The sequence below is a fragment of the Stegodyphus dumicola genome, chromosome 3 (genome assembly GCF_044657685.1).
Source record: "Stegodyphus dumicola isolate Sdum_Otavi_A_Nest chromosome 3, ASM4465768v1".
NCBI lineage: Eukaryota > Metazoa > Arthropoda > Arachnida > Araneae > Eresidae > Stegodyphus > Stegodyphus dumicola.
The window spans coordinates 116,853,502-116,925,590 of record NC_140770.1 but is presented as its reverse complement, the minus strand read 5'-3'; the positions used below and the strand labels follow the sequence as shown (position 1 = coordinate 116,925,590).

Here is a 72,089-nt window from a genome sequence, read left to right as displayed (position 1 = left end):
CGATAATTTCTATAAAGCGTTATAAATTTCCCTGGTGTCACATTTAAGCGATAGTATTCTTTCGATTCGCTGTGTTCATATAAGTGTAGAACGGGAACTCCCAACCCTTTTCTTCTATCGACCCTTTTCAAAAGAATAGTTTTCTTCATTGAGCCCCTTACATTTTTGCTCTAGAATATGCAGCATACAATCATCATACAATACAATCATAATTCAAATAATTTCCGATTAATAATTTAAAGATAACAATAGCGATAACTTAAAGTAAACAAAAAGAGAGAAAGTAAATAATGTTGATTCGGTAACAACTTTTATTTTGGGATATTTCTCTTGAATGGTTTTAAATTTCAGAATTTAAAGTACACATATGTTCTGAATAAAGTTTGTGTTTGAACATCCTATTTCAGGAAAACAATTCAGGAAAACTATTCTTCTTGCATCATAATTTTAAAATCAGATACATCGCATTTCAGCTTTTCTACGAACCATACTGTCACATTCAAATATTCAGTGTTATGGAAGCAAATATTAAAATTTTCTAAATTCTGTAAGTGGCTTGTATATAACAATGTATCATCTGAGGAAATTACTGTACATGTATGTAGTATACGTATTCCGTTTTTCTGCCCCGGAAATCATTATGTAGCCTTATTTCCTACTTCTAACACAATATTACGGTATCGCGGCGTTGGATGACCAGTAGGCGACTCTACAGCGCTAGGCGTGATGAGGCAGCGTATAAGCCGCTTATATGCAATTAATATTATATTACAAGTCATCCCTTAAATGTCTTCATTCTATAGTAAGGTGATGTCATGTCTGTTCTTTCTCTACGCTACGAATCCTTATTTTATGATACGCAGTGTAAATGCAGCCACTTATTTTTGGGTACTTGTTTATAAGTCTGTATCCGTCAGTATAGCATCCAAAATACTATTCCTGATTCTAACTCCTGCGAGCGAAATTCTTTTGGAGGGAGAGGGTTATTTTTATATTTCAATGTCAATGAGAAAAATTACAGTGACCAGCGTTGTGCGCTTTTGGGGAAGGTGAGGTAATATTTGAAAGTCCTCGGGACAATGTTTGTTCATTATATAAAAGTACACCAAATTATACGCTCACTTAAAAAGTTAGCAAATAAAGTGCCGAAATTGTATGCATTCAATGCCCACTTAAAAATTCTAAAATAAATAAAAATAAGTAAATACCCACTGTAAAAATTCTACAGTAAGTGCCGTTATGTTGTGAAGATGACTATACATCCGTCATATACATCCGCCAATCATTTAAAATAAAAATTTAAAAATAAGTTTAATTTTATAAATTAAAATAAATCACAATTCTTAAAGTGAAAATTCTGAAGTAACTAGACATCCTAACCATCATCCTTCCAATCTTGGTCTCAGTTAGGCCCAATTTCACGAACTGATCACGTTCACCAATTCTAAAAGCGTTTCTCTGAGATTTGCAAATCAAACATGAAAAAACTGGTATGGATTACTAAATCAATGATAGAGTTACAGCAGATGATATCATTGCTATTCAATCAGATATCTTCCGAACAACAGCAACAAAACAGAAGGTGCTGAGTTTCGAACTTTAAACATTGGAGCAAAGGGTTTTTAAATTCATATCAGATCTCGAAAGAGATCTTGAAACAACAAATGGTTTACGAAACGAAATATGTGTACACGACAGTAAACAATACATCGAACGTAAAATGGAATAAAAATAATAATGCACATAAATAATCGCTGTCAAGCAGAGCATATGAACAAAGCTTTCTCATATCTGTGTACAGTTTGCTACCCAATAGCTAACTTTTTTTTAATCTTTCCCCTCGTATCTCTTTTTTAGAATTAGCACATTTCGATAACAGGGCGAATGAAATAATACAGATTATTACCACGCTCCCGGTTAAGTTCGATTAACCGGGAGCGGATGAACCGGATTCTGTCTAATAGAAAAATTAAGTTTGTTTATAAGGTATTTCTCCCACTTTCTCCCACTTTCCTAGCGTGCCTAGGTGTAACGGTAGCACGCTGGGCCGGTATTCCAGAAGTCCGTGTTCGATTCCCGGCGAAGGAGGTTGCATATTTTTCATCTTTTCTAATTCCAATTAACCTAATGACTCTACATGTTTATCGCAGAATGACTGTCACAAACCATCAGAGGAGGAAAAAACTGTAAAAATAGTAAAAAAAAAAAAAAAAAATTGTTTGGTATACCAGTGATAGCATATGATTTTATAATATTTGGGGGCTGTTTTTATCCACAAGAATAAATAATTTAAATTATATTTAATCCGAAATATATAAATTCTTTAAAAAACTGCCAAAAAAAGAAAAATCTAATCGACTTTTTTGTACGAGTTTGAACTAAATGGCATTATTCAAGTTCTCGTTTTTATAACTTAGTTCCTCCATTCCTAATTATGTTCATTTTTACGTCTTCTTTTTGCTCAGAATACTAATTTAAATTACATAAATTATCCAGATTAATGCAAATATATCGTTAATTGCCTTATTAAAACATAGGTTATTTATCTTTCCTGTGTTTTTTAACTGCCCTCCGATTAACAGTAATTGTGAGTTATCCAGATTTTATCCAATTATGATTGTCCGATTGTGAACATAATTATCCAATTGTAACTGCGAATTACTCATTTTTAAATCACTCAGTTCCCTACAGTGGTGTAACTCCGAAAGTAAAATTGATATCTTAAGCCTTATGAAACATTTACATCTTCCAAAGATTAACAACTCGACATGTTTCGTAGATAATTATTGCAGTAAGACAAAAACATCGGAAGACAAACTGATAACGTCACGTGATGAACGCAAATCATCGAGGTTATTCAAAGGTTTCTAAGTATCAAATGAGAAACTTTTTTCCATCGAATATTCATTCCACAAAACGTTTCACGCAGTAGTTTTAGCAAATGCTAGTTTTCCTGAATAACTCACTTTTGTATTTGAATGGTTATATTTTTATTGCCCTAAACCATAAATAAATTGCTTTTTAGCCTTTCCTTATCGTATAACAGTTTAATGAGCAAAATGCTTATGATTCTGTCTCAATATTTTCTGGTATTTGCTCATGTACTATTACGCGTTATTTTTATGTGTTGCTAACATGTTTGACCGTTTCGTTTTTACTTCAGTCTGTTTTCGAAGAATCCACAACGTTGCATTTTAAAAGAAAACACGCAGTTCTAAAGCCATTATTTATTTATGTAGCAAAATATGCAAAACTTTTAGTTTTATATATTGATTTATCATTTTTATTCTCTTTAACGAAACTTAATTAATTGTTTGCTCCATTTAACGCAACTTCTAAATTAAGTAAATTCACACTTATTGTGACTTTGCTTAGTTTCTACACGTCAATTGCATTCATCGCTTAACTTATTATATTCGAGATAGTGGAGTTTTCCGATTTACTTTCAGTAGCAATTATCAGTGAGCTGTATAACTTTGACAACACTTAATTAAAATCGCTATTAACTTTACCTTCTTTAATTTCTTCATATGTGCTATGCAGCGATCCAACTATTTCTAATACTACTATGATAAGATGTTTCATTTTTAAGCTTTCATTATATCCAATAGAGTATAATTTCTATAGAAGAATAGCGTTGCGTGCGTGCGAGTTCGTAATAGATTGAATGCACGAGTCCGATAAAAGGTTAATAAAATGCATTCTTATCACAAGAAATATAACAAAGCGCTGGAATTTTCCTCAGATATTCGTACAGCTGTTCACAATATCAAGCAGTAATAATCAGTAGAACATAAATACGTTAAATAGAACGCAATACAACCAGTGTCTATACTTTAAACTACTAAAAACGTTAAAATACAACGCAGTTCAAAGAGAAAACTTATCCAAATATTTCAATTCGCACGGATCTAAACAAATCGCATTATCAGTAACTAAGAAATGTCTTGACTTTTTAAGGCTTTCAATCGGTCGCGAGAGAATTTCAGTTATTTCTTTGCTTCTAGAGCAAATGTAGCAATCTTGCTTTTAAGCAAGAAGAAAGGAGATGAGGACTTTGAAGATGAGAAAAAAGGAGATAAGGAAACCAAGTAGAGTATGGAATTACGGTTGCAGCTAACACAGTAGTCAATTATATTTATTTAATTTCAATACAAATAAAAGAGATATTTATTTATTCCATGTTAAATGCACGTGCTTTTACATTTTACTTTTTTGGTGTAGCTGTCTCTTAAAATATGTGTCTCGCGCTGTGCTGCACAAGGAAATAATACAAATTGAATTATATAATTCTACTAATATTAACTATCTAAATACAAAATTCGTAACAATAGTTTATTTGTTAACTTTAGAAGCTCAGTATTTGACTTTAATTCTTGGTAAATTTCTTTGACTATTTAGAATTCAAAGTATGTAGTGTAAAGTTAATTCTGCAGTGCAGAATATGCATAATCTGAGAATCTGAAATATTTGGCTTTCTGTTATTTATTTAAATACATCATTACATGTTATTTTATATCAGTTATCGATACACGGACATATTTTTCTGCAATAAATTTTAAACAATTTTTATTTCTTTGATTTTCATTTATTCATTTTATTTTGTTGTTTCATATAAATACTTGAACAGTTCAAAAAGAAAGAAGATATACACTGCCTTCTTCAATTCCAATTTTGACAGAAAAATGAAACGGTGGTGTCAGCTCGCTTGATATCGTATAATAATAAGTGTTACCAGTTGTTCAGTTTCAGAGGCGAAATTATATGAATACATATCAGGATAAATACTGAAACAGTACATTTTGGTAAATGGCAGATATTAATCTAAAAACACATGAATTTTGAATACTTCTGTTTAATCTGTTAATGCCTTTCCAGTACACATTTATGTGTTAAATCTATTGAAATGCTGAGTTGAACAAGCTCAATTGATGATAGTGTTTGGAAAGGGTTTAAGACCAATGACAAAAATTAGGCAATTTTGATCTTTAACTCGCTTGCCTAAAATAGAAACTGCAATGAAGACATGTACTTAAATTCAAGAGAACAAAAGCCAAGAATCATTCAAGTAGATAGTAGAGTTTTTGCTGGATAAGATCCATCTATGAGTTTAACAATTTTAAATGTGAATAAACCTCAGTATGTTAATTCCGACAATAATGTTTCTTACTATTATAAAACTACTATACTTTCAAAATAAAGTATATTATGCTTGAGAATAAATTTATGTCATTTATTCGGCAGTTCTTAATTAAGCTAGATTGTTTATAACAAAAAAAAAGTACTCTTAATGATGTGCTTGAAATTTATGTTTGCTTGTTTAATAAGTTTACAGTATAGTACATGAGGTCTACTCTCCTAAAAAATGCCTTGTTGGAGGACTTTCTAAGGAAAATTATCTCATATTCACTTGTCACAGCTATCCACAGATGGCGAAAGTAACGAAAAGGCCCCACAGCCAACCCGTTTATTAGGATTTGAGTGATGGTGTAACTGCCAGCGTATAGCAGTCTTAATTACTCAACTATTAATTGAACTTAACGGAAGCTAAGTAATATGAGTTAAAAAAAACTTGATTGCGTTGCTATAAAATATATATAAGGAAAGGGAATAATGAGATATTCATACTTTAAAATTTTATTGTTTTTTATGTTAACATGAGTTTTTGAGTCAAACATAAACTGCAAAACATAAACATATATTGTTGGGAAAGATAATTAATGGATTAAATTATGTTACATGAATATGACATAGCACAGGAGGGCTATTTCCTAAGGGAAATAATACCTTCGGGGAGGGCTTTCTAAGAGGAAATGGTTCATATTCACTTTACGCATAAAGAAAACCATGCAGCCATTCGTTTGCCTGGGCTCGAACCCGGATCAAACTACTTGTAATCAGCTGTCTTAACCACTCGGTCACTGATGAAGCCTATAATAAATGGAAAACAGGCAGATTAAAAATGAAACATAATGACAGCAATGCAATGCCCTTAAAATTTGTTTCACGCCGATATTTTAGAGCTGTGTTTCTTAACGTAACTCAGAATTTAAAATTAGAAAGCTTTCTTATTCCTTTAACTGGATTTCTAAATTTTCGTAGCTAATTTGGCGAATTTACTAACCTTTCAATTGAGGCGGGTGCCTCGCTTGCCTCATCTTTGTAACAACTCAAAATATATTTGCAGATGTCCCCTCTTGGACGTACAAGAATTCCCTACTTGGGCTTTAACTCAAAGTAGACAATATAAAACTAAACTAATGCTATATAAATTTAATCAACCGAAGTTGCACAGATTCAAACACGCAGAGTTGGCCCCTATTTAAGGATAATGGCGTATACAATATTAAGTATATTAAGTACAGCCGTAGAATAGCAAGCTTTAACTAATAGCAACTCCGTAATCGAAAAGCATATCACGTTCTCCTGCTGAAGTAACTCAGACCTCAGCTTAGATACTCGTTTCTACCTTATTCGCATAACTCGAAATACTGAAAACTCATTCTAATAAGGAAACTTACGTGGAAAATTAGAAGGTAAAGGAAAGGCTTGTTCCAAAATAAAAATAACTATTAGTCAAATAAAGTAAAATCCTTCAACCTATTTTATTTATAAATCTCGTGGCATAAAGTAACAGCTGTTGCAAAATATTGCGAAAATTCCAAGTAAAATGAAGTTTTATGATTATTTTTTTTGTGCACTAGACAACATACTTTAATTGAAAGTGAAAGAAAGATCTTATGGATCATCCGCTGGCAACCGTCCTTTTCATCGTGTACAGGATTGTATCGAAACTGAAAACAATAAACATCTTGAGTAGGATTCAAAAAGTGTTAAAATCTTGTCTTCACTATTGATTTTTCTGTATTATACTCCGTTAAATTCAGCTGTTGTAATTTAATAAAAATCTAAAATATTTCGTGATTTTTTGGATCGCTTGTACGTAAAAACTTCTAACTAAATTAATTAGTTTTACTGAATAGATGATAGGTTAATTAATTGAGACGAAACATTGCAGCGCTATTTACCTGATAGGGAGAGATTCCTGGATGCATGATTTTCAAAGGAAGAGGGTTTCGAATTTATACTACCATAGAGGAAATCAAGAAAACATCTTCGAAACTTCCTCTGATGGGGTGAATATAGTTCGCGAACTGAAGTGACAAGTCCATAATACTCTATCATAGTAATGTAGAGCACTAAATTTTAAAGTTGCCAGACTGAGGCTTAAGCCATCACATCAAAAGTGCTCTCGTGGTCATGACTGAGGATTTATATTCTACTTCAGTACGCCGATACAATCTTTTTATTTAGTGCAACAGCATTGAGTTGTAGCATCTGTATGCCCTGCTGCATTCAGGGACAATTTGAATCTCGTTGTATCAATGTAGGTATGTACGAATTCGCGGTCTTTGGAGATATTTGGCTGTTTCTTGCTAACATTCCACGAAACCCTGTGCTTTAGAATCGTGTTAAATACGTTTCCAAAAGCGGATGTGTGACCGACCAGAGATATTAGAATGAGGTCTTATAGCATTTTGCGGAGATGCATATGGATCTGACATGAAAACAGGTTGTGGTATATATGAGATCGCATTCAGTATTAATTTCGTAAGCCTTAATTTTTTTCTTCGTTATTCCTTTTTTTCTGAACTCTACTTATGACATATTATTACCATTTTTATTGTTTCATGCTACAGTTTTACATCATTCGCAACGCTTTTGATTTCTTTCCTTTGTGTTAATGTGTTATGGTGTTATGTATCATTCCACACAAATTCATAAAATTATAATTCAGAGTTTCTGAGAAATGCATTATTTAACGCATGTAAATATAATTTTGGCCAAAAGCGTAATTTTAATTTTTAAAATTTATCATTATTTACTTATTAGTTTTATATATTTTTATTTATTTTTTCCTGACAACAGGCTTTATCGAAGTATGGAATATAGGCAATTGTCTTATATGTCTGTCTATTGATTCGGCACTAATATGAGTGAGCCTTGCTGCATTGATGAGTAAAGGATTAATTCATATCACGTCAGGATTAATTCATATCACGTCCGTTGCCATCAATCTGTGCAGACGATAAATCCATGGCTGATATGAGTATGATGTTGCGCCATCTTGACTTGACTTGTGTCGAATGGAAATAGAGTGATGACAGCGCGCGACAGAGCGATTTTACTCTGCATCAGATAAAAGAATGTCTGGAACAACAAAAGGAAAATATGAAGAATCAAGATGGTAGAATGGGATATTTCACTTAGCCGCCATCAGTCGGCGAAGAAAGATGAAATGAATGAAAATAGACCAGCAATGTGAAAAAAAGTTGGATCAGTAAGGTAGTAGGTACTTCAAATAATTAACAAAATGTTAGGTTAAAATATCCGAAGGATATTTGTGTTTTGCTCTAGGAAAAAGAGAGCATTGCAAAGAGCTGATACAGCTGTTTGGATGTAATAGTACAGAAAGGAAAAAATTTTTTGCAAGTTTTTTTATATAATTTTGTATAGTATCAATTTGAAGATCTCTGTGAATATATGAATTTGGGATGAATCAGGGTGCATTAATAATTTCACGAAGGGTTTCATTTTGACTAACTTGGATCTTTTTTATGTGGGTTTTAGCGGCGTGTTCCCGTACCGGACTGGCGTAAAGTAAAGTAGGTCTAAGGATGGACTTGTATAAAATAAGATTATTGTTGATAGTCAGATTGCTATGTCTGCCGAGGAGAGGACGCATAGCAGATATTGAGATATTGAATTTCCTAACAGTTTCGTGTAAATGTTGCCGAAAAGGGAGTTTTTTGTCAAGTGTGACTCCGAGATACTTCACTTGATCCGTCCATTGAATTTCGTCATCAAAAAAGAAGGGATTAGGCGGAAGGAAGTTTGTTTGTCTTTTTCTGAAAATAATGGCTTTGGTTTTGTCAGTGTTAACGGCAGTTCTCCAAAGCGTCATCCAGTTTTCAAGAAGCTCCAAATAGTTTTGTAGAAAAATTTGTATAGTATTGATGGTTTAAGCTTGAGATAGGATAGCGGTATCGTCGACAAATAAGGCAATAGTAATATGAGATTCTTTTGGAATGTCTTGAGTATAAATATTGTAAAGAAAAGGAGAGAGACTGGGGCCTTGAGGTACACCTACAATAACATTTCTAGTAGTTGAGAGGGTGTTTCCAGTGAATATTTACCATTCGAAATGCAAAGTATGGACTAAAAATGAGTCCTAGAACTTTTATTTACTAACTCATGCGAAAATATACTCCTAGTTCGATGGCAAATTGGAGATCTGTTTTTTCATTTTTAACTAGTTGCTAAAATATTCTATAATTTTGTACCTGTGGCTGAGTTAAGGTTCATATTTGTTTAAATCAAAGAGGTTCATGAGGCCGTTGAAAGGGTATCTAGAAGAGGCTTCAAAGTAATCAGATCCTGTATCAAAAATAATGACTCTGAAATATGAGTTGCCAACAGGATGCAGGATAAATTTCTCCTATCTTCTTGTCATGCGCAGCATTTGCAAGAATTTTGTATTTTGTCACTTATTCAAACAATTTATCAGAAATAAATAATAATTAACACATACTGTAGCAATGACAATGTTCCTATTTTTCCCGAACCACAGCATATCTCCTATTCTAGAATCTTTCTGGTTCTGAATCCAGCAATGTTTAAATCGTTCTAATAATTCAACTAAATACGAGATGCGGATAAAAAAGCTTCTGACGGTTCTTGGAGATATTTGGCGGTTTCTTGCTAACTTGGCAACTTTTTGGAAGTTTGGGGAAAATGCCTTTTTGAACCTGTCTAGAGGATGGACTGTTCTGGATTTCTTCCGCTAGTTGGGTAATTAAGTTGTTTGTTTACTTAGTTGACATAAAAGCTGCTGCTTCTGTAGTCTGTCACTTTGAAATAAGAGTTTCAAGGCTGGTGCCAGTCTTCCCTCATTTCACTCTATTGCCATCACCGCGCCGCATTTATTTTCTCCTTGTCATTTGAGACTGTAGTTCAAGTCAGCCTTCATTCGCGCCCTTCTCATGAATTAAATCATATTAAATGGAAATGAAGTCAGGAAAACATTTAAGTGACTTGACGTTTTTTGCTGTTGTCTCCATGCCTAATCTAGGGTCTAACTTTTAATTCACTGTACTAATTACTTTTCTAGCATAACTTTGTGGACCTAATGTTTCAGTATGTACATGTCTTGTGTATCTAATGATAATGCTTCAAAGGAGCATAGTATAACCAATATATAAGTACACACGTTAAGTATATATGCTACCGTATGCATGCTTTTGCATACACCTTGTAACATGGCAATGTATTATCTAGTGTCTAACATTAATTAGCTTTAACACTGTATTAAGTACCAAATTTGTATGTATGTTTATGTCTTAGTGTATTAGCATAATGACTATGTATGATTATCTAGATAAAGATGGACGTGGCGCTATACCGATTAACCATATTGGTTGAGAGGTGGTGCCCACGTCCTCCGTCGCATGTTGTTTCCATGCTTATGAGTTAAATCTGATGGCATAATATAATTTTGAAGTTCCTATGTTAGAGTAACAGACTATATCGGTGCAGTGATGCACGGAAATTTCCAGAATTCCGTGAACCATAGTAAAAATATGATTCTGAGAACCAGGAAGAGTCTGTTGCTAATCATTTCTGATTCAGTTCTGAGTACTTCAGACGCATTGTTGTTCGAAATGTTAGTTGAATTGTGTTTGAAAGTATTAGAGTTTATTCTCCGAGTGACACTGAGAATTTACAATATATTTCGTTTGTTATAGAATTCACATGCTTCTTAAGTTATATATAGTTATTTATTTTACTGTGTTTCAGTAATAAGTTATGATTAATTATCAATTTTCACCTGTTCACTTGGCGTGATTATTTGAAGAGACATCCATAAAACCGTAGCTTTCAGCAACTAGTGTCAAACTGAAATCCTATCACTGAAACCATAAATTTGGCTGCTTCATTACGAGAAGACACTGCTGGCACCATATAGACGCTGCTAGCGGAAACATTTTCAGGTGATAATCCCTTAGTTAATTATGATAATCTCAGCTTGAGAACTTCGGTTATCAGGACTTGTGTTCCTCTTTACTTGCCTTGGAAACATGAACTGTCCTGATTCGGAACAGGGAGCTTACTCAAGCTATGTTCAATAAATTGTGAAGTAGACACAGGAAGGGTATACGAAATCCTTTATTTTTCTATCTTTACAGAGATTTCCGGAACTTCGAAATACAGAGACCAACCACTTATGGTCTGATCGTAAGAATATAAAACTACTAACTAAAACTCTAACTAAAACTAACTTTGGATTAATATACCAGTGCTAACTTTAAGATTGGCCGTTATTTAACAAAATCCGTGTGTAGTACAGAGAGCTGCTAAAACTACGATACGTTTGAATTTATCAAGAGGACTAAACCTCTGGCCTTGAAGGCAACCAGCAACCGAGTAAAAACTACTATGGCAAGCGGCCTGCTTCTAATAACTCCTTCCTCTCTCTTGCTTGGCAAAAAGTCACAACTTAAGTACTTCGCGTTAGCAAGACAAATTTGCATAAATAAGTTAAAGCTTTTAATTCTGGCCGGAAGTAGAAAATAAGAAGTGATAGTAAAAATTTAAAATAAAATAAACGTTAGTAAAACTTAGGATCCTTACATACTTCCCGCCAGAGTTAATTAGTTTGAAACTGAGGTCTAAAACGACCTTGTTGAAAACGTTTAGCTCTAGAAGCTAACGCAAGGCCAATCTTTTACAAACATTTCTCTCTAGAAACTAGAAATTAAAAAAAGTCGTTTTTACATTATCAACTCCATGGACAAGTAATTTTCATCTGTACTGCATTTATAAACAGGAGTTTCTTAGTTGAAATCTGGTTCCTTCCAGAGATCTGGAAGGAAAACTAGTTTAATGAAATGTTGCATAATCAAATGGCAAGTAACATGAATATTTATATTTCTCTTTTAAAATTCTTATTTCATTCATGACGTTATTTAATTATCTCCCCGTGCTCTCTGACATGTGTTGTAAAGAAAAACACCAAACACACGAGCAAGAAAAATAAACACGAGCGTGTCTATGTACAAGTGTTCAACACTATCGCCTGCAATCAAAACACTAACGTGTTAAAATTCAACATAACAAGACCTCAGAACACACCTTATATTCATCTCTAAACCCTGAGGTACTATTCTGAAAAGTGGCTAACTCTGAAGTGTAGCGTCAGAGAGCCTAACTACATTCATTCAACCTTTAACACATATTCACAATAATTTGCTCTTTTTACAGTCACACCAATAAGTTAAAATTTTTGGCATTACTCTAATATTTTCACTTTTAACATATCGCAGTATTTCTTAACTTTTAAGATAACAGTTCACATTGTATATAAGGACATATTAACATTCCGTTAATTTTACGCATTTTAAAACATACATTAGTGGTACATTGTTAACTTCTATTCTTTTCCAAGCAAGTGCCAATTCTTCTACATTGAAATACTACATTTCAAAAGTCTTTCAGATTAAAACTCCTTTCTTGCCAGAATATTTTAAATAAAATATTATACAATAATTTTTACAATTTTCTTAAGGTACCTTTCTCAAAGATTATCAATGCTTTTACAATATTCAAGTATTTACACATTCCTATTATACATTAATTTTAGTTTTACTCGCGAGTAATTGAAAAAGATAATACCAAAATAGGGAACAACTCATTTCTTGCCTTTTTGGCGATAAAGGTAGGCCTCACATGAGGTAAAACTTCTTGAATTCTGCCACTTGCAGTAAGAATGAAAAATTAACTTAAGGTTTCAAAGTAACATAAAGTTTTACTTATCTTTGTGATTCAGAAGTCAAACAACAAAAATCAGCGTTATATTTACAAATTTTTTTTTTTTTTTTTTCACAGGACTAGTTTCGATGGTTTTACCGAACCACCATCTTCAGCTGCAAAACCGCAAATGTTATTATCAGAAATGTTATTATTGTTTTCTCTGTGCTACTTCAGTGTTCTTTTTTGCTTCTTTAATTAATTTTTCTATATCGCCCATTTTAAATTCTGGGGCTCTTTGTTGAACATAAAATAATTTATCTAACGGCGTTATAATCTTTCTGTTATAATCATTTGCGGTTTTGCAGCTGAAGATGGTGGTTCGGTAAAACCATCGAAACTAGTCCTGTGAAAAATTTTGTAAATATAACGCTGATTTTTGTTGTTTGACTTCTGAATTGGTATTTATTCGGCGTGTTATTGTGTCTTAATTATCTTTGTGATATTCGGACATCCTTTTTTCTGCCCAGTCCTGGAAAGTAGCGAAGACTACCGTCTGGTTTACCTTCCTTCTTGTGCGGGTTCGCCCTTCGGTTCCTTCCTCCATGAGCTTTCTTTTTCTTCCAGTTCGGTCACCCTTGAAGACCTTCTTTTTAGCTTCTGCCTGTGGTCTCGGCCGTTTGATGGGAGCTGGTCTTGGCGGAACCGGGACAAATGTCTCTCGTTGTTGCCTGGATTTCGTTGCTGGCTGTTCAAATTTTTCTTGCTTCTTTGCATCTGCAGCTGGTCTTCCTTCATCAGTTCGTCGACATTTGCTGCGGAGACTCCTATCCGATGGGTAGACCTTCCGTTTTGGAGCCGTGTTATAGTTGCTGTCATTTCTCCTGGCTCTCTTTGCATTAGTCGTACTTCTCCATGCTTCATTCTGGGGGTGGTCGTGCCCTCTCTTTTCTGGTCGGTCGAACGGCTTCTTTTTCTTGTTACCTTCGGTTTTCCAGCGGGGGAACTTTCTTTTCAATTGCTCCTGTCTACTAATGGCTTGCCCTTATGATTGTCGTTGTTCCACCTCTGGAGACTGTGCCTGCCGTGCCGGATCCTGCAAAAGATCTTGAAATATTGGCATTTTATTACGATTATAAAATGTTTTTATCTGGTCAACGTTTGCGGTGCAGGTTTCACCATTCCTGGCTTTTAACACCACTACAACCTAAGTTACTCTTTCTATGACGTATGGTCCTTCAAATCGTGGATAAAATTTGGCAGTTTTATCTTCTGGTGCTGAAGAAAGTGAATGCTTAATTTTTAACACTTCATCTCCTACTTTATAAGTTACTACCCGTCGTTTCAAATCGTAATAGAGTTTTTGTTTTCTCTGTGCTACTTCAGTGTTCTTTTTTGCTTCTTTAATTAATTTTTCTATATCGCCCATTTTAAATTCTGGGGCTCTTTGTTGAACATAAAATAATTTATCTAACGGCGTTATAATCTTTCTGCCTAAAAATAACTCAGCAGGAGTTTTGCCCGTCGTATCATGTTTCGCGGTCCTAAGGGCGAAAGCTAATTCATTGACATAGATATCCCAGCTTTTATGAAAATTTTTAACATAACTACGGATAATTTTCACTATATTTCTATTAACCCGTTCCGCTATATTTGATTGCGGCCGATACGGGACCATTTTTAAATGACGTGTGCCCAGTTTTTGGCACATGTCTTCAAATATATTACTTACAAATTGAGAACCATTATCCGATATAACTTTTAGGGGCGCCCCGTATTTTAAAATATATTTATTTAAAATAGAATCAGTAACTAATTTCGCGAAGGCTCGTTTTAAGGGAACAATTTCGGTCCACTTACTAAATTGGTCAACCATAACAAGGAGATACCGACTTTTATTTAACTGACTTTTTGGGAAAGGGCCCAATAAATCGATGCCAATTATTTCATTTGGAAATTCCGATTTAATGCTATTTAAAAACCCGGCCGGGCGGAAAATTATATAATTAACTGCTTGACATGTTGGGCAGGACTGGACATACGCCCTTGTTAACTTTTGCAGCTCAGGAAAATAAACTGCTTCGCGTACGCGTTGGATGGTTTTTCGAATACCAGCATGAGAAGCTAAAGGGGAGTCGTTTAACTCCTGCTGCATATTTAATCTAATACTAGCTGGGATAACAGGTTGGAATTCGTATTTTTTGTATAAAATAATAGACCATCTATTAGTTCGTAATTGGCCGCCCTATTTCTTATCGCCACAGTATCTTGGTTGCTAAAATTTTCAGGATCCTTTAAATAATCATAAATATTTTACCCAGTTCGGTTATTACAGTTTCTCGGGAATGTACCGTACATGCTGTGAGCATTGCCACCTTTACAGTATTACCTTCTTCATCTATTTTTATTCTGGATAGGGCATCTGCTACGAAATTTTCCTTTCCAGGGGTGTGCTTGATTACCAAATTATACTCTTGTAACTTGAGTGCCCATCTTATTAACCTTGGAGATAAGGTTTTCCCTGAAAGGTCAAACGGCATACGCAAGAATGAATAAGTGCCAGACTTGGTTATAAAAGCAGTCTTAGGCACACGTTCTGGTTTAACACCTATTTGAAAATAACCAGTCGTTAAGTCTAACGTAGTCATATATTTCGTAGAAGTTATGTTCCTTAAAATTTCTTCAATAATATGTAACGGATATACCGGACAATCTAGTTACCGCCGCATGATCAGAATACACTGTTATTGGCGCCCTTCCAAAATAGACTCGGAACTTTTGCACTGCTAACAGAACTGCAAGTGCCTCTCTCTCAGTCGCTGAATAATTTCTTAGTGTTTGATTTAAAGTTCTACTAAAAAATGCCACGGGCTGCAGATTTTGCGAAAGTACCGCTCCTACCACATAATCCGAAGCATCCGCTGAAATTTCTAAATTCTCATCGTTCTCAGGAAGTTTCAAAACAGGGGCTTGCGTTAATGCTTGCTTTAAATTTTCAAAAGCACTTGGTTTGGCCGTCCACGAGAATCTCGCCTTTTTCCTTTCTAATTTTAACAATGGTTCAGCAATAGCTGCAAAATGTTTTATAAAGGACCTATAATATGAACAAAGTCCTAGAAAAGAAGAGAGCTTCTTCGCCGTATTTGGCGGCGGATACTTTTGCACAGCGATTATTTTTGATTCGTCCGTCTCGATACCTTTCTGAGATATTTTGTAACCTAAGTATTTTAATTCAGGGGCTGCAAATTTGCACTTTTCGACATTAACTTTTAGACCGGCCTCATTTAATAATGAAAACACCTGTCTTAAATCCTGTAGATGTTGGTCCAGATTATCACTAGTAATAATGATATCGTCTAAATAGATAAATGTGGTCTTTCTTAGAACAGGCCTTAGCACAATGTCCATACATCGCTGAAATGTTGCCGGTGCCCCTGAAAGGCCAAACGGCATACGCAAGAATGCATAAGTGCCAGACTTGGTTATAAAAGCAGTCTTAGGCACATGTTCTGGTTTAACACCTATTTGAAAATAACCAGTCGTTAAATCTAACCTAGTCATATATTTCGTAGAAGTTATGTTCCTTAAATTTTCTTCAATAATAAGAAACGGATATACCGGATATTTAGTCATGGAGTTTAATTTACGATAATCAATTGCAAAACGCCACCTTTTCGGATGTGTTACCGGATATTTATTATTTTTCTTACATAACACAACCGGGCTAGCATAACTACTTGAGGTGGGCGTTATGATCTTTTTACTTAACATATCTCGAATGTGCCACTCTATAATTTTTTCTTTATTCTTATCATACCGATATGGTTTGTAGCGAACTGGCAGTGAACCTCCGGTGTCGATACTATGGTTAGTAACTTGAGTAAATCCGGGAATATAACTAAATAACGAAGCAAATTCACTTACCACTTGTCGAATTTTTGTTGTTCACCCTTAGGCAGGTGGTCGAGGTTTAATGTGGGTGGTTCTCTTTTTTCTTCCCGAACTGGTTGCATGGTCAGCTTAAGGGACGCTTGGTTGAAATCCAGCGTTGCTTCTGCCTCTGAAAGAAAATCTATCCCTAAAATGACATGTCCTTGTAAATTTTTTACGAAAAAAACATGATCTTTACTTGCTCGTCCTTGATACGAATATTTAATGGTATTTTACCTATGCATTTGCATCTTTCTCCCTGCGCAGCTAACACTGTCGTATTATCCGAATTATATATGCGGTATCTACGGAAATACTTCCTAAAAAAATCTTCTGCCACACAGGAACACTGCGCGCCTGTATCTAGGAGTGCGGTGGCTGGGATGTTCTTCACCAAAACTTCAATCTTTGGAAGAGTCAAATTTTTCACAATAACTGTATTTAACTTGAAGGAAGAGGGGTTTTCTTGGCCTTCGGATTTCCGCACCCTCCCGTCAGCAGAAATCCGTTTTAGTTTAAATTTTCTTTCTTCCTTTCCATGCCTTCCTTCTTTTTCCGCTTGCCTTCAGACTTTTTTTCTGGCTTACTATTGAACTGTCGACGTTCGCCGGTTGTTTTTGGATACACAGGTTTCCTTGCCCACTGATTCGATTTGCTTACGTAGCCGTGTTCTTGCCTTTGCTGTGGTCTTGGCGCACCAAATTGGCTTCGCTGCTCATACTGGCGTCTTCTTTCAATGTCCGCCGTTCTTCTGCTTTCAACCTGGATTGCTAGCTCAAATAACTTTTCCAGTGTAGTCGGATTCCTTAATTCAATAAAGTCTTGTACTTGGGGAAGTAAGCTCGGCAAAATCACTTGGATTATCTCAGGATCCGGACGGCTTCCATACAAGAGTTTCAAGACGTGAAGTTTTCTTAAAATAAAGCTTGAGAGATTTTCAATTCGTTGCTGGTATATGCTGAAGAGTTCCGCTTCTAATTTGGAACGATTTCTTACGACAGGGAAGGCTTTTACTAAGGCAGTCTTGAAATTTTCGTAAGTATAGGTGGAGATTCCCGCTTGACCCAAGAGGCTTCTGCCTATACATTTGAACCAATTAACCGCTTTGCCCCTCAAAGCGCTGGTAGCTAAGGTGACTTTCTGGAATTTATGGACTGGATACAGCATGAAGTGTTCATCCAATTTTTCCAAAAAACTGGTTACCGGTGAGTTTCCATTGAATGTTGCTTCTGGTTTCATCGATGCGCGCATGGTCTGGACGATGTAACCAAATCCTTCCAGGGCGGCAGCTGGCATTTCTGGATTCTGAGCCCCTTCTGCAGGCACCACAGGTTCTTCTTGAAACTCGGCCATAGTTATTGTTCTTCGTTGGGCGCCACTATCAGGACTTGTGTTTCTCTTTACTTGCCTTGGAAACATGAACTGTCCTGATTCGGAACAGGGAGCTTATTCAAGCTATGTTCAATAAATTGTGAAGTAGACAATACACACAGGAAGGGTATACGAAACCCTTTATTTTTCTATCTTTACAGAGATTTCCGGAACTTCGGAATACAGAGACCAACCACTTGTGGTCTGAACGTAAGAATATAAAACTACTAACTAAAAATAACTAAAACTAACTTTGAATTAATATACCATTGCCTAACTTCAAGATTGGCCGTTATTTAACAAAATCCGTATGTAGTACAGAGAGCTGCTAAAACTACGATACGTTTGAATTTATCAAGAGGATTATACCTCTGGCCTTGAAGGCAACCAGCAACCGAGTAAAAACTACTATGGCAAGCGGCCTGCTTTTAATAACTCCTTCCTCTCTCTTGCTTGGCAAAAAGCCACAACTTAAGTACTTGGCGTTAGCAAGACAAATTTGCATAAATAAGTTAAAGCTTCTAATTCTGGTCGGAAGTAGAAAATAAGAAGTGATAGTAAAGATTTAAAATAAAATAAACGTTAGTAAAACTTAGGATCCTTACACGGTTTTGGGAAAACTTTCTCGAGGATTATTACCGACTTCGTCCAAAACCTACAAGGAGAACATGAAAAAACTTTCTGAATTGCGAAATCTTTATGGGCTAAAGTCAAAAAACTGCGCGAGTAATTGTTGTCCAGACAGAGCAAGAGTTTCTTTAGTATTTTACCCAAGTATCCAAATACATACGTTATAAAAAGAGAAAGATGCTTTAAAGAGGTTATACTGTGAAGAAGCGAAAATTTGAAATTCTTGATATTGTGTTTTAGATACATATTCTAAAAATGATATATAGAATTTCAAATTTCACTCATCTACCATTGATATGATCTTTACAATGAAAAATGGTGCAAATTTACTTCACATTAAGATTTAAAACGTTAAAAGAAAAAAATTATTTTTTAGGCTAACTACAATAAATTTTGAATAAATATTTATCACACATATACGTACGTAACAACAATATAGTAATAATAGCACTTGCTATTTTAAGGCAGATGTTATCTTTTAACAGACGTTAAAGAACTCTAAAACTGTTTTTAAATACACTAAACAAATATATTGCTAATGAATCTGTTTTCTAATTTAATACTGTTCTCATCTCCGAATAACTGGCAATCTATTGAAATCCTCATCAACTGTATTTTGATTAAATGCGTATCTGATTATTGTACTTTAGAGCCGATCTGTAGTCCAAAAAACATGTACCACGTATACACTGGTGTGCAAAATTTAAGGACGAAGTCGAAAAATTAGCATATCAGCTGAACGAAGAGGCAGAGCGGACAGAAAGACCAATCAGGAGATTAAGTAAGGTGATGTACGCCGATATGCGCCGATATGCAGGTAGACGTAATGGGGGAGTGTCTGAGTAGTATAAAGCATGTTGTCGGTTGTAAGATCATATGATCAGTATTTCTGGCAAAGAGATTGCACTCCGTATAGCAGTTAAAATCACACCGAGTTGCTGCCTCAGCGAGAAATGGCGAATAATCAATCTGTTAGACGACATCTGGATGCTTTTACCCGAGGTCGAATCATTGGGAAGTTGGAGGAAGGCCGCAGTGTGACAAGTGTGGCTGCAGAGTTCGGGGTTGCTCACAGCATCGTTTCACGACTTTGGAGACAATTTCAAACCACAGGAACAGCTATCCGAGGGTTTAGTAGTGGTCGTCCACGAGGAACCACACCCGCAGATGACCGGTATATTGCCTTACAGGCCAGAAGAAACAGGCGGCAGACAGCGGGAGAAATCGCTAGACACACGACACAGACGACTGGACGACCGATATCGCGTTTTACCGTGGCCAGAAGACTGCACGGTGGTGGTCTGTTTGCACGACGCCCTGTACGGTGTGTACTTCTAACGCCTGCCCATCGGAAAAGGCGTTCTCTGTGGTGCCGGGAACACCGGAATTGGAGAGACAATGAATGGGGACGAGTACTCTTTACAGATGAGAGCAGATTAAGTCTGAGTAGCGATTCTCATCGCATACTCATCTGGAGAGAGCGGGGAAGCCGCAATCATCCCTCGAACATCATTGAAAGGGACAGGTATGGAGGTGGCGGTGTTCTCGTTAGGGGAGGCATCATGCTTGGTATTCGTACAGACCTTCACATCTTCGACGCAGGTTCAGTGAACGGGACCCGTTATTGTAACGAGATTCTTCTTCCATATGTGCGTCTTTTTAGAGGCGGTATGGGTCCGCAGTTCCTTTTCATGGACGACAATGCACCATGTCATCGCACAGTAGCTGCCGAACAGCTCTTAAAGAGTGAGGATATTGAACGTATGGATTGGCAGAAACGATCTCCGGATCTCAATCCCATCAAGCATGTATGGGATTTTCTAGGCAGACGCTTGGCAGCTCGTACCTTACCACCAGTAACGATTCTGGAGCTTCGATTGGCGCTGCAAGACGAATGGGCAGCAATGCCTCAACAACTCATTGACACCCTCATTCTCAGCATGGGCAGACGCTGTGAAACCTGCCTAGCAGTCAGGGGAGATCATATCCCCTATTAAAGACCGGATGTTTCTTGCTGGACACCCATCACAGGGATGTTTCGGCCTTCAGTCGCATTGCGCTCCATGCTACTTTTTCAATAAAGCTTTTTTTTTATCCCTCTGATTTCTCTTTTAGTAAGTGTTGCTTACATTACTCATGTCCTTACGTATTGGGGATCTTACGGTATTAAATGTGTTGATTTGGAAAGCTTTTGTACAAGGTTATATTGAAAAAACCGTCTCGTCCTTAATTTTTGCACACCAGTGTAGTCCAAAAAATATCTTAAATACGGAAATAGACAAATATATCATAAGCTGAATAATAGATAGCTGTGCTATAAATATATCAAACCATTTAGCTTGAGTTATTAGGCACATACGCACATATATGATGGGATATATGTATGACGCCATTAAACAACAGTCAAATAGGCCATGCCAGGAAGAAAACACGGTCCAGAATTAGAATTATGTGCGTGTAAGTAGGTAAAACTAGAATTAGGTCTCCACTCGTTACTGAAATTACTGAAAATTTAAAAAAAAAAAAAAAAAAAAAAAAAAAAAAACAGACATTCACCGAAAAATAAAAAAGCAGTGCTAGAGATATTTGCATACTGTTTCAGCTAGTCAATGAGCAAGCACTTCAAGAATTTCCTCACTGGAAAAACATGCAGTACAGGAACTGCGTTTTTCTTAATTGAAGCCATTCCATCAGTGACTACACAATCAGTTATACTACCGGTTACTAAATCTGCAATGAATGCATTGGGGCTGAATCGATTTTCAATGAATACGGTTAGGAAAACGTGAAAACATCATAAAGAATGTGTAGGGTTATTATTTGAAACTAACGAGTTATTAGAACGTAAATTGAGATTAAGAGTATTTAAGCTGAGGTTTTTGGATTGTAAGACAGAGTGTGTTTCTGCCTCTTCTGGCCACGTTGCGGAGTTCTGCCAGCTCCGATAAGTTTGTAATTCTTTGGCTTTGTTTTATTGCTGACATTTAAATTGATGCGCCAACTAACTGGCGCATCAGTGCTTTAGTTTTTCAGTCATCCTTTTCTTTTAATTTTTTGAATCATCAGTTTTTAGTTTTATTGATTCAGCTTAAATTTCAATAAAATCGTGTAGTCTCTGACTACTAGTCCACATTTTAAATTTGAATTTAGTTAGATAAGCACAAGTGGTGGTTGATGCTGTTTACACAAGAAGTACATTTATGTTAGAAGTTCTGATAAATAAAAAGTTCTTTTTAAACCTTTTAAAGTCTAATTTAAGACACAGCAATAATTCACTCTGTTAGGAGTTTGAACTTAGTTTACGCTCCCAAAGCAAGTCAAACATTGTAATGCTTCACCGTCGGCTGTTTCATTTGTGAGTACTTATATTATAACATTCCAATGTGTGTGTGTGTATGAATATACATATTTAGGTATTTTTAATTCTTTCTCATACAAATAACTATTTATTTATGCAATTTCTATAAATGTTCGGTCATCAATTATTTTATAATTAAGTTTCTTATAATTTAAACCATCTTGAATTCTCCCAGAATGAACGTGTTTGAACAACTTTCTCATAACATCAGGAATTGGTTTTATTTTACCCAACTCACTCAACTTGTCATCATATTCCCACTGAAGATCACCTTGCATAACATGAGCGTGTCTCGGTTTGAAACCGCTTTTGAGTCGTTTGGAGAAATCTCTTTCGGCTTCGGCTCTCATTTCTTCTTTGCTCGGAAGTTTCACAATTCCTTTCAAAAATTTCAAAAACACCTTGACTTGCTGATCAGAAATCGAAAAAGGTATGATGAATTTGGGAACACCCCATATTGCCAAAGTTGAATAATTAATATGAAATAGGTGCATGTACAGAGGGGATACTTTGTGGTCTGTGATCTCGATTTTGCATTTTGGATGGAAGAATGGGTAGTGGTACAAATACCCAGTACAAAGAAGGATGGCATCACACTCATACGTCTTGCCTCCTGTAAAAATAACGAATGATTTTTGATTCCCTTTTCTTGAATTATATTCGATGGCAAAGAATAAGTCTTGGGTGGCGTATTGTGGCTGAGAACAACCTAAAAGTGCAAACACAAAAGAACACAAAAGAAAACACAAAATAAATAAAACAAAAGATATAAATTCCATAAGAAATTATGCCTTCCAGCAACTACAAATGATGACATTAACTAAACATCAGCATCCGAAAAGAATATACACATTGCCATAAAAATTTGCGCACCAAGAAATAATTGTGGGATCTTTACGAAACTTGGCATGAAGGAACATGTCGGGTAGATATGCAAATGATTAGAAATGCAGCGTGATTGCGCATGGTAATGCCACTAAGAGAGCGTTGAACTTCGTTATTCATGAAGTATAAAACAGGTAAGCAGAAGCTTGTTTGAATGTACTTAATGTTTTGCTAAGGAAACGCTGAGGTAGACATGCCGTTACGCCATCATCAAAGCCAATATCAGCAGCTAGCAGAGTTCGAGAGGGGAAGAATCATCGTGATGATGGAAGCTGGGTGGTCAGCTCGGCGAGTAGCTCGTCAGGTAGGCCGTTCGGATTTTACTGGGAGGAGGTGTTGGAACCAATGGACAGAAAAGACGCCATTTACACGGCAACCAGGCTGAGGACGCCCTCGACAGACCAGTCGTCGAGAAGACCGTCACATCATACGACACGCATGTATAGAGCCAACATCCTCATTGGCCGCTATCTAAACACAGGCAGCAGCTTCATTACGGGCCCCTGTGTCTTTCCGAACCATCGTAAGGCGCCTGGTTGAAGAACATCTGGTATCGCGGCGCCCACTACGTGTGCTGCCAAAGACATCCACCCACCAACGCCTCCGTTTGGAATGGTGTCGTGCACGACAGAATTGGACTTATTGGAACCAGGTCGTCAGGAATGGAACCAGGTCGTCTTCAGCAATGATTCAATTTGACCAGTGATGACAATCGTGTTCGTGTGTGGAGTCCCCGTGGTGAATGCCTCAATTCTGCCTTCGCTTTACAGCGACACACCGTTCCCACAGTTGGTGTGATGGTATAGGGTACCATTGCTTATGATACACGGTCACCCATAATATTGACCCATGGTACAATAACAGACCAGGGTACGTCCATGACATCCTTCAGCCGCATGTGTTACCACTCATGGCAGGGCTCCCAAGAGTCTTTTCAAAAAGACAATGCTCGGCCACACACAGCACGGATCTCACCAAACCGCCTTCGCCACATTAACATCCTTACCTGGTCTGCTTGATCCCCTGATTTGTCTCCAATCGAGCATATCTGGCATCATTTGGGACGGCAAGTTGGACAGCCTACGAGATTGGCTGAACTAGAGGCGCGTGTACAGCAACTCTGGAACGAGATGTCTCAGGACACCATATAGAACTTGTATGCCTCAATGCTCGCTCGTATCGCATCGTGCATTCGCGCTAGAGGTGGTCCAACAGAGTACTGAAACTTCCGTTCATGTGTGCTTTTTTTGCAATAAATGATCCTTTTTTCTTTGATTTTCTAATCACTTACTTATATCAAAAAGTAGTACTTACATATGTAAAATTTCGTTTCATTCTGACGACTCTTTCTTCGTGCGCAATTTTTTATGGCAATGAATGTATTTATTAAAATTAAATATTGACGAAAATTTATAACTTCCTAATGCATGAAAAATGAAAATATATGATTATTAATTTCTGCACATATTATAAAATCTAATGTTAAAATACCTGGAAAAACTGAATTAGATTTCTAGCAAATTCAGTACGTAACTTTCTCTTTATTTTTTTGTTTATTTGTTTCTTACTTCTGTCATTGTTACTGTTATCATTAAATTTCACTAAAGTTATGATATTTTACTTTATTTAAAAAGTGTTCAGTTTAATATATTTGCTCGTATAAAATACGTTTGGCTATTCCCTATTTCTAAGACATTCTTTCTTCTGTGGCGATCATCGCAACAGTTCTATATACTACCAATGCTGTCATTTTTTAATCATTGTTCGCCATATAATTATCGAAAATTTTTCTCTTCTTTTTTCTTAACGAGCCGTCTTTCATTGCACCGAAAGAAATCTGAGTCATCTTCAAACACAATCGAATTTGAGATTTAATTTCTCGTTCACTCATATGGTAGTTTATCATACCTAAATTTAGCCCTTACCTCCACGCTGGTTATGATGCAAGCGTTTGGTATGATGGAAATTGCAGCTATTGACCTCAATAGAAGCGAAATCTTTCTTAACAGCATCAATAGCAGATATTTCAAATTATGATTCTAAACGATTTTGGTGGCCATGATAGAATTTCCTTTTCTTATTTAAAAAAATAAATAAATAAATAAATAAAAAATAAAAAAACTTTCGCAGAAACTTCCGCGTGTTTTTTTCCCTTTTATCTGGTAGTAATAGGTAGATAATAGGCAATGTTACGTCAGCAGAACTTCCAACTTCTACATGAATCCATAAATACACTAACGTGGAATAATTAACAGCTATGCGTCAGAAATATAAATGCATTACAAAATGCATTATTTTAAAATAGAATCATGATTAAATGTGAATTTCTACCATAGTCGATGATATTTTTTATAATAGTTCATGAATGCTGTGCTTCTTAAAAATTTGCTGTAATCACTGAAGAGTTAATCTATGTAAAATTTCATCGCCTTGGTATTTAAGCTTTGTATTCATATTCATCTCGGGACAAAACAGATTGCAGATTAACCGAACGCTCTCTAAAAAACATAAAGTTCGTTTAATGCGGAAGGATAAAAAAACTTATTATAACAAACTATCAGTGTAAAACAAAATTTAAAAATGCAATAAATAAATAAAAATATTTGAGATAACAGCAATGTTAGCAGTAATATCTGGAATTTATTTTTATCCACAATACGTAATTTTACTGTAGACAGTCGGGAATATTTAAGCAGTTTTAAATCATACGTTAAAAGTAAATTTCTGATTTGTGAAAATCAATGAAGCTCAGTCATTAATTTCTGTTTCATATAGGTTTCTATCAGAATGCAAGAGTAATGTAAACAAAAAACAGACACTGCACCGTGAAATGAGGAAAAACAGACAGAGAGAGAGAGAGAGAGAGCTATCTACTTTCATGCAGGTTATGTTAAGGAAAGCTGTCTCGTTTCCACGTTACTCATGGAGAATACTTAAGCACTCTGCCTGTTTTCCGAGATTTAATCCCGGGTTCAGCTACCAATTTTCAGCGGTTTTTCGGCTCGGCCACTGGTTAGAGCGAGAGAAAGTGAAAAAGAATTCATTGAATACTAATTTAATTCGCATGACTAAAAAACGTATTCCCCAGATTAAAAATGTTTGAGAAAAACTGTAATTTTCTAGTAATAATACTCTATTCCAAGGTTTCTGATTTTTCCATTCAAAGTTTCTAATAGGATACTATTATTCTGCTACTAAGCCTGTTATTTAATATTGAAGCTAATTATTCTCTTTCTTCTTCTTCAAAGAATCGTATATTTAACCATCCATCGTCCATTGCCCAATAAAGAAACAAAATTCCCTCACGTGTTTCTTCCTTTTTATTTGATAGTAATGGATACACAATAGACATTGTACTTGTTACATCAGCAGAATTTTTAACATCTGTATAGATATTATAAAGCTAACCAATTTGCAACGAACATAATTTGGAAGTTCCATCACCAAAGAGTTCTTCATTTTTTACTTCCTTGTACGAAGTAAAAATGAAGTATTGTAATCGCGAAAAGGTTCAGGCAACATATTTCAAAGAAAATATCCATTTTGACCGCTATCGAATGCAATTTAACGATGTTTTTGCATGATATCTGTACGTAAGGACAGAATAAAAGACTCGTTTCCTCCAAAAAAATTATAAAACTGCTTTAAAATTAATTCTGAAGAGAATTTTTCGTGGCGTCTATACGAACGTATGTACGAACGTACGTACGTTCATGCGTACGTACGTATCTCGCATAACTCGAAAACGAGTAGCCTCAGAACGTTGAAATATTTTGTATATAGGACTGCTATAACATGTAGATGTGCACCTCGTATTTTGGTTGCAATCGGCCGCACCAAGCATATATAAATACTATATTTATATATATATCTACTTTGTTACTCGGCACAGTGATCTCAGTTTCTTTACTCTTATATGTTTGTAAATTGTACATTTCTTGCTTTAAAAATGATGGAATTATGTGGTTCTTATCTTCCGGTTAAGGTTTTTATGCCTTTCGTAATTCTGGAAGCAATATTGGTACAATTATCAACAGTTTAAAAGCTGTTTAAGTGCGGTTAAGTTTTAAATAACATGGCGGACATATTTGTTTACATTTGAAACAGCAGAATTGTAGATTTGTTGCCAATCTAGAGAGACTAAGCTTCGCAACAACAAAAATAACGCCTTCACTTATTATTGCGAATTAAATCATGCTTAATCCTTTCCGGAATTTTTTCGAGGCAATAAGTGTTTAAGATTTACTTAATTTTTAATGATTAGTAATTTAATTTTTAATAATTAGTAATTTTTAATACAGATATTTTGAGCTTTTATGTATTTTTGTCTTGTCGCGAAGTAAAAACTGAATTAATTGAATGAGAAATACTCAAGCGTCTGTGAAAAACTGTTTCTTTTTTATTTTGTCTGCTTATTTCTTTTACATCGATCTAGCTTTATTATAGTATTTGAAAAGAACATGTGGCAACGATTAGATAATTCTTTAAATGATATACATTTTGTGCATTCTGATTTATAATATGAATGAAATATAAGTAGCATAAAAATGGGGGTTCTGCGCCAGGAGGAGCTGAGGTGCTGGGGCGTGGCCAATGACGTCACACAGAGGGCGGGGCCAAAGGCAACGTCATCACACTAGTTAACGTGTTAAATTATTCAATGCGCGACTCTGAAAACAATGTAAAAGAAACAAATATAAAAAAGACTTTCCTTTAATGATATTTCATCATGTCATGAAAATGAAACTACAAGATAATTTCTTTTTATTACTCAATTTTATTCTGATACTTTTATCCTTTCTAGTTTTCCATGAAACTTTAACTTATTTCTTAGGTTTTCTGTTCATAATAACATAATCATTGACTGTCATATTTTTTTAATACTTAACGTTTCTAATTTCTAATATTTTATTTAATTTCCACATACTATTTTTTTTCATACCTTTCATAAATTTCAGCATACCCTGATTTTTAACTTATATGTCATATTTCATAAACGTTTCCGCACATGCTGTTTATTTTTTACATTAATTAATTTTCAGATACAATTTCACACATTTTTTAACGTTATAATGTTCTATATATTCTGAATTTTAACTTCATTTACTTTTTTTATACCATTCTAGTATTCTATACACTAACTTAGAGGTTTGAAATTCTATTAAAAAAAAAACGTTTATTTTTCGTGATCTTAGTTCTTTTACTAAATTTTCTACAGAATTTCTAATTTCTTTCACATGTTTAACAATATCTTCCTTACATTACCGATTATATTTTTTTAAAAACTTAAGTCTATAACTCTTAATTGCTTTTTTTACGTTCACGATTTCCCTTCTGTGTTTATATTTCTTAATTCTAGTTTAACTTATTTATTATAATGTTTTTATTTCCGTCTCATCACTTGTAATTCCAACATTTTATCCCTTTTTATTCATTTTAACGATATGAATTGTTTTCATTTACTCCATATTCAAACATTTCCTTACAATTTTTAAAATACTTGTTTTATTCTCCGATCATAATAGATCATCTACAGGTTTTACTCAGAAATTTCCATTCACAACTTTACAGTATAATACCATTTATATCTAAATGTATTTCTTTCTCATATAGTTTTAAGGTCTTCAAAGTGTCTAACATTATGTTCAGTTCTAAATCTCGATTACCTTTAAGTGTATTGATAATTTTCATTTCTAATTTTACAACCACATTCAGTGTTCCATCGACACAGACCAAAATATTTCTTAAATCTTCGGATATTTAGTCTATGTCATATTTCAGTACTTCAAATGAATTTACACTGTTCACACTATTAATTTTTCATGTTTTAGAGACACTCACTATACTAATTTTACTATTTTTCCTACACTAATTGCATCTATGTCAGCACTCATGATAAACTAGCAATTGTTTTGCATCACATGCATAAAGAAATTCTTAAAATCAACTTTTTCAATATCGCACTCAAATGACTGTTTTCCAGATGGGAATTACCAGTATTCTTTGGTTTTACTCTGTTACATCTTTTTAAATTTTAACATCTTACTTTTAATTCTAACATACATTTTTTGAACAGTTTTTTCTTTTAATGATAGCCTTACCTTATTTGTTCAAATTAATTCTTTAATTCACCTTCTTTACTACCTTTCAGTACCTTCATAATTCACTATGCAAACGCAATGTCTTTCACTGACATTCTGTTTGATAATACTACAAGTTTCCTTAGTTGACAAAAAGCGAATTATTTCTCATTTCAAAATAGAACTACTACATTTTTGCACAAACATTACCTTCATTCATTCAAGACACCCCTTAACCTGTAACTGACGTAGCGATAGGAAAGGAGACTCTTATCATATGCTCTTTCGACATTTGAGGTTTTTAGAACTTCTTTGGCAAGTATATTAATACCATCAGAAAATAAACTTAACATTTTTACCCAGTTTGAAGGCAACATACTGTTATAAGAATGGTTTTAGTTAAATTTATAAGACAAATAAACAAATTTTGTGCTAAATAAGCATAAACATTTAGATTCAGAATATTTCTTTTTAATCCGATGTAAGACTTGAATTTTATTCATGATACGGATTGTCTCTTGATTTTTTTTTTTTTTTTTTTTTTTTGTTTTTTTGTTTTGTTTACCTTACACTAATAGAAAATTTTTGTTTTACAAGTTCAGCTTTTAACGAAATAAAAATAAAAACTACGATACACTTGCTGTTTTTAAGAAAAGGAACTTTGATATATTTCTGGAAATGTAAATGCTTTTAGAGTTTTCTTTCAATAACGTTGATTTTCATTACTTCACTAACTTCAATAATTCTCTTATTAAGTAATATGAATGAAAGATTGTCAAAAATGTGACACAGTATAACTCTTACGAACATACGTACCTTTACCAGCATACAAATATTACCGATTGAAATGAAGAAAGATACAGATATTTTACTCCAATCTACACTAAATTTTAAAAAAATATTTAAATTTTCATACATTCCAAAGAACAAACGAAAACTCAATAGATATTGTCATGTTTGTATATATGAGATAAAAGTTTTATGAATGATATTTAAAGTAATGCTTAGAACTTTATAAAAGTTAACATTCACTATGTTAATACACATATCATCAGTTATTTATATTAATCAATGTAATATTAATCATTACATGTACTATATGCATATATATTTAAAGTTTAATTGTCTTACAATTGAATAATTTACTATTGAGAGAAAAAGGTTAATATCTTGCACTATTTAATTCACATGGAACAAATTTTCCCATCAACCACATTGAACCACGTTTATTAAATTCGCCAAAGCTCTTTTATTTCTGCATTTTCATACTCACGACACATTTTAAATGTAACTATTGATTACCATTTCAAACACCGATATCATAACTCAGTGTAACACTACACCATAACTCATTTTTTCCCTACTAACTACAATTTTATATATTCAAGAAGTACATCTAAGACATGATCATTTTCTATGTTCTAGAAAATCGATTCAATTGCGAACATACTATTAAGATTTGCGATTTTAGAAGACTTGCATGTATTAACGATGTCAACATTTCTTCGTTTTTGTAAGATTCGCGTCAAACCATGTCGCATTCGAATGTGGTGTAAGAGATCACTTTTTCTTTTAAACACTTGTAAACAATGGATGCAATTTATAAGAAGAGAAGTATCATGCTGTTTCAAAACATCATCATCAGCATATTTCTGTTTCGTTTGACACCGGCAAAATTAAAAAAAAAAAAAAAGGTTCGTGAGATTTTCTTCAAATTCTGTATTACTTGAAAAAATGTCCGAACATTCAATACGATGTAAAATTTCATATTGTTTTAAATTTTTATGCTCAATATTTTTTATCATGATTTACTCTTAAAAGTAACTTTATAAGTTTTCATATCCTTTTTACATGAAAAGAACTTGTGATTCTTCACTACAAAATTCTAAGACGAGAAGCTTCGCGACTTTTCAAACTATAAACTTAAATTTCTTAGGACATACACTATATCTGATGTTTCTTTCATGAGATTTCAAATATCTCTTCAGATTACTCGTATTCAAGAAACCTTACAAATATATCACATAAGTAAAACTTCAGCGAATAATCGCTTCATAAACTCTTAAATCTTCAACACGAGTGAATCACTGGAAGCATATACTGCATTGTAAACATATAATACTTAAAAAAATTGTTATAAAAAATAAAAATACATTCATTTCACCAAGAAGCTTTTCTATTTAAATACATTTATTTATTTCCAAAAAACAAGTTTCTGTATTATACATAAAATATACTTAGAATTTTCTTTCATTTGTTAATATCAAATTAACAGCAATATCCATTTACTGACATTTGATATGCATGTTTGCTTTAAAATTAAAACTAAAATTTCAATATATTTCTATTAAAAAATATAAGGAAAAAATAGTCATAACATCAACCAAAGACAGAAATTTAAATAGAATAGCTGTACTTATATTAATGCATTTTTATAATCTTCATAACATTTCAATTCAAAAAACCTATCACAAAATAAATGAACAATTTTTTTCTGCCTTAAAGAATCTCTTATATTTTTAAAATTAATACATAAAAATATATCTTCACCAATATATTTAATTCTGTCATTAACACTTATTATAATGCAATCATATCTTGTTTTTGAAGGATAAATCATCCTTCGCATTTAAATAGTTTAATCACTGAATTTAATAGAATTTAATTCAGTTTTGATAGAGTTTATGAGTTCTTTAAAGAGTTCATCATCATCACTTGCCATATCCGAACAATTGTTTTCACGTTTGATTTGCAACGGTAAAATAATTTAAAAAATACTTTTATATAAAGTATTAGATACATCAGGAATAATTTCTTTCAATTTTTTTAAAATATCACAGTTTACTTTTAGATATGTAGGTTTTAGTTTAAAAGAATTTTCATCTTGTTTAAAAACTTGTTGAAAAATACACTCACCTTCTTTGTTGAAAACTACCAACTCATTATTGCAAATGATGCTGGCACTCGTATAGACAAGATTAAATTCATATATTTTTGAGGAAAATTCTTGCCATGTTGCAGGAGTTATAACAACACCGCGTGTAGTAGGGTATAATATTTTATTTTGTTCCACACATTCACGTAGATGAATGTTCATTCTATAATTAAGACAAAATAACACGCCGAATAAATACTAATTCAGAAGTCAAACAACAAAAATCAGCGTTATACCTACAAAATTTTCACAGGACTAGTTTCGATGGTTTTACCGAACCATCATCTTCAGCTGCAAAACCGCAAATGAACAAGATAGGAAATAATGATTAGATAAGATAAGAAAGCCTGGACAAGAATAAGCAAGTGGCGCCATCTGTTGGCGAAACCAGAACTAAAACATAATTTCTCTAAAAGCCGAAGGCAAATTTGGATTGGAATTGGGATCGTTAACTAGAACAGAAAGATTTTTATGAATGTGAAATGCCTCTAGAAAATCCAGTTCTCCAATGGAAGATGTTTTTTGAATAATTTTGGCAGCAGAAAAATTGAAAGTGTGATTTTCGGACCAACAATGTTGAGCAACAGAAGACTTCTGTGTTTCCTTTTTTCTAACATATGCCTCATGTTCTTTGACGCGAAATTTTAAGGCTCTCCTAGTTTGGCCAATGTAAATTAAACCACACTGGCAAGGAATCCTATAAATACCCCAGGAATTCATATCCGGAATGGGGTCCTTGAGTATAGAAGTTGGAATTTTATTGATGGGAGAATAAACAACCCGAAAGTTAAACTTCTGCAAAATATGTGCAACTTTATAGCTAATTGATGGAAAGAAGGGAATGACAACAGACTTTTTATAATCTCCTAAAATAAGAGTGTGGCTTTTAGTGTGTTGAGATGAGAATTTTTTAACTGCTTGATTAATAATGTTGGGTGAAAAGCCCCTGTCAATAGCTATTGCTTTTAAATAATTTAGTTCTTCATCAAGGGCTAGTTTGGAGGAGCAAACTTGAAGAGCACGGAAAACATAGGAATAAAATGAAGCTAACTTTTGTTTAGTCGGATGACATGATTTAAAGTGTGGTGGAAGGCAAACCGATGAAGGTTTAAGGTAAACTGTAGTACTGAAGTTGGATGTGTTACGTGTGACCAGAATGTCGAGAAACGGAAGAGAATTGCAAGTCTCAAGTTCAAAAGTGAACTGAATAGCAGGATCAATAGAATTCATTGTTGAAAGAACTTTATTTAAATCATCTTTATTACCTTCAAACAGGGTAAAAGTATCGTCTACGTAGCGGAACCATGCCGGGAAGTTTAAAGTTTCAAACAATTTTGATTCATAATAATGCATGTAGATATCAGCCAGGATGGGACTGAGGGGGCTTCCCATGGCTAATCCCTCAGTTTGCTTGTAATATTTATTTTGGAAAACAAAATGTGTTTGTTTCAAACAGAGTTGAGTGAGAGTTTGAAACAAACACATTTTGTTTTCCAAAATAAATATTACAAGCAAACTGAGGGATTAGCCATGGGAAGCCCCCTCAGTCCCATCCTGGCTGATATCTACATGCATTATTATGAATCAAAATTGTTTGAAACTTTAAACTTCCCGGCATGGTTCCGCTACGTAGACGATACTTTTACCCTGTTTGAAGGTAATAAAGATGATTTAAATAAAGTTCTTTCAACAATGAATTCTATTGATCCTGCTATTCAGTTCACTTTTGAACTTGAGACTTGCAATTCTCTTCCGTTTCTCGACATTCTGGTCACACGTAACACATCCAACTTCAGTACTACAGTTTACCGTAAACCTTCATCGGTTTGCCTTCCACCACACTTTAAATCATGTCATCCGACTAAACAAAAGTTAGCTTCATTTTATTCCTATGTTTTCCGTGCTCTTCAAATTTGCTCCTCCAAACTAGCCCTTGATGAAGAACTAAATTATTTAAAAGCAATAGCTATTGACAGGGGCTTTCCACCCAACATTATTAATCAAGCAGTTAAAAAATTCTCATCTCAACACACTAAGAGGCACACTCTTGTTTTAGGAGATTATAAAAATTCTGTTGTCATTCCCTTCTTTCCATCAATTAGCTATAAAGTTGCACATATTTTGCAGAAGTTTAACTTTCGGGTTGTTTATTCTCCCATCAATAAAATTCCAACTTCTATACTCAAGGACCCCATTCCGGATATGAATTCCTGGGGTATTTATAGGATTCCTTGCCAGTGTGGTTTAATTTACATTGGCCAAACTAGGAGAGCCTTAAAATTTCGCGTCAAAGAACATGAGGCATATGTTAGAAAAAAGGAAACACAGAAGTCTTCTGTTGCTCAACATTGTTGGTCCGAAAATCACACTTTCAATTTTTCTGCTGCCAAAATTATTCAAAAAACATCTTCCATTGGAGAACTGGATTTTCTAGAGGCATTTCACATTCATAAAAATCTTTCTGTTCTAGTTAACGATCCCAATTCCAATCCAAATTTGCCTTCGGCTTTTAGAGAAATTATGTTTTAGTTCTGGTTTCGCCAACAGATGGCGCCACTTGCTTATTCTTGTCCAGGCTTTCTTATCTTATCTAATCATTATTTCCTATCTTGTTCATTTGCGGTTTTGCAGCTGAAGATGATGGTTCGGTAAAACCATCGAAACTAGTCCTGTGAAAATTTTGTAGGTATAACGCTGATTTTTGTTGTTTGACTTCTGAATTAGAATGTTCATTCTGTTTTCAAACTGATTTATGGACACAAAATATCCCCAACCAAGAGTCCACTGTGCAATCAACTTCGAACTTTCTTTTTTCTGTTCTCGATTATTCGGCATGAAGATATTTTCAGGAACAGATTTCATATAGTGGGCAAACCAATCATCCTCTGAAAGTTCATCCTCATTATCTTCCAAGCGTCGTTTTTTAATTTTCGAAATTTTTATGATTCGGAATGTGATACTAATTCTAGGATGTTTAACGTCAGGTTGAGAGGGTATTCCGTGCATCCAAAATTGATTCGTTGGTGGTTTCATTACAAGGAGAGTTCCATGAGTTAAGTCCACGCTTCGAGATGTGAAATTTCGCCTGATAAATACCATTTTACGTTTTGCACCTAAACTGATGATAGGTATATCACTTTCAGGTTCGAGACAAGTTTCATTGTCTATATGAATTGAAATTTTAGTACCTCCATCAGGATAATAGTTCAAAAAAGCAAAATTATATTTTTTGCCAGTTATCGTTTCAACATAATCTTTTACATTTAGAAGAGTTTGAGTCCATGGTTCTGCACAAATGCTCGTTCCAGAGAATTCGTAACTAAGTCCTTCATCACCAAAACCGAGTACTTTTCTTCGTGGAACATACTGAGTCCCATTAATTTCAATACTAATATTTTTAAAATCATAATTCAATAGTTCGTCTAACAAACAATTAGCTTCATCTCGCAAATAAAATTCGTCGTGTATTTCTGCATTTAACTCTGTATCACATATATTCCTCATATTCGCTATAGAATATAATGACAGTTCTGAATGATTTAGGAACAAGAAGCTTTCTTAAATAGCAAAAATTATCTAAAAAATACATTAGCGAAATGATTTCTTTAATCAGATAGTGTCATTTCTTCCTTCATAAACTCCTGTTATCATAAAAGACTAAGCGCTGCATTGGAAAAGTGCATATTGCGTTATCATGGTAAGATAGGTTAATGGAAAACTGATAATCACTGAAAACTTATTTGAAAGAGTTGTTATTCTTAAGTTTGACATTACTTACACACGCACATATAAGGTAAAGGGATAAATCTTAAAAGGAAAATTTCATTATCATGATAGGATAGTGGGAAAGAGTTATAGTGTCCTAATGTTGTTATTCTGAACTTCGATATTACATGTATGCATAAGGAGAATCTTAAAAGCATCATCCACTTATCATGATAGAGTAATGGAAAATTTCTAAAACTCTGATAATCCTACGCGAAAGAATTTATTATCTTAAGGTTGTTGTTGCTATTCCAAGTTTGACAATACATACAGAAGTGAAGGAAGATCCTTGATAAGCGTTGTAGACTTTAAAGGTTCACGTTATCATGATAAGGGTTAATGGAAGTTGAAATCGTATTCGAAAGAAAGGGTTCATTCATATTAGCTAATAAGAGAATTATTGAAGTTAGTGAAGTAATGAAAATCAACGTTATTGAAAGAAAACTCTAAAAGCATTTACATTTCCAGAAATATATCAAAGTTCCTTTTCTTAAAAACAACAGGTGTATCGTAGTTTTTATTTCTATTTCGTTAAAAGCTAAACTTGTAAAATAAAAATTTTCTATTAGTGTAAGGTAAACAAAACAACAACAACAAAAAAAAAAAAATCAAGATACAATCCGTATCATGAATAAAATTCAAGTCTTACATCGGATTAAAAAGAAATATTCTGAATCTAAATGTTTATGCTTATTTAGCACAAAATTTGTTTATTTGTCTTATAAATTTAACTAAAACCATTCTTATAACAGTATGTTGCCTTCAAACTGGGTAAAAATGTTAAGTTTATTTTCTGATGGTATTGATATACTTGCCAAAGACGTTCTAAAAACCTCAAATGTCGAAAGAGCATATGATAAGAGTCTCCTTTCCTATCGCTACGTCAGTTACAGGTTAAGGGGTGTCTTGAATGAATGAAGGTAATGTTTGTGCAAAAATATAGTAGTTCTATTTTGAAATGAGAAATAATTCGCTTTTTGTCAACTAAGGAAACTTGTATTATTATCAAACAGAATGTCAGTGAAAGACATTGCGTTTGCATAGTGAATTATGAAGGTACTGAAAGGTAGTAAAGAAGGTGAATTAAAGAATTAATTTGAACAAATAAGGTAAGGCTATCATTAAAAGAAAAAACTGTTCAAAAGATGTATGTTAGAATTAAAAGTAAGATGTTAAAATTTAAAAAGATGTAACAGAGTAAAACCAAAGAATACTGGTAATTCCCATCTGGAAAATAGTCATTTGAGTACGATATTGTAGCGAAGCGGTATCTTAACTTTAAATTAATAAACCTAAGAATACATCACTGCGAGTGGACTGTAAAATTTAACCTTTATTCGGCGGTTTGAACTTTCGAACACAACACAGCACAAAGTAAAACGACAGAGTTACAATTAGCGGTTTTAAGAATGCAAGAACAAAATGCGAACTACGCATACAATCTGCGCATTGCGAAATAATATCTCACAGACAGGCAGAGAGCTCTGGTGGCTGAAACATTCCGCCCGGCGTTGAAACATCGTTTCAAACTAAATAGCTTTTACAAAATGAAATTATCATAACAATATTAAATTATGCAAAAATGTATCATCAAAATATTCACAAGAAAACATAATATGAAATTATGCAATGAAACTAAATTGTTCTCAAAACAGATGCACAGAAGCCTTGATACAATTCAGGAACTTATATAGCTAAAGCAAAGTACAAAGTTATAATGCTTTAGGAAAAAAAACTTAATCATTGATAGGCAAAACACTAAGTTTGTGAATTGGCCTTTTGAAAACTCCGTTAGCGGTTTTGATCTTCACGATACGCACAATATTATCTGAGCTAGGAAAAACTTCCTGGTTTTCCTCTTCGAGACACAAAGCGCTTTCAAGCGGCAATAAATGATTCTGATGTAAGATTACCTACTAATTCAATATGTATAGCTCTTGTAGTAAAACACACGAATACACAAATGTAGCATTTCATTGGTTTTACTCCTCGACCTTGCCTGGGCTTCACTTGAAATGGCCCGGCGTAGTCAATTCCAACTTTGGAGAAAACCTTTGACGGAACGACTCTAGACGATGGTAAATCAGACATTATCTGGGTAGATGTTTTAGCTCGTACACGATGACATTTCACGCATTTCCAAATTTGTTGTCTTACAACTGACCTAGCGTGGATTATCCAATATTCTCTTCTAATTACTGATAGCAATAGCAGGGGGCCTGCATGAAGATGGAATATATGAAAATGATTCACTATAATCTGTGTTATGTGATGTTTCTTGGGCAACAAAATAGGATATTTTCTGTCCTGCGCGATGTTGGATTGTCTTAATCTTCCTCCAACGCGTATAAGTCCATTCTTATAGATAAACGGGTTCAAAGAAAGGATCTTACTATTTGAGTTTAACGGTTGATTCTTTTTCAGAAGATTATATTCATTAAAAAACTCATCCATTTGAACTACTCTAACAATTGCATTTCTAGCGTATTGCAATTCTTCGGTTTTAAGGTAACCCTTAATCCTTGTTGCGGTAGATTTAGCTGAATTATTCGCAAACCGAAAACACCATGCGATGATTCTTTCAAGTTTCGAAAATGATGAAACTTCATTAAGGACTGGAATTTGCGAAGCGACTGTTCCAATTGAACAAGAAATATTTTTCCGTTGTTCCCTTAAAGACTCTTCTGAAAATGGTAAGTTGAAAGAGAACGGAATATTATTTGAATTAAGCCACTGAGGACCTGTCCACCACAAGTCATGAGTAGAAAGTTCTGAAGGCAAAAGACCTCTTGATGCGCAATCAGCTGGATTCTCCTTTCCTTTTATGTGATTCCAATGCGATGAAGGTAAGACTGATTGAATTTCTGAAACGCGGTTGGCTACGAAGGTTTGCCAGTGTGTTGGTTCTGATTGTATCCAGGAGAAAACTATCATTGAATCACTCCATGCGTAAATACTGTCAACATGAATTTGCAATGAATTCTGCACAGCTTGAACCAAATGCACTAATAGAACTGCAGAGCAGAGTTCTAAACGAGGAATAGAGATTACTTTCAGGGGAGCTACGCGAGTTTTTGATGTTAGTAGCTGCACCGAAATTGAAGAATGATTTGAAGACTTTAAATAAATTACTGCGGCGTAAGCTTTCTCTGATGCGTCACAGAAACAATGAAGTTCTACATTTGTAGATTTGGGCAATAATACTCTCCTAGGAATATGAATGCATTCAAGATTTGCGATATCTTCACAATAGATTTTCCATCTTTGATTGATTTCATCTGGCAAGGGATCATCCCACGAGATTTGTAATTTCCATATGTCTTGAAGCAAGATTTTTGCTGCAACTATAAAAGGTGCTAACCAACCAAGTGGATCAAAGATTTTCGAAATAGAAGATAAAATTATTCTTTTAGTAGAACACTCTCTGTTTTCGAAATTTCCAAAGTGGCAAGTAAACTCGTCTTGCGTTGGATACCACTCCAAACCCAATAATTTTATTGATTTAGTATCAACTACTGTACATGAAGAATTTGAGTTCCGAGCACTCAAAGCAGTTTCCAAAATCGAGCGATCATTAGTACACCATTTATGCAATTGAAAGCCACCTTTTTGTAAAAGTTCTTTCAGTTGTGAAATTAACTCTACTGCGTCTTCTACTGTGTCTGAACCAAATAGGACATCATCAATATAACAATTGTGGAATATTATTTCAGCTACCTTTGGGAATTTAGTTCCTTCGTCAATTGTTAGTTGTTTGAGTACGCGAGTAGCCAGGTATGAAGCGGAAGTAGTGCCGTACGTAACTGTGCACAACCTGTAAGTTTTAATCGGCTTCGATGGATCATCTCTCCAAAATATTTTTTGGTAATCGCGATATTTATCATGAATTTGAACTTGTCGATACATTTTCAATAAGTCACTAGTAATGGCTATGGGATAGCATCTAAACCTCAAAAGAATAGAAAATAAGTCGTCTTGTACCTTGGGACCATTCATTAGCGTGTCATTAAGCGATATCCCTGATGTAGTTTTGGCACTAGCATTGAAAACGACGCGTAATTTTGTGGTAAGACTGTATTCTTTTAGCACGTGATGATGAGGTATATAATAATGAAAATTTACTTTATCTGGATTATCATCGGATAATTCTTCCATGTGTCCAAGTGATAAATGTTCGGACATAAAGTCTTTATACTGTTGATATACTTCAGGAGTTTTTATTAATTTTTGTTCCACACGAAGAAAGTTTCGAAAGGCTGATGGTCTGGAATTACCTAACTCATTTCTTTTAGGCTTGAATGGCAGTTTTACTGAGTAACGACCCTTTTCACTACGCACGTGATTTTCCACGAAATGATTTTCACACAATCTTTCCTCTTTAGTTAAAGGTTTCGATGTGGGAATTTGTTCCAAATCCCAAAATGATTTAACTAATTTCTCCGTGTTTACGTTTAGCGTATTGACTGAAACCTGCTTACGGTTTGGGAATTCAAAATGTGTAGTTCCAGCAATTATCCATCCTAACTTAGAACAACATACAAATGGAAGATTTTTGCCCCTTTTAATTACCTCGCCATTTATTAAAGTAAGGAATACATTAACTCCAAGTAAAATATCAATTTCTCCCGATTCATGAAATGTAGGATCTGCTAAAGTTAAATCCTGGAAATTTTCATATAAATTCAAAGGTAAAGTTACACTTGGAATGTTTCCTGTAATTTTGTCTATTATGTAAGCGGATGTTGAAATTCTGTAATTAGTATTAAAATGAGGTGTAAACAACAAGTCAACTTCTCCAGTAGTAGTTGTATTGAAAGTACCTAAGCATGACACTAATATCTTCGAATCCTTTATGCTCAATCCTAAATTGATAGCTGTTTTCCGACGAATGAATGATTTTTCACTGCCTGAATCTAGTAAACATCTACAATTTATGAATTCCTGGTTTGAGTTTTGAACCTTAATTAAAGCAGTACACAAAAGTACATGACTACGTTTACCATTAGCATGAGCACCAAAAAGTTTATTTTCATAGTTGTTTGCACAAACAGTTGGAGAAACCTCACTCAAAGTGTTTTCTGGTTTAATTTGCGATTTCGGAACAAACACTTGTGCTTCCGGTTAAGGGAATCTAGATGCATTTTTTGGTTTGAAATTATTTTCTAAATGCAAAATGCTATGATGATGCTTAAAACAATGCTTGCAGGTGTTTGCACTCTTACACATTTTAACTTTATGGACATTAGACAAGCAATTAAAACAAAGTTTATTAGTCTTAACAAACTCTATTCTGTTTTGCACTGGTAAATTTAAAAAATTAGAACACCTGTATAAAAAATGATCTTCTTTACAAAATAAGCAGGTAGAATTAGAAATCAGAGAAGTAACCCTATTATACACTGGTTTATCTGATTTATGCGTTTTACTAACTAAAGGTTTACTGTTCTGTAATGTTCTAGCGTAATTCTTCAAAAATTCTATCAAGTCATTCAACTTTGGTATTTCATCTTTTTTTAATTGACGCTCCCACCACAACTTTGTCGAAACGTCAAGTTTTTGCAAAATAATATACAACAACAAAGTATCACTAAAATTATCTATCCTTTGATCTAATATTTCTAATGAGCGAGTTATTTCGTTTACGTTATCTACTAAACTTAATATCGAGGATGCAGATTCCGTTTGTAATTGTGAAACGTTGAGAATTCTTTTAATAAAAGCAAATATCTGTTCTCTCTTATTAGAAAATCTCTCTTCTAGTAAATTCCAAGCAATACTGAAATTTTGATCAGCTATGGGAATTGACTGAATAATGCGATAAGCATCATTTTTCAAAGAACTCTTTAAATATTGTAATTTTTGAGCTCCAGAAAGATTTGGATTGTTGCGAACACTAGCGTTAAATAAATCTTTAAATGTTATCCATTCAGTTAAATTTCCGCTAAATGTGGGTAAAGATAATTTCGGTAACTTTAAACTTTCAGAGATTGATTCAGGTACGACAGGTTTGTCGCCATTTGCATTTACGACCTTGTAAACCTTTAAATTACGAATAATTTTTAAGTGAACCTCCTCAATTTTCTCTAAAATCGACTGTTCTTCCTCAACGAAAGTGTCTATTTTTTCATCATCACAATTTGTATAAATTTCTCTAAATAGAGATTTAAAATCTTCCTTAAAGATTTTACATTTTTCTAAGATTAATTCAGCTTCAGCATTATCTAAGTTATCATAATCTATTCTCTCAATGAATTTAGTTAACTGTGTTTTCAAAATTTTCTTTCGCTTTTTTTCTATATCTGACATTTTGAAAATATTCTAAATTCTCGATTTTACTAATACTTTAAACACAAAAATAGTAGCAATAAGGAAATCTCAAATGCAATTAAAATGCGTTAACTATTTCACTCACCTCGAACATTGCATGCATTCCGCAAGTCTTGAGAATTCTAAACCGAAATTGCATTATCAACTCCATTACGGACACGTAGAATTCTTATTCACAAGCGCGGGTTTTACTCGAAGCTCCGGCGTATGACGACCAAATAATGTAGCGAAGCGGTATCTTAACTTTAAATTAATAAACCTAAGAATACATCACTGCGAGTGGACTGTAAAATTTAACCTTTATTCGGCGGTTTGAACTTTCGAACACAACACAGCACAAAGTAAAACGACAGAGTTACAATTAGCGGTTTTAAGAATGCAAGAACAAAATGCGAACTACGCATACAATCTGCGCATTGCGAAATAATATCTCACAGACAGGCAGAGAGCTCTGGTGGCTGAAACAGATATTGAAAAGTTGATTTTAAGAATTTCTTTATGCATGTGATGCAAAACAATTGCTAGTTTATCATGAGTGCTGACATAGATGCAATTAGTGTAGGAAAAATAGTAAAATTAGTATAGTCAGTGTCTCTAAAACTTGAAAAAAATAATAGTGTGAGCAGTGTAAATTCATTTGAAGTACTGAAATATGACATAGACTAAATATCAGAAGATTTAAGAAATATTTTGGTCTGTGTCGATGGAACACTGAATGTGGTTGTAAAATTAGAAATGAAAATTATCAATACACTTAAAGGTAATCGAGATTTAGAACTGAACATAATGTTAGACACTTTGAAGACCTTAAAACTATATGAGAAAGAAATACATTTAGATATAAATGGTATTAAACTGTAAAGTTGTGAATGGAAATTTCTGAGTAAAACCTGTAGATGATCTATTATGATCGGAGAATAAAACAAGTATTTTAAAAATTGTAAGGAAATGTTTGAATATGGAGTAAATGAAAATAATTCATATCGTTAAAATGAATAAAAAGGGATAAAATGTTGGAATTACAAGTGATGAGACGGAAATAAAAACATTATAATAAATAAGTTAAACTAGAATTAAGAAATATAAACACAGAAGGGAAATCGTGAACGTAAAAAAAGCAATTAAGAGTTATAGACTTAAGTTTTTAAAAAAATATAATCGGTAATGTAAGGAAGATATTGTTAAACATGTGAAAGAAATTAGAAATTCTGTAGAAAATTTAGTAAAAGAACTAAGATCACGAAAAATAAACGTTTTTTTTTTAATAGAATTTCAAACCTCTAAGTTAGTGTATAGAATACTAGAATGGTATAAAAAAAGTAAATGAAGTTAAAATTCAGAATATATAGAACGTTAAAAAAAGTGTGAAATTGTATCTAAAATTAAGTAATGTAACAAATAAACAGCATGTGCGGAAACGTTTGTGAAATATAACATATAAGTTAAAAACAGGGTATGCTGAAATTTATGAAAGGTATGAAAAAAAATAGTATGTGGAAATTAAATAAAATATTACAAATTAGAAACGTTAAGTATTAAAAAAGTATGACAGTCAATGAATATTATTATGAACAGAAAACCTAAGAAATAAGTTAAAGTTTCATGGAAAACTAGAAAGGATAAAAGTATCAGAATAAAATTGAGTAATAAAAACAAATTATCTTGTAGTTTCATTTTCATGACATGATGAAATATCATTAAGGGAAAGTCTTTTTTATATTTGTTTCTTTTACATTGTTTTCAGAGTCGCGCATTAAATAATTTAACGCCAGACTTAAAAATATATTTCTAAAACTTATAATTCACTTCTTCGTCAAGAGAGGGCAGCATCGCTATATCATCAAAATTAAGATGCAGAAAATATTTCCCGTTGCCAATATTAAAAAACTAACTTTAAATGAAAAGCAGGAGGTCTACAACTTAATCAGCAGTCTACCAACACCTCAACTCAACTCGTGACCACGCCTCCTAATGTGATGACGTTGCCTTTGGCCCTGCCCTCTGTGTGACGTCATAGGCCACGCCCCCAGCTCCTCGGCTCCTCCTGGCGCAGAACCCCCATTTTTATGCTACTAATATAATACTGTTAAATGAACCTAGTGCCAGAGCGTCGCTATGTTAAACAAATAGAGTGAATTTTAAAGAATGCCTTTATTCTATTGTGGTTTATGCGCTGTCGGCGAAGTAGATTTAATTCAATCCAATAAGTTTAAAAGAAATGCAAGAAACAAATACGTATAATTTAATATTCCGTACAAGGAAGTCATGTGGTGTACAGATCAGATTTTTTAGAACTTGTAAGATGCCTTGTGTTAATTAACCAGTTATTAAAGTCTTTCCTATAACTCCTCCTCTCCGTATTCCTCACCAGAATGCAAGTTACGGTTTTGTGTATTTAAGCTAAGGGTTTTGAATCTTTAGTTTAGAGATTCTTCTGTCTACCGCATCTTGCTATTACCCGCCAGCTCTGCCTAAAAGTTAGATTCCTGCTTTAGCATAATGCTGCCCCATGTTTTAAAATAAGCGCCGGTAAAATTCTGAACCAGCTTAAATTAGTCTTTTCTCTGTTAGTCTTAAATTGCGTTTCTACGTTTGAATTTAACTTTTTTATGTTAATTTAAATATCCACAAGTAGTGAAGTTTCGCCTGTAGCTCAAGTTATGTCTGTTCTGTTACCTTAGAACTAAATAAAAAGGTTATTTTAATCTTCTTCGGTACTTTGTGAGATGTTTAAGACGCAAAGATAGTAATTAGCTGTTACTCTAATAGGGTATAGGACTTTAGCTTCCAATTACAATAGGATTCCTACACACTATTTATAGCACTTTCGTTTGCGAACGTAAGAATTCTGTTTTATCGAATAATAAAGTATTTCTGATTATTTTTCTGGAATAATGATACCTTCTACATTATCTGGCAATGAATGGGAGCCTAGAGACTTATAGCGCTTTCTATACCTTCATGAATTTGCTGATTCAAAATTCAATACACTAATAACGAAATCCAAACCTATATCTAAAGCTGCGTTTGTTTTCTCAAATGTGTTCTATGAAATACTGGTGCTGCGCAGTCACTAAGTGTTTCTCAAAAAATTATGAAAAAACAGCGAAATATTGTCGGTTTTAAGTGTTACATTCTGAATGCATTTTTGTTTTGGTGTTTCTATTTTGTGCTTAGAAGTAGAGAAGTGTTTCAGTGTTTCTCATAATGTCAGGAAGAGAATTCTCTTAGTTCGAAATCTCTTCATGACGACAGATGAGCCAGCAGACATGTGAGCAGCTGCTTTCAAAAAATTAATTGATTTGACAACTGATTTCGGTATAAAACAAAATTCTAATATTGAAACCGAATTGTTGCAGCTTGTAATATAAGAACTCAGTTTTCTAACATTGCTCATGGCATTAACAGAATTTGTAATTCCAGGATTCAAACACATCGAAGTCACTGAAAACAAAACAAAAAATATTATATATATATATATAGTACTGTATATGTTGTAGTTTAGAGATTCGCAGTTGTGGTACGTTTCACGTTTTAGTCATGGGTCATGGTCGAACTGGTAATAGATGTGACGCACAATGCAGAGGCTTGTTAGATGTTGTGAACTCTTAGAAGTACAATAAAATCATTGGATAAGCACAGTGTATCTTTATTACTTGACGATTACGCTGTCTGACCATCATACTGAGAGCAGAACATAATGGGGCAATCTGCTCCCCAACAGTTTTAAATACGCACTCATTTTCTTTAAACAGTGCAGAAAGAATGCGCAGCGAGAGACGTGGTTTATTTAGGCACCAGCAGGGGAGAAAAAGGTAACGCGTACTAACTGCGACTGTGCTTATAACCTGAAAGTCTTTTTATTAATCCTGAGCAGCTATTGTACTAAAGGTTTCGCAGTGCCGAAAAATTGCAGGGGAAGAATGAAGTAACATGCAGATTATACAGTATGCTTATTAAAATAGCTTCCGTTTCAAAAGTGTTTTAGTTTATTTAGCGGCTGAGTTTAATAGGCGGCGATTTGTATGCTACAAACCGTGATATCAGTTCTAAACGTTTCAAGTAGAATAACAATTAATAACTAATTCATTAATTAATCCAAAAATAATAATTAAAAGTTAATGCTAAAATTAAACCATTTTCGCAATTTGTTAAAATTTTTTATAAAAATATTTTTATAATTGCTTTTTTGACGAAATTTTATCTTTTGTAAACAACTATTCCACCTGTATTTCATGTCGTTCAGTAACACTTTTTCAGTTAACTGTTATTCTCAATGAAACTGCTGATAGCCATTTTGATCAGCATCTTTCAGTTCAAGAATTTCTCTTAGAATTTACTGTGCTTTTCTAGATTCGATTGATGATGGCATTGTCACTAAGTTTTTCTGCATCACTTTCGCTGTCATTTTCTGCAGGTCTTTTAACATTTTCATAGTCAATTTTTATACATCTTTTTTCAATATTGTCGTCAGCTGACACATATTCTGAAATTGAATCTTCTTAATTTCCCTCAATGGTGTATGAAACATTAGTTATAGTTTGCAATTTCCCTAAGGCTTCTTCTACATAAGCTATATTTTCGAACTGACTTTGAGAGATTAACTCCCTGCATTGATTGTAATACACTAGTGTGCAAAAATTAAGGACGAGACGGTTTTTATCAATATAACTTTGTACAAAAGCTTTCCAAATCAACACATTTAATACCGTAAGATCCCCAATACGTAAGGACATGAGTAATGTACGCAACACTTACTAAAAGAGAAATCAGAGGGATAAAAAGAAGCTTTATTGAAAAAGTAGCATGGAGCGCAATGCGACTGAAGGCCGAAACATCCCTGTGATGGGTGTCCAGCAAGAAACATCCGGTCTTTAATAGGGGATATGATCTCCCCTGACTGCTAGGCAGGTTTCACAGCGTCTGCCCATGCTGAGAATGAGGGTGTCAATGAGTTGTTGAGGCATTGCTGCCCATTCGTCTTGCAGCGCCAATCGAAGCTCCAGAATCGTTACTGGTGGTAAGGTACGAGCTGCCAAGCGTCTGCCTAGAAAATCCCATACATGCTTGATGGGATTGAGATCCGGAGATCGTTTCTGCCAATCCATACGTTCAATATCCTCACTCTTTAAGAGCTGTTCGGCAGCTACTGTGCGATGACATGGTGCATTGTCGTCCATGAAAAGGAACTGCGGACCCATACCGCCTCTAAAAAGACGCACATATGGAAGAAGAATCTCGTTACAATAACGGGTCCCGTTCACTGAACCTGCGTCGAAGATGTGAAGGTCTGTACGAATACCAAGCATGATGCCTCCCCTAACGAGAACACCGCCACCTCCATACCTGTCCCTTTCAATGATGTTCGAGGGATGATTGCGGCTTCCCCGCTCTCTCCAGATGAGTATGCGATGAGAATCGCTACTCAGACTTAATCTGCTCTCATCTGTAAAGAGTACTCGTCCCCATTCATTGTCTCTCCAATTCCGGTGTTCCCGGCACCACAGAGAACGCCTTTTCCGATGGGCAGGCGTTAGAAGTACACACCGTACAGGGCGTCGTGCAAACAGACCACCACCGTGCAGTCTTCTGGCCACGGTAAAACGCGATATCGGTCGTCCAGTCGTCTGTGTCGTGTGTCTAGCGATTTCTCCCGCTGTCTGCCGCCTGTTTCTTCTGGCCTGTAAGGCAATATACCGGTCATCTGCGGGTGTGGTTCCTCGTGGACGACCACTACTAAACCCTCGGATAGCTGTTCCTGTGGTTTGAAATTGTCTCCAAAGTCGTGAAACGATGCTGTGAGCAACCCCGAACTCTGCAGCCACACTTGTCACACTGCGGCCTTCCTCCAACTTCCCAATGATTCGACCTCGGGTAAAAGCATCCAGATGTCGTCTAACAGATTGATTATTCGCCATTTCTCGCTGAGGCAGCAACTCGGTGTGATTTTAACTGCTATACGGAGTGCAATCTCTTTGCCAGAAATACTGATCATATGATCTTACAACCGACAACATGCTTTATACTACTCAGACACTCCCCCATTACGTCTACCTGCATATCGGGCCATGTGCTACCGTACATCACCTTACTTAATCTCCTGATTGGTCTTTCTGTCCGCTCTGCCTCTTCATTCAACTGATATGCTAATTTTCCGACTTCGTCCTTAATTTTTGCACACCAGTGTACGTGTGCCCTCTAGCAGAGATATCGATTTATTTACCTCTCTCGAAGTGCTTGCCATTTTCAGATAATTCAATTCTGCTCATCATTTACTGAACATTTTTCTGTAATGACATTTGAATTTATAAAACCCTAAAATTAAAGGTTGAATGTTAGAAGCTATATTTGCAGGATAACACACTAATGTTTTCAGAAAAGGATGAGAAGTGTGGTGGTGAACAATTATCTAATTAGCAGAGCTATCTTATCATTTTTCAGTTTACTTCCCCATTTCAAAAGAAATTCAGTAAAAATACTATTTTTCATTATGGAATTCATGTTACTACTGTAAGTTGGAAGTAAATTCTTCTTCTTTTATACGTCGAGGTTTGTAACTGTAACTTGTGCTTGTAAGGATCCTAAGTTTTACTAACGTTTACTTTAAAACATTACTTTACATTTTAAATCTTTACTATCACTTCTTATTTTCTACTTCCTGCCAGAATTAAAAGCTTTAACTTATTTATGCAAATTTGTCTAGCTAACGCCAAGTACTTAAGTTGTGGCTTCTTGCCAAGCAAGAGAGAGGAAGGAGTTATTAGAAGCAGGCCGCTTGCCATAGTAGTTTTACTCGGTTCCTGGTTGCCTTCAAGGCCAGAGGTTTAATCCTCTTGATAATTTTAAACGTATCGTAGTTTTAGCAGCTCTCTGTACTACATACGGCTTCCTGTTAATATACAGTCAATCTTCCACGTAGGCCCTTGTTTATTATTCCAAAGCTAAGTTAGAGTTTAGTTAATATTTTTATATTCTTACGTTCAGACCACAAGTGGTTGGTCTCTGTATTCCGAAGTACGGAAATTATTGTAAAGAGTGAAAAATAAAGGTTTTCGTATACCCTTCCTGTGTATCTTGTCTACTTCCTACATTTATTGAACATAGCTTTAGTAAGCTCCCTGTTCCGAGTCAGGTTCTGGAATGTTCCCCAAGCAAGTAAGGCGGAACACTGAACCTGATAACGCAGCCGAGGCAAGCTCCAACGTTACAACGTAGGAGCGCCGTTTGGACATATCGCCTTTGACATCTTGGGACCTCTGCCACGAACTGCAGATGCCAAAAAATACATACTTGTTGTCATTGATTACTTCACCAAGTGGCCTGAAGCGTATCCTAGTCCTGATCAAGAGGCTGTCACAGTAGCTGAGGTGTTGATACAGCAATGGATTTCCAGTTTCGGAGTGCCTCTTCAGTTACATTCAGATCAGGGAAGGAATTTTACCTCGGCAGTAGTTAAAGAACTATGTAAACTACTCGGCTTTGACAAAACCCAAACGACTCCATTACATCCCCAGTCGAACGGCATGGTACAGAGGTTCAATCGAACCATCCTTAATAACTTCTCATTAGTGGTTTCCAGATTTTGTTAAATAACGGCCAATCTTGAAGTTAGGCACTTGTATATTAATCCAAAGTTAGTTTTAGTTAGGGTTTTAGTTAGTATTTTTATATTCTTACGTTCAGACCACAAGTAGTTGGTCTCTGTATTCTGAAGTTACGGAAATCACTGTAAAGATAGAAAAATAAAGGGTTTGTATACGCTTCTTGTGTGTATTGTCTACTTCACAAATTATTGAACATAGCTTGAGTAAGCTCCCTGTTCCGAGTCAGGACAGTTCATGTTTCCAAAGCAAGTAAAGAGGAATACAAGTCCTGATAGTAGCGCCCGACGAAGAACAATAACTATGGCCGATTTTCAAGAAGAACCTGTGGTGACTGCAGAAGGGGCTCAGAATCAGGAAATTCCAGCTGCCGCCCTGGAAGGATTTGGGTACATCGTCCAGACCATGCGCGCATCGATGAAACCAGAAGCAACATTTAATGGAAGCTCACCGGGAACCAGTTTTTTGGAAAAATTGGATGACCACTTCATGCTGTATCCAGTCCATGAGTTTCAGAAAGTCACCTTAGCTACCAGCGCTTTGAGGGGCCAAGCGCTTAACTGGTTCAAATGTATAGGCAGAAATCTCTTGGGTCAAGCGGAAATCTCCACCTATACTTACGAAAATTTCAAGACTGTCTTAGTAAAAGCCTTCCCTGTCGTAAGAAATCGTTCCATATTAGAAGCGGAACTCTTCAGCATATACCAGCACCGAATTGAAAATCTCTCAAGCTTTATTTTAAGAAAACTTCACGTCTTTAAACTCTTGTATGGAAGCCGTCCGGATCCTGAGATAATCCAAGTGATTTTGCCGAGGTTACTTCCCCAAGTACAAGACTTTATTGAATTAAGGAATCCGACTACACTGGAAAAGTTATTTGAGCTAGCAATCCAGTTTGAAAGCAGAAGAACGGCGGACATTGAAAGAAGACGCCAGTATGAGCAGCGAAGCCAATTTGGTGCGCCAAGACCACAGCAAAGGCAAGAACACGGCTACGGAAGCAAATCGAATCAGTGGGCAAGGAAACCTGTGTATCCAAAAACAACCGGCGAACGTCGACAGTTCAATAGTAAGCCAGAAAAAAAGTCTGAAGGCAAGCGGAAAAAGAAGGAAGGTATGGAAAAGAAGAAAGAAAATTTAAACTAAAACGGATTTCTGAAGACGGGAGGGTGCGGAAATCCGAAGGCCAAGAAAACCCCTCTTCCTTCAAGTTAAATACAGTAATGCTGAAAAATCTGACTCTTCCAAAGATTGAAGTTTTGGTGAACAACATCCCAGCCACCGCACTCCTAGATACAGGCGCGCAGTGTTCCTGTGTGGCAGAAGATTTTTTTAGGAAGTATTTCCGTAGATACCGCATATATAATTCGGATAATACGACAGTGTTAGCTGCGCAGGGAGAAAGATGCAAATGCATAGGTAAAATACCATTATATATTCGTATCAAGGACGAGCAAGTAAAGATCATGTTTTTATCGTAAAAAATTTACAAGCACATGTCATTTTAGGGATAGATTTTCTTTCAGAGGCAGAAGCAACGCTGAATTTCAACCAAGCGTCCCTTAAGCTGACCATGCAACCAGTTCGGGAAGAAGAAAGAGAACCACCCACATTAAACCTCGACCACCTGCCTAAGGGTGAACAACAAAAATTCGACAAGTGGTAAGTGAATTTGCTTCGTTATTTAGTGATATTCTCGGATTTACTCAAGTTACTAACCATAGTATCGACACCGGAGATTCACTGCCAGTTCGCCACAAACCATATCGGTATGATAAGAATAAAGAAAAAATTATAGAGTGGCACATTCGAGATATGTTAAGTAAAAAGATCATAACGCCCATCTCAAGTAGTTATGCTAGCCCGGTTGTGTTATGTAAGAAAAATAATGACTATCCAGTAACACATCCGAAAAGGTGGCGTTTTGCAATTGATTATCGTAAATTAAACTCCATGACTAAATATCCGGTATATCCGTTACCTATTATTGATGAAATTTTAAGGAACATAACTTCTACGAAATATATGACTACGTTAGACTTAATGACTGGTTATTTTCAAATAGGTGTTAAACCAGAACATGTGCCTAAGACTGCTTTCATAACCAAGTCTGGCACTTATGCATTCTTGCGTATGCCGTTTGGCCTTTCAGGGGCACCGGCAGCATTTCAGCGATGTATGGACATTGTGCTAAGGCCTGTTCTAGGAAATACCACATTTATCTATTTAGACGATATCATTATTACTAGTGATAATCTGGACCAACATGTACAGGATTTAAGACAGGTGTTTTCAGTATTAAATGAGGCCGGTCTAAAAGTTAATGTCGAAAAGTGCAAATTAGCAGCCCCTGAATTAAAATACTTAGGTTACAAGATATCTCAGAAAGGAATCGAGACGGACCAATCAAAAATATTCGCTGTGCAAAAGTATCCGCCGCCAAATACTGCCAAGAAGCTCTCTTCTTTTCTAGGACTATGTTCATATTATAGGTCCTTTATAAAAGATTTTGCAGCTATTGCTGAACCATTGTTAAAATTAAAAAGGAAAAAGGCAAGATTCTTGTGGACGGCCGAAGCCAATAGTGCTTTCGAAAAATTAAAGCAAGCATTAACGAGAGCCCCTGTTTTAAAATTTCCTGAAAACGATGAGAATTTAGAAATTTCAGCGGATGCTTCGGATTATGCGGTAGGATCGGTACTTTCGCAAAATCTGCAGCTCGTGGCATTTATTAGTAGAACTTTAAATCAAACACAAAGAAATTATTCCGCGACTGAGAGAGAGGCACTTGCAGTTCTGTTAGCAGTGCAAAATTTCCGAGTCTATTTTGGAAGGGCGCCAATAACAGTGTATTCTGATCATGAGGCGGTAACTAGATTGTACTCAGGGAAAATGCAAGAATATAATCTGGTAATTAAACACACCCCCGGAAAGAAAATATCGTAGCAGATGCCCTATCTAGAATAAAAATAGATGAAGAAGGTAATACTGTAAAGGTGGCAATGCTCACAGCATGTACGGTACATTCCCGAGAAACTGTAATAACCGAACTGGGTAAGGATCCTGAATTTAAAAATATTTATGAGTATTTAAAGGATTCTGAAAATTTTAGCCACCAAGATATTGTGGCGATAAGAAATAGGGCGGCCCGTTATGAACTAATAGATGGTCTATTATTTTATACAAAAACTACGAATTCCAACAACGAATTTCGACCTGTTATCCCAGCTAGTCTTAGATTAAATATACTGCAGAAGTTACACGACTCCCCTTTAGCTTCTCATGCTGGTACTCGAAAAACCATCCAACGCGTACGCGAAGCAGTTTATTTTCCTGAGCTGCAAAAGTTAACAAGGGCGTATGTCCAGTCCTGCCCAACATGTCAAGCAGTTAATTATATTAATTTCCGCCCGGCCGGAATTCTAAATAGCATTAAATCGGAATTTCCAAATGAAATAATTGGCATCGATTTAATGGGCCCTTTCCCAAAAAGTCAGTTAAATAAAAGTCGGTATCTTCTTGTTATGGTTGATCTATTTAGTAAGTGGACCGAAATTGTTCCCTTAAAACGAGCCTCCACGAAATTAGTTACTGATTCTATTTTAAATAAATATATTTTAAAATACGGGGCGCCCCTAAAAGTTATATCGGATAATGGTCCTCTATTTGTAAGTAATATATTTAAAGACATGTGCCAAAAACTGGGCATACCTCATTTAAAAATGGTCCCGTATAAGCCGCAATCAAATATAGCGGAACGGGTCAATAGAAATATATTGAAAATTATCCGTAGTTATGTTAAAAATTTTCATAAAAGCTGGGATATCTATGTCAATGAATTAGCTTTCGCCCTTAGGACCGCAAAACATGATACGACGGGCAAAACTCCTGCTGAGTTATTTTTAGGCAGAAAGATTATAACGCCGTTAGATAAATTATTTTATGTTCAACAAAGAGACCCAGAATTTAAAATGGGCGATATAGAAAAATTAATTAAAGAAGCAAAAAAGAACACTGAAGTAGCACAGAGAAAACCGAAGCTTTATTATGATATGTAACAACGGGGAGTAACTTATAAAGTAGGCGATGAAGTGTTAAAAATTAAGCATTCACTTTCTTCAGCACCAGAAGATAAAACTGCCAAATTTTATCCACGATTTGAAGGACCATATGTCATAGAAAAAGTAACTCAGGCTGTAGTGGTGTTAAAAGCCAGGAATGGTGAAACCTGCGCCGCAAACGTTGACCAGATAAAACCATTTTATAATCGTAATAAAATGCCAATATTTCAAGATCTTTTGCAGGATCCGGCACGGCAGGCACAAGCTCCAGAGGTGGAACAACAACAATCACAAGTGCAAGCCATTAGTAGACAGGAGCAGTTGAAAAAAAAGTTCTCCCGTTGGAAAACTGAAGGTAACAAGAAAAGGAAGCCGTTCCACCGACCAGAAAAGAGAGGGCACGACCACCCCCAGAATGAAGAAGGGAGAAGTACGACTAATGCAAAGAGAGCCAGGAGAAATGACAGCAACTATAACACGGCTCCAAAACGGAAGGTCTACCCATCGGATAGGAGTCTCCGCAGCAAATGTCGACGAATTGATGAAGGAAGACCAGCTGCAGATGCAAAGAAGCAAGAAAATTTTAAACAGCCAGCAACGAGATCCAGGCAAGAACGAGAGAGAGTTGTCCCGGTTCCGCCAAGACCAGCTGCCATCAAACGGCCGAGACCACAGGCAGATGCTAAAAAGAAGGTCTTCAAGGGTGACCGAACTGGAAGAAAAAGAATGCTCATGGAGGAAGGAACCGAAGGACGAACCCGCACAACACGGAGGATAAACCAGACGGTAGTTTTCGCTACTTTCCAGGACTGGGCAGAAAAAAGGATGTCTGAATATCACAAAGATAAGTAAAACTTTATGTTACTTTGAAACCTTAAGTTAATTTTTCATTCTTACTGCAAGTGGCAGAATTCAAGAAGTTTTACCTCACGTAAGGCTTACCTTTATCGCCAAAAAGACAAGAAATGAATTGTTACCTATTTTGGTATTATGTTTTTAAATTACTCGTGAGGAAAACTAAAATTAATGTATAATAGGAATGTGTAAATACTTGAATATTGTAAAAGCATTGATAATCTTTGAGAAAGGTACCTTAAGAAAATTGTAAAAATTATTGTATAAAATTTTATTTAAAAGATTCTGGCAAGAAAGAAGTTTTTAGTCTGAAAGACTTTTGAAATGTAGTATTTCAAAGTAGAAGAATTGGCACTTGCTTGGAAAAGAATAGAAGTTAACAATGTACTACTAAAGTATGTTTTAAAATCGTAAAATTAACGGCATGTTAATATGTCCTTATATACAATGTGAATTGTTATCTTAAAAGCTAAGAAATACTGTGATATGTTAAAAGTGAAAATATAAGTAATGCAAAAAAAATTTTAACTTATTGGTGTGTCTGTAAAATAAGCAAATTATTGTGAATATGTGTTAAAGGTTGAATGAATGTAGTTAGGCTCTCTGACGCTACATTTCAGAGTTAGTCACTTTTCAGAATAGTACCTCAGGGTTTAGAGATGAATATAAGGTGTGTTCTGAGGTCTTGTTATGTTGAATTTTAACACGTTAGTGTTTTGATTGCAGGCGGTAGTGTTGAACACTTGTACATAGACACGCTCGTGTTTGGTGTTTTTCTTTACAACACATGTCAGAGAGCACGGGGAGATAATTAAATAACGTCATGAATGAAATAAGAATTTTAAAGGAGAAATATAAATATTCATGTTACTTGCCATTTGATTGTGTAACATTTCATTAAACTAGTTTTCCTTCCAGATCTCTGGAAGGAACCAGATTTCAACTAAGAAACTCCTGTTTATAGATGCAGTACAGATGAAAATTACTTGTCCATGGAGTTGATAATGTAAAAACGACTTTTTAATTTCTAGTTTCTAGTGAGAAATGTTTGTAAAAGATTGGCCTCGCGTTAGATTCTAGAGCTAAAAGTTTTCAACAAGGTCATTTTAGACCTCAGTTTCAAACTAATTAACTCTGGCGGGAAGTATGTAAGGATCCTAAGTTTTACTAACGTTTATTTTATTTTAAATCTTTACTATCACTTCTTATTTTCTACTTCCAGCCAGAATTAAAAGCTTTAACTTATTTATGCAAATTTGTCTTGCTAACGCTAAGTACTTAAGTTGTGGCTTTTTGCCAAGCAAGAGAGAGGAAGGAGTTATTAGAAGCAGGCCGCTTGCCATAGTAGTTTTACTCGGTTGCTGGTTGCCTTCAAGGCCAGAGGTTTAATCCTGTTGATAATTTTAAACGTATCCTAGTTTTAGCAGCTCTCTGTACTACATACGGATTTTGTTAAATAACGGCCAATCTTGAAGTTAGGCACTTGTATATTAATCCAAAGTTATAGTTAGGGTTTTAGTTAGTATTTTTATATTCTTACGTTCAGACCACAAGTGGTTTGTCTCTGTATTCTGAAGTTACGGAAATCGCTGTAAAGATAAAAAAATAAAGGGTTTTGTATACCCTTCCTGTGTGTATTGTCTACTTCACAAATTATTGAACATAGCTTGAGTAAGCTCCCTGTTCCGAGTCAGGACAGTTCATGTTTCCAAAGCAAGTAAAGAGGAATACAAGTCCTGATATGCTATTTTCTTGATTGTTAGGTTCATATTGCACATCAATAACACAACAACTAATTCCTTCTTTTAGTTTTCTAAATTAACTGCTGTTTCACTTTTAAATATTAATGCGTGCTTTAGAGATGTTCTGCAACGCAGTCCAGTTTCGTCTATTATAAGTTTCGCATGGCTTGTATTCATTTAGCAGCCCAAGTAGAACGTTTTCTATGCAGTTATTCAGCTGAGCAATGATCGGCTTCTTCATTTTCATCATGTCATTCCTGGTGAAGAATGTTGGATTTCATTTCTCCAACTTACGAGTCAGTTGTTATAAAACTCTCTTCTAATATTTGTCGACTAAGCGAAAAAAACGCCATAGAAATAGAAGCATTTTGTAGCTTTGTAAGCTTAAAACCTCTCTAGAAAGCAATTTAACGTCTCACGACATTCTCTTTTTTCTGCTTCCTTCAGAAGTTTGCACTTTTTATTGGTCTTCATGAATTATATTTCCTTGTTTAAAAGATTGCACAATGCTCTTTGAAAAATTCCCAGATTAAACGTAGTTTTCCTCTGGCTGCAATTACAAAGAGCAACCTTTCAACAATTTAGCCTTTTCGGTCGGGCTCAAGTCTTTCCACTTAGCATTTCGATATGTTACAACTTAAGCATACAGCAGAGCAAAAACTAATGTTTCTTTCAATGGTTTATTTTATTAAAAATGAAGAGTAATAAATTTGCCTCTACATTACACAAAAGGGTGAAGAACAAAGTCTGAGATGGAAATGATGTTCACCGAATATTTATGGATGGGGCTGAATCAGAAATAATATCTTGAAGGCTGTTTCAAGAAAAGCATCATCATTTGCGACATCACCAGCCGGAATTCCTAAGTTTTCCTCAAAAACAGAGAAATATCGGAGCCAGGCTCGAGGGCCTTCCGTTTAATTTAAATACTGAATATAATGTAATTTTTCAAGGAATGCGAGAATACAAATCATCCTTTTCCAGCATACTAATGAAAAAATTTAAATTGTCAGTGACTCACTAATGAGAAAGAAGAAAATTTTAGAGCCAAATGATAATATGGCTTTTAACGGAGAACCATGAGTACAAAAATAAAGAAATATGAATCAAGAGCTCTTAAAGCACCACCTCCTGCCGATATAATTACAGCTAACAAGTAGAGTATGTGAAAAGAAGAAAATGCCCCCGAATCCGAGAGTTGATTTGTAAGGTGAATAAGGTTCTGTATGTGACCATTTTCCTCCTTCATATTTGGTTACTTCGGTCCGAAGAGTTAATAGGTGCTCTTTTCGGTGGGAAATCGTTAGTGTTGACGTATACGAAACATTTAACTTTGCATTTCACTATGTTAAGTCCATAGTTATTTGGAGCGAATTTAGGCACATAAATGATGGTTTCATTTTTCCTGACCTGCTGTAAGTCTTGGTTAAATAAAATCGCCAATATTGAAATAGCGGAAACGATGTTACGAGCAGCCTGACTACGAGAAATTTACCTGTTCCTAAACAAGCTCTCGTAAATTTATTGCACATCCGGGAGGCTAAGATTTTGACATGTGAATTGTGACTTCTCTTTCTTTGACCATTTCAACTTCCATTCATATGTGTGTTTTCCCAAGGGACTAGAGGTATGTATTCAAAAGTTAAAATAGTAGATTTAGTGGTCTTACTTATTGCTAAAAAAATATTACGAGATCAAAAGAGTTTTCTACTGAAATTGTGATTTAGTTTCATAAACAGAAATGCCGGAGCTCATCTTATTTAGTACTCCGGTGAGTCCTTGCTAGTATTACGATTTGTTTCAAAAAGTGAGGTGGGCTTCGACGCCGTTCTAACTCAGTACACTTTCTTTCTCTAATGTTACTTTGTTCGCCTGAGTGATATACATGATATGGTGTGTTTCAAAACTGTTAAATCTCGAGGAATTTAAATAAGATTCCAAATAGTTTCAGCAGGTAATCATAGTCTGTGTCATTGAGGATATAACAAATAGGTTGGCCGCAGAGTTTGTTCATGGTCAGCAAGCTCCTTTTTTGAACACGAAACTAATGCCTCTCGAATTCTACTTCGTCTAATTAAAATTCAGGAGTTTATACTTCCTGCGCTGATTAAGCCTGATATTATTTTAATGCTCTAGTTGAGTCAAGCTATAATTAGCTGAAGTATTGTATAACCACAACATTCATTCAGTTGGACTCATGAAGCCTGAAGCAGGTGTGGAACAAAGTACATGAAAGGGTCTCACATCTGCCTTATACCTTAAAAGAGGTTATATCGCTAATTTGTAAAGTTTGTAGAAAATATTTCAATGTTTCTTTTTCCGTTACTATTATTTAAATTATCTTATCCTTTTCAGATGGAGACATACGTTATATTCTCTGGCTCCATTTAGCCTATGTTTTAAGCTATGCAAGTGGTTTAAAACTTGATTTGCAATATTTTTTACTAGTCATAATGAATTTTTTAATACAAAAAATTTTTTATAATAAATTTGGAGAGAAAACGTTTTGCATTACTACCATTCATTAAATTTAAAAAAAAATATTTTTATAATTCTTTTAAGACATTTTAAAGGGCGAATTACATAAATATAATAGCACTTGCTTACCTCTTTAGCTACATTAGAAATGTGGATAGTGATGTCGTTTCCTGATACACCAGCTCCTAAGATAACAACTTTCATATTCTGAAATTTAGATTCCTCCCGATAATCATGGTTGTGCATCAATAGACCTTCGAAAGTGTCAAGACCAGGAATTTCCGGAATATGAGGCACTGAATAGTGACTGAAATAATGAAAAACAGTTCATTAGTTTCGAGGGCAAATAAATATATTTAATACAGAATTTCTTCATCAATTCTAACTTCGGCGTTCTGAAAAGCGTTTTTCGGCGTTCTTATTGACTTCTTTATAGAGAAAAATCTTTTATATAAATAATCTGTGTAGAAAACTTCAGTCAAAGTAGACAAAGAAGTTGCATTTCCCGAAGTTCTTAAAACTTAAGCTTACCAAAACTTGGAACTCAATTTTTTGGCTAAATTTAATCTAACTCCAACTCGAATATCATCAGAGAGGACCTCCGCATTTTGATGCAGTGCAAAAGTTATTTCTCATAAAATAAGAGGAAAAATCCCATACATACATTATATATAAGGAAAATTAAGTATTACTAACATTTTTAGGAGGCGTTTGAGTAGAGAGCATCATATTTGATTAAGATTGATTAAGTTGATTTTCATTGATCTTCAAGAAATTTAAACTAAAAATCAGTTTTTGACTATCCTATTCATTTTCAGTTTACAAAAATAACTATAAATGGGTTTTTGATACATCTTTAACTATTAACATGCAGTTTTTATTCCATTCACTTTCAGAATAGATAAAAAAATAAGAGTCATCTGATAAAATAATAAATTAATTAATCGTTAAATGCAGCGCTTAATTATTTTCGAGTGATAACTGAACAACTTATTATCTTAAAAGGAATGTGCGCCAAGTCGTAATAAAACAGGAAAATTACTTCGAAAAATTGCTTAAATTGTTTCGAGATCCTTTAGAAAGGGTGTGATAAGGCAAAATCAAAATACATAAAACAAAAACAGGACTACTGAATAAAGTTGAGACAGAAAAAGACAATCTTACGACAAATGATGCTGTGTTGTTAGATTTAAAGACCATTATTTTGGTGCACGATAGTGACGAGTTTTCCCAAACAGAATGAATTTTTATGATTGAGCATTACTTCGCAACTCATTCTTACGAAAAAAATATTAAAACGTTCATAACGACCTTGCCAAATGTGAACGTAACAAGTTAATGATTTTCCGGTTAGTAACCTGATCCCCTGGAAAAATGAAAGCCTTCACCTTAAGAAATGAAGTTGGCCGTCCGTCTCTTTTGAGTACATAAAAAATACAGGAAGTCAGAAACAAAATTTCCTAATCATCAATTACCAAAACTATGGAAAAGATGGCATAGCAATTAAAGTTATGCGCAGAGAAATAATGTTCAATCATATAAATTTATTCTCCTTGGGAGAAAGTTATCTCATCTTATACCAAATAAATGGGTTTTAAAACTCACGGGATAAACTGCAACTGAAATTTCTAGTGGAATATAACTTGTATCTGTATAGGAATGTCATCCATTGAAAAGATTTGCCTTTAATAGCCATTCTGGATTTTCAACAATTTTTGAAAATTTGATGTATACAACATTTGGATAAATTTATATAAATATAACAAGAAGCCTCGGCTTCCTTAGTCTGTGCATAAATCACATACATATATACATAAAATACACAGGTTAGTTGTATTAAAAGTGTAGGCATTGGAATACTGTAATAAATAAACATGTTCTTTTGCATGTACAACAATACATAAGAGATGAAAAAAGTGTGTACCAACATGCATGTGCCCGAATGATTTGACCGACACGAAACTTAATCTAGAATAAAATTAACTATTAACAGTGGGTTTGGGTATAATTTAAAAAAAAAAGTCTTCGTACATTTTAAGAGGTAAATAGCATATTTTTAATTCTTAAACAGTAAGTTATTCTGCACGCGTTGTATCAGTGTTTATAGCCTTATATTAGTGTACATTAAATACTTAAGTAGGGAGTAGCGCCAAACAGAACTTATACTTTTATATTACACTTTTGTGAAATTTACGCATTATCATAGCTAAAAAAGATTTTATTTAAAACGCCATAATTTAGCTCAACATTTTGCCCTTAAAATATTTAAATTAGACTGATATTTAAATATCATTCTGGATTCCCATTGAAAGGATCGCAAAGAAAGCAACTTGATGAGAAAATACTGCAGTAAAAAATATCAGGGAAGTTCAAAAAAATAAGGAAGTAAATATTCAATGTTAAAATATCGATGAAAAAATAGAAAAACTTTGCAAGAACATAGAAGTGAAGGAAAAGAAATCGCAAAGTATTAAAAATTCTGTATTTTTAAGGGTTAACGAAATATAAAAATTTTTACGAGAAAACTTATGTGGCCTTTTGTATTTTTTCATTATGTTTCGCAATTCCCTTTTAAAAAAAAAAAATCATGATATTTTGTTCAGCGATTTTTCGGGAAGAGAGAAATCGTTAATTATGACGAAGGAAAAAAATAGAAGCTGAGGAAAAACATGCCTTCCTGGAGAACGTAATAAGTGAAATTGGATCGTATCCAAGTTACACATGGAGTAAAACATGAAAACTGTTATGCTGCCAGTCCATTTGCTGGAATTTGACCCCGGGTCAAAATTAGCTCCTGGTTTGTCTTAACTTTTTTTTTTTTTTTCTCAAGATGCTTCTTGGGCGATGATTTCCTCTTATATTCTCCACAGTAATTTCACTCGCATGTTTCTGCCACGTTGATTTCAACGGATGCCTCTCACGTTACCTATTCAGTACTTATTACCTGTTTAATTACCTATCGCAAGTTAGTAATTTTGAAAGCTTATAAATCACTGCAGTGGCTTCTATACAAAATGCATGAAGTGCTTTGGATCTTTTTTACTGAAAATTTTTTGGATGCTAATTTAATAAAAAAATTTTAGATATTAATTTAAATTTATAATTGCATTTAAAAATACAGCATGACGGAAGGGATTAACAAATAATAGTTCCGGAAACGTATCCATTGCAGACCATTACAGCATCATACACGAATCGCGCTCTTTCATTCGTAGCAGCATCACGAATGTCAACGAACCACTCAACTGTGCAGTTACTGTGTTCCAGAGGTTCCACATTTTCAACTAGAGTATGAAACTTTAAAAAGAAAATAAACAAGAAAGCAATTAAATTTAAGACAAAAATTTGTGTCATGTAGATAAATCAATACACTATTATACTTTACTTTTATATGTTGGTACAGGCCGTAATGCTTTGCATATTCTTCTAAATAACGGAGAAGGGCCGTATGATGCAGGTAAGACTGCCCTCCACAACCTGGAAAAGGAAAATCGGGAAAAGCCATAACTTCCTTTGGTAAATTCGTCCTGAAGAAATGAATAAATAAATAACCAAATGTGAAAGTGCAAGTTTAAAAAACGTACTCTGATATTCATTCCTTTTCAAACATATCATCCCAATGTAATTATGTTAAAATATACAGGGCATAAGTGTATACAAGGCCTATTAACTTAAATTTCTTCAAACTCTATTAGACTACCAACCGAGATATCGCTCCGTTTGAAAATGGACAACAAAGTCTTATGAAGGCAAAGCCATGCCTACGTATTTTTTCACCTGAGGCAAAGAGGTAAATGCACGCCTTTATATACATTCAAAATTAGATGTATCTGTATACGTCGATATTTAACAAAGGTAATAATATAAAACTGTATCATAAATCTTGTAATATTTTTAATCATAAAGTCAAAAAGTAATACCTGTAATGATTTTTAACTTTAAAAATAAAACTTTAAAAGTACTTTTTTGATAAGCAAACAAAAAAAAAAAAAAAAATAAAAAATAAAAAATAAATAAATAAATAAATAAATAAATAAATAAATAAATAAAATAAAATAAAAAAAATACACCGAAATAATATAAATACTACTGCAGTTAACGTAAAAATTATTACATTAATATTCAAGCTTTTTTTGTAATTGAATATGCCTTGCTTTATTAAAATCTACTTGCTCATTTAATTATTATTTTAAGTAGAAATTAATAATAGTCAAAAGATTTGGGGAAGGGGGGCAAGAGAAGATTTTTTTTTTTATTTTATTTTTTTAAGATCCTAGAAGCTTTTTTAATCCTAACATTGTAAGGATCTTAAGTTTTACTAACGTTTATTTTACTTTAAAACTTTACTACACTTCTTATTTTCCACTTCTGGCCAGAATTAAATGTGTTAACTCGTTTATGCAAATTATACGTGCTAACGCCCAAGTATGTAAGTAATGGCTTTTTGCCAAGTGTTAGAGAGAGAGAGAGAAAGTGAGCCGCCTTGCCACTGTACTCCGCACGAGTTTTCAATCAGCTGCTGTCCACCTTTAAGGCCAGAGGTTTAGTCCCCTTGATATTTTAAAACGTACTGTAGTTTCGGCAGTTAGCTTACTACATACGTAATCTTTTAAAAGGCCAATCTTAGTAATAGTCATTTGTAAACTAATTCGAAGTTAGCTCTTATTTAAAATTTTAGTTAGTAGTTTTATATTTTTAAGTTTAGACCACAAGTAGTTGGTCTCTGTATCCCGAAGTGAGGGAGCACCTGTAATCTTATAGAGAATAGAGGGTAAAGTCAACCTTCCTGCTGGTGTTGTCCATTCCACACATATTTGAACATAGCTTCAGTAAGCTCCTTGTTCCTATTCAGGACACGCAATGTTCGCGAAACAGATAAAAAGAAATACAAGTCCTGATAACATTAGTAACTGGAAACATTAAAAGTACTCTTAACGCAGTTTCCGAGTTCAAATATGATCGATTCCTGAATTGTTTTAAATGATCTGATTTTGCTTTATTAAAATACCGCGATTTTCAAAACTAGATATTCTTCATGCAATATCTGAGGCATTTATATCAGTTGCTATTATTAATATAAGATATTTAAGAGCTAAATAAAAGCTGTTTCTTTATGAAATACTTATAACATGAATATTTCACAACTAAAAGCTTATTTCGCAAAAAAATCGGAAGCTATCTCGTTTAATTTTTGATATCTCCTTTTTAGTCATGAGATTAAAATATCTCTCATTTCTTCCATTTCTATGGTGAAAAAATATTTTTATGGCAAATTAACAATCAAACTTTATCTCTTAAACGTATTTATAAAATTTCGCACCTAGTTTAGTGCTTCTCTTAACCATTCACCTGAGGCAAGCACTTGCTTCATCCTTCATCCTTGTCCTGGTTCTGTATGAAGGCTGAAATAACTTTTCTTATTTTAAGATTGAATTTAACAAAAAGCACAACGCGAGTGCAGTCAAACTTCGCTAGTTGTGGATATTAAAATAACATAAAGTTTTTACAATTTAAAAAGGGATCATAGCAAGACACTATAAATTTTGTCTTAACTAAGCTGGCTCTCAAACTGTTATAGCGCTTTTTGACTTCGGCTGACTGATGCCAGAACTGGAAGATGAAAAGTTAAGTTAATAAAGTTGATAATTAAGATGATAAAGTTGCGAGTGTCTCTGCCAAAAGCTGAATTTCTAAACAATTCGAAAACCTCCATTATATAGACACAAATAAAGAGGTTAAGAGTTAACAGAAAGAAGAAGTGATAGTGCAGATCCAAACCATAAAAATTGGTTAATTAACATAAACACCTTATAATCTTGATAATAAACTTTCGTTAAATCATGAAAGCATGCAAAGTTTATTAGCTTGTGTAAGAATAAAGCACAATATTAAATGGAATCAAATCTAATCACCGAAAAGAATAACTTCTACTGATTCCTGATAATATGTAATGGCAGGATAAGTAAATTAATTAAACTGGCCATAGATTCGTCTTGTTCTGAGAGCGAAAGATCAAAATTTGCTCCAATGGAAATTCCTTTAGAGCATATTAGTAGTGCAGTCGTCCTTTTAAGTGCCGTGCGGCGGTTTTAAACTGACGGCCCCCGAAGCAATTTTATGTGGCCCGCAAATACAACTCAATTTGTTGAACATACGATGTTGCAAAGATTTCGAGATTTTAATTATCTGAAATCGTAGTTTACAATATTTTAATTTTCATTCAAAACAAACGTCAATAATGCACTAAAAAGGCTCTAAATGGAGCTATTTAAATTGCAATGGGATATAAAGATTAGTAAGGATTTGAAGATGCAGATTTTTATTAACTTTTTTCGTTCTTGTTAAAAAATAAATGCATTCAGTTAAAAATTTTTGCATTAAGGCTAATCGATTTATTTAGGAATACATTTATATGTTAACAGCGTTTTTTGAAGTTGATAATTAATAAGAATAGAACCCGTTTGATCGATAAGCATATATAATCCATGATAAGGAGAATTTCTATTAATTTTTCTCTAAGAACTTTATCAGAATCTAAACACCATCAAATCTCAAGCTGTAATAAAAAATAAAGAAGTGTATAAGTATTTATAGACAAGCATACGTATTTGTATTTATGTTGTAGATAATTTGTAGCAAGAGAGATGAAAAATGAGCAATGCCCTCACCGGGTCTCGAACCACGGAGCTCTAGAATACGCTTCCAGCGTGCTGACCACTACCCCACGAAGGCATACTAAAAAGGCAGGAGAAATACCTCATATACTGCCGCTTTTAAGGGGCGACTGGGGTTTTTAAGGGACCCAATCACCAAATCCTGAGTGAGGAGGATCATCATCCACAACCCTTTTTTGTTCGGGCGTCACTGTAGAAAGACATTAGGTATTTTTTAAAGCATGAGAGAGGAAAAATGAGCAGTGCCCTTGCCGGGACTCGAACCACGGACCTCTCGAATACGCGCCGAGCATGTTGATTCCTACACCATGGAGGCATGCTAAGAAGGCGGGAGAAATACCTTATAATGTGATGAAGCAAAATTTAATATGTCAAAGAAAAAGATTATAAGTTTTCATTATTTACTCGTAACATTACATACCTAACGAAGCCAACAAAAATCTCTTGCAGGTGCCAAACTTTAGATTTCAGAGAGAAGATAATTTCAAATTTGAATTTTTCTTTGCGATACTATTACTTTTTATTATTATTATTATTATTTTGCGATACTTATTACTTTTTTTTTTATATTTGCTTTTTTTTGCGATACTTTTTTTTTTTTTTTTTTTTGTACGTTTTGATAAATATTTAGAAAGCGAAATTTAAAATTGAATAAAAATACTTTTTATTTTATTATTAGAAAACTTTCATTTTATTAAAAAAATATATAGCCTGTCAGCTGTTTTCAACTTGTGCATTCGGCCAGGCTTAAAGCTGAGTTTGAAACCACTGCCTTAAGGCACTGGACCTATATAATACTAAATATATGAATAATACGTACCATTTATTAAATAAATAACATATATCATTATAATCATTCTTAAATTTACATACAGGGTGTAACAGAACTAATGATCACAAATTTAAGAAGTGGTAGAATATGATAAAACACAAGCTCCTTAATAAAATACTCAGTGAACTATGAAAATTTAAACACAAAAAATACATGGAGAAAGAAAAGTCGTTTTAATCACTGATACTTACACGAAAAAAATTTTTGATATTCACAGGAATTGTTCAAATGAAAGACCATCAGCTGAAACATATGCAGCATATTGGCGATGAATCTCATTTTAAAGACGCAAATTGATTCTCCTGAAGCCTTAAATAGCGTCGCTATTACAGAACTCGAGACATGCTTTGCATCTTCCAAAGTCTTGGCCAGTCACTTCGTCGTTGCTATGCAACTGGTGGTCGTTCATCAGAGCAATTCGTGTAAATGCTAAACTTTATTTCTTCACTTCGACTGAAAAGAATTTTCATTTTCCATATTCTTAGTACTTATTGTGTTTCCGTGCTAATATTTCACTAACACGCCACAGACCGAATGTTAAATTCGATGGACACTGAGATAATTTGATCAGGATTTAGACCACTTTGAACGAATTGGTTCCATGAGTTTTTGTGGTTTTCTTCATGTGTGACGTGAATACGAACCAGTTTCTCTTATAGCGTCTATCACAAAGGGCATCCTTCTCTTTTGTCAGATAGCACCTATGTGCTTTGCCGTAAACTAAGTAATTCTAATTACACTCTGCCACATGTCGCATTATGAAAACTTTTATTTTTTCATCTTCTGTGACCAATTCTATCTTTATAGTATATAAAAATAAACTGTTTTTAATTTTCTGTTTTATAAATTTTTTGGACTGCGCGTTTTAAATCAAAAAGTCTTATTTGACAATGATATTCTGATTTATAATGAAGATCGTTTGGAGCAAAAACTATTGAGAGCATTGGTTTGTAGCTTTGTGTTTCAATATTTGTGACCTATTTGTTACGTTGCTCTGTCAAAGCATTCATGATTCACGTAGTCAAGCTAATCTCGCGATATTGAGGGGCATCAGACCTGTCATTTATCATTGACGTGGTCGATAAATTACTGATACATAGAAATGCTGCCATTTGTTGAAGCAAAATTTCCGTTTTTTTTTACCTTTGTTTACCTTTGAAATTCAAAACACATATCGCTTAATCAACTGAATGATTTAATAAACTACAAATTTGTTTATTTTTATGGTAAACTGACACAGTTTATTTTATACATAAAATACATGATTTAAAATGTACCTAATCGATGATCTTTACGAAAACTTGCGCTATTTCTGAAACTAACAAATGACGTTTTAAAGGCTACGTAGTCCCATATTTTGGTAAGGAATAGGAATTTGTACAATTCCTGACAACCAGCACTTTTTTTCCTTTTTAAATCGTTTAAAAATTCGTGTAACTAGAACAGTTGATATTGAATAAAATTTTTGGGATTATATTTTATATCATTTCGAATTATAATTAATGCGCAAAATAAACTTGCAGTTTTAATTAGAATTAGTTTTGTATTCTTACAAATTTTGCTAACTGTTGTTAGTATTTAATAAATAAAGATTCCTTCATAATTTATAAGCAGGGCGTATAATTTATAAGCGTTATAATAACGTTTACGCAAATGCGCTTATGTCTACTATTCTGAATAGATGAAAATCATAAACTCCTATTCAATTCTTTCAGTTGTCTCTTCCGTAACATAATACGATGCAGTTGTCCTTAAAAAACGTCGGCCCGAATGAACCCACTTCCTTTGTCAGATATCTCTAGATTGACTATGGATTTTTTTTTTTGATTAAATGCGTTATTTTGAGAAATGAGTTTTAAGCCGCAATTATGTAATATCCGAAGCCAAAGTCCATCGCGTGCCGTAATAGAGATGTGCTATAAATGTGTAAATTATAGAAGAAGGCATAATATAATCAAGCATGGGGAACACCTTATATTTACTACCAGGTAAGCAGATACAACTTCCTCTCACTACTGTGTAAAAGACAGGTGACAAGTGAGAGCAGGTGCGGACACCTGGACGGCTTATCGTGCGGATCCCGCAACTATCTGAAGCTATACTCCGAAAACAATACAAGGGCAAAGTACATGGCCATACAAGGGCAAAATATAGAGTTTTCGGCATGCGGAATTAAACATTTTCCTGGGTACATCGCATGTTAACACATTGCTACACATACTCATACTCGCTACACTATACATTTCATAATATGCATTGCGTTGATCATTACACTGTACTTAAGGCACATTTACAACTCAATACTACTACACTTAATACACCATGTATTCTTTGCAACATACTACGCTGAATATTATTCTTGACAATTCAATATAGATTCTGAACAATGTAATTGATTAAATAAGATATAACTTGATTATATATACTAGTACATAACTTATATAAGACAGACTTAAATAATATCTTGATACAACACATAAATAAATTAAGAGCTCTTAACTAAAGAGTAAAATTGCACATTACAAACAAATTACACATTTGCACACAGAAATACACGTTGTTTTCTTTGTGCTGTACTTATATAAAATACAGATTTAAGGACACAGGACAGCCCATATTACTTTTGATTAAATAACATTATGTTAAAAGTTAACTGTGGTATAAATTTTGCTGTATTCTTAAAACATACCAAAAATAACTTTGTAATTAAACATGCACTGTGTGTATTGGCTACATATTACATTGAACATTACTCTTGATTAAATAACATAGACACTGATAGTAAGTCTTTGCTATATACAACATAACTCTTAATACAAAAAGCTTTACAAAACTGTTAGAAATATACATCGAGGAAAAAAAATTACAGAATGCAAAAAAATGCAATCATTACTTACTGCTGTGAATATCACATGTACAGGTGTTTGGCATCCCACAGCATTTTATATATGAAGCATAATACATTCCATACAGATGAATATTCATAATTGCTTTGCTCAATATTTTTCATCACGTTAACTCTACATGTGCTAGATACATTAAATACTGTATTTGCCATGCACTATGCATTTGATAATATGCACATTAACGCACTGCTATATATAAATCACTCAATACACTAAAATTGACAGAATGCAATAATATTTACATACATAACTACTATAATATTTACATTCTGTGCTCTTGAATACATTAAGTTGTAGTACTACAGTTATAGTTACTATGCTTCCTGCGGCTCAAAGCATAGCTCTGCATGCTACGAGTACTTACACATTTTACCGAGATACTATACACAGTGTGCTATACAATACAATATTCACAATACGATGTACAATATTCTATTTATAAAATGCACATGCTTACATTATTGCACCCATGCATTAATGTGCTCATTACAAATATACATAATTAAACTATTTACATTTGGATAATATTATAGTATCATACTTTACATTTGTTTTTCGTGTTCCCAGCCTAATGTTACTCTGCGCACTGACTCAAGATGGGCTTCTTGCTGAGGCCACTGGAAACCAGTATACATTGATGTTCTGTATCTCTGCGAGATTGAAGTCTGTTATTGTGGACTGCATAAACCTAGTCCTAGTGCTTCAAGTTTGTTCATAATGCTTTTGAGCTTCTTGAGATAGGCTTTAGATTGCTTAATGAAGAAGCGTTTATACGCAATGTCAGTATCAGGAAGCCTCGTGTGCCATTCTTGAGAGGGCAAGACGTAACGTAATGATCAGGTGTACCTACTTCATTACAGACACAATGATCAGTTGTTGCTATTCCCCTTTGATAGAAATATTGGAAAAATGGTCCGTGGCCTGTGATAAAACAGGAAAGAAAAGGGGCTGAGATAAGTCGATATTGAGAAACTCTATGGACAAAGTCATTGGTTCTATCGCCTTGCGATATAATCTCATTCCTCTTGCCATTGTTGCTGAGATTTAATGCTACAGACTAGCTTCAGATAAGATTTGGGAAGCATGTAAAAGACAATAGAATAACAATTCTTAAGATTTATAATATATGAAAATAAATTGCTAACATACTTCAAGTTTTTGTACATGCTTGAATGTACCGACAGTCCATATTCATCCGTACCAACTCGAGGAGAATAACGCCATGTGCCTCCAACATTATCTTGCTGCTCGAAAATATCAAATTGAAACTTTTCAGGTTCTGAAATGAGATGACGTCCAGCACATAAACCAGATACTCCGGCTCCGATGACTGCTACCTACAAAGCAAATATTGGATAAAATTAAAATAAATAAATGATAAAAAATCAAGTATAACCCACAGAAATTGTTTGAAACATGCATGTAGAATAATAATGAAAAAATTTATGCATTTAAAACAATTAGATAAAAACTTGCTTTAATTATGGAATGATTCACATTTTCTGCCATTTCATCCCAAGCAGACGTATAACCTGGAGAAATAAATCTGAATTTTTATAGTTTATCTTTTCTGACGAAACACTGATGTTAGTTTCTATTTCAGATGGGCATTTTTACCTGAAAATGTAATCTCATCGGCCGTATCTAATTAGCAAATCAGTCTTACAGAAATTCACGATAAAAAAAGTATTTCAAGGTTGTGAGAAATGACGTAAGCTTGGTTTAAAATGTTATCAGAAAACACTGCTTGTAAACCATGTATTAAAATTTAAAACTTTAAAAACATTTATTAATTCTTAAGAATAAAATCACATACACTATTTTTAAAATATGGGATAGGTTAAAAATGTCCCGTTAGTTTAATAAGTGATTTCAATTGTAAATTCTTACCGAATATTAAAACGCATAAAAATTCATTTCCAAATATGATTACTAGATGGTAGCACCATGCGGAAGAGAAATTTAAAAAAAAATAATCTACGTTTACGTCTATTAAATTAATACAAAAAGATAAAACAGTGCAATTTATACGTTTTATCAAACTATTAAATATATGATAAGTATATATGAACATATTTATTGATTTACAATTAAAAAAGAATTATTAATATTTAAAGTGTAGCATATATCCAGGCCCAATATCATACAGAGCGGAGAAGACGGCTCAAATTATCGGGGTCCAGTTTTCTTTTCTTAAACGGCGCATTTCGAACTCAGTTTCTTTTTGAATAAAATCTCACGAGACTTGATTTGGGCACTAATTCTCCTTTTATCTGTAAAGTTCAGAAGTTAAAATAATTAACAAGTAAAAATCTAAAAAATCAATTTAATTAAAAGGTAGAAATTTTTTTGCACAATAAAATTTGCTTTTATCTTGAAATGTTTCCAGCTATTGGGCTTGGGGCTACCAATTTTTATTAATATTATTTGTTAGAAGAATATTTTTGAAATTTTAATTAAATGTGTGTTACTTTCAATAGTCTAATCATCTTCAAGTTGATTTTTTTTTATTTTCTTGTATCAAACTTAAAGGCCCGCAATCTCTATCAAGGCCTACATTGTTTTAACAACATTGCAAAGGTACGTTTCAGGCATTTCTGGCCTTCGGTATAAATTAAATGAATTGATAATTCATATTAAAATATACTTTTCTTTAGTTGTTGCTTTTGAGAACAATTTAACTGACACTCTAGGCTGGAGTCTATGTCGCGTATGCTTGGAGCTTGTGCTGCATGCACATTCTTCTACTACTTTAATTCCATAACGTATCATCACATGTGAATAATGTGTCATCATACATCATTTGATAAATACAGAGCTCAGAAATGTTACTTCGAAAATACTCATGTATA

At 34.2% G+C, this 72,089-nt stretch overlaps 1 protein-coding gene across 1 annotated transcript; it reads right to left on the bottom strand.

The window, feature by feature from the left end:
* Nucleotides 1–21,657: 21,657 nt before the first annotated feature.
* LOC118195172 (uncharacterized) lies at nucleotides 21,658–71,013 on the bottom strand. The gene is given in 7 exon segments (XM_085813221.1): nucleotides 21,658–22,733; nucleotides 22,736–22,805; nucleotides 58,955–59,133; nucleotides 61,990–62,122; nucleotides 62,211–62,352; nucleotides 70,387–70,570; nucleotides 70,710–71,013. Coding segments are annotated over 7 exon segments (1,290 nt in total). The 5' UTR covers nucleotides 70,747–71,013; the 3' UTR covers nucleotides 21,658–22,188.
* Nucleotides 71,014–72,089: the final 1,076 nt, after the last annotated feature.